This window comes from Gopherus evgoodei, chromosome 6 (genome assembly GCF_007399415.2).
Source record: "Gopherus evgoodei ecotype Sinaloan lineage chromosome 6, rGopEvg1_v1.p, whole genome shotgun sequence".
In the NCBI taxonomy this organism is placed as follows: domain Eukaryota; kingdom Metazoa; phylum Chordata; order Testudines; family Testudinidae; genus Gopherus; species Gopherus evgoodei.
The window spans coordinates 27740072-27812160 of record NC_044327.1 but is presented as its reverse complement, the minus strand read 5'-3'; positions in this window follow the sequence as shown (position 1 = coordinate 27812160).

The following is a 72089-nucleotide window of genomic DNA, read 5'->3' as shown; positions in this document are numbered from 1 at the left end:
AGTGGAACCTAAGCACTGACATAGGCTTTCTGTTGACCCTGTGCACAGGGGTGAGTTTCACCCATTACAAGTTACTCACTTGCTAACAGAAGAACTGTATTAAAATATAAGACTCAGAACCTTCATTTCCCTCTCTTTTTCCATTTTTTCCTCAATCTCATTTTGTTAATTTGAAGGCAATTTTGAAAATGTGTTTTCGTTCTGGATGATTATAATATTTTTTAATGTGGAAATTTCTTGCAAAACGGGAATTTTGAGTTTCATGCAGCTCTAGCTAGTAATATTATTCACTGGTGGTTGCAAATTATCTGGAGAGCCTTTAATGGAAGACATCATACGTGTTATTATTTTTAGTACACCTAGCTCCTCTAAAGTAGAGCAATATCATAGAAGTCAGCAAGACTTGTCTAATTCTGTAGTGATTAGTTTTGTGGCAAGGCAGCAAGTGCTTTGCAGAAATAATGGAAAGAAGTATGGCAGTGCCCAGTGCGTATAGAGATAGTGCAGGTCTGTATAGCACCCCTTTTTCCTGGTACCACATGTTTTCAAATATATCTGCCCATCTCTTAAGTGAAATTTTTAAAAAGATAAGGAGAGGATTGGACATAGAATACTAATTTCAGACATCATTCTTTTGAAAATCTTGGTTCCATGTTGGTATTCAGGCAGCTAAATACATAGCCTGATTTTCAAAAGCACCGAGTACCCAGAAGTTCCCACTAAAGTCAATATATGGACTTATCTAATTTTAGGCATCCAGTTTTAAAAATATCACTATTTTTAAAAGTAGGCTTTTCGATCAGCACCCTGCAATGTACATGCTCATACATGAATATACTATATTGATATCAAGTAAAGGATAGAACATTGACCCTTTTTTTTTAAATAAAGCTTTTTTTATTGGATTAAATGTGACAAGTGTGACAATAGTGAAATATAACTATAGGAATGGAAGGGTAATAATTAACCAGTCAAAGAACAATGATTACATAAAACAAGGAAGCAAAATCTCTCATAAAATAGTCCTCTTTACAAGAGCCCTGGCATGTAATTTGTCTTATAGATTCTGTACTAAAGTAGTAGTGTAATATAATACCATTTTGACTGTTTGACTTCAGGAGGTTGTTTCTGTTAGCTCAGCTGGAAGTTGTAGGTTTGTCCTAACACTACTGTAAATCAACTATATCAGAGTGATAGCTGTGTTATTCTGTATCAGCAAAAAGAACAAGGAATACGTGTGGCACCTTAGAGACTAACAAATGTATTTGGGCATAAACTTTTGTAGGCTAAAACCCACTTCACTGAATACTTCAGGTTGGGGGGCTGTCTGTAAGCGAGGACTGGCTTACAGACAGGAGGATCTTGGAAGACAGGCCAGTCCTCACTTACAGACAGCCCCACAACCTGAAGCAAATAATCACCAGCAACCACACAACAAAAACACTAACCCAGGAACCAATCTTTGCAACAAAGCCCATTGCCAACTCTGTCCACATCTATTCAAGCAACACTATCATAGGACCTAATCACATCAGCCACACCATCAGGGGCTCATTCACCTGCACATCTACCAATGTGATATATGCCATCATGTGCCAGCAATGCCCCTCTGCCATATACATGGGCCAAACTGGACAGTCTCTACACAAAAGAATAAATGGACACAAATCAGATGTCAGGAATTATAACATTCAAAAACCAGTTGGAGAGCACTTCAACCTCCCTGGTCACTCAATTACAGACCTAAAAGTCACAATTCTCCAACAAAAAACCTTCAAAAACAGACTCCAACAAGAAACTGCAGAACTGGAATTAATTTGCAAACTGGACACCATTAAATTAGGCTTGAATAAAGACTGGGAATGGATGGGTCATTACACAAAGTAAAACCTATTTTTTTCATGCTAATTTTCCCCCTACTGTTACTCACACCATGTCAACTGTTTGAAATGGACCATCCTGATTATCACAACAAAATTTTTTTTCCTCCTGCTGATGATAGCCCACCTTAATTGATTAGTCTTGTTAGAGTTGGTATTGCAATACCCATTTTTTCATGTTCTCTGTGTGAATATATATATCTTCCTACTGTATTTCCCACTGCATGCATCTGATGAAGTGGGTTTTAGCTCATGAAAGCTTTTGCCCAAATAAATTTGTTAGTCTAAGGTGCCAAAAGTACTCCTTTTTATATCAGATATATTGCCTATAACTATAGTAGAAACTCAGACTTAGAAACACCTCAGGAAAGGAGGTTGTTTGTAACTCTGAAATGTTCATAACTCTGAACAAAACATTACATTTGTTCTTTCAAAAGTTTACAACTGTATATTGACTTAATACAGCTTTGAAACGTTACTATACAGAAGAAAAATGCATAGCAAAAATGTATTAACCATCTCAATTTAAATGAAACTACAATAGTTTCCTCACCTTGTCAATTTTTTAAAACTCTCTCTTTATATTTTTAGTGATTTACATTTAACACAGTACTATACTGTATTTTCTCCCCATCTCTGCTGCCTCCTGGTTGTATACTTTTGGTTCCAAATGAAGTGTATGGTTGACTGGTCAGTTCATAACTCTGGTGTTTGTAGCTCTGAGGATCTACTGTAATATTATCTGAGGCTTGGTCTACACTATCAGCTTATGCTGGTATAGTTATATCACTCAGGGGTGTGGATGCTATATCAATGGGAGGGCTTGCCCCTCAACATAGCTACCACCTCTTGCATAAGTAGCATCTTTACTAAATGTTACAGATGCACTGTAAGTGTAGACAAGCCCCTACTAACTTCACAGTATCTGTTATAGGTAATGGAGAGCAGAAGGGACCACATTTAATGTCCATTTACTGGATAATGTTATGACCCAATATCATCATAAAAGAGCATAGTAATTACCAAAGCAGATAAGGCCACTAGCTTATTTTAGTGAGTACCTGGTGAGAATATACTGCCTCCAGCAGCATAAGTGTCATTATATCAAAGAAAGATGAAATACCCCATAATGTAGAAGGTTAATAGTGTAATGAGAAGGTAAAGAGATTCTTTCTGATAACAGATGAGTCTTAGTACATACAAGTAGTTAATATTCTTGTTGAGGTAGCTATTGAAAACAGGATCTTGATAAAATTATGCTTTATAAAGCATAATTTTAAATATTTTGCTAAGTGATCTTCCAAGACTATCCAAATTAATCGTGACTTTCAGATTCAAAGACTCTACCATTTTGTCTGACACTGATGAAAAGAGGATACTGGACTAGAATGAGAAATGGTCTGCTCCAATATTTCAGTTCCTATATTCCTGTGTCTTGCTACTGATTTATTGGGAAATCTTTAGAGAACCTAGTAGTCCAGATAAATAAGGTTTCAGCTTGAAATTGATCTGGTTGACTCAAAAGGTGTATAAAGAGTTTTATCTCTGCAGTTATTTAATCTGTATCTTTGTTCTTCACAAGTGATATGTTTAAAGACTTCAAAAGAGCGTCTTGAGTTTGACAATTAAAATTATATGATGAGCCCAGCTGACTGAAAATTAAACAGCAACATGATTGAATTAATGTACTGACTGATGATCAACAGAAGAAATAAGGATTTTTAATTAAATGGATTACTAAACAAGACTATGAGCTGCAAAGGAATAGAGTAATACATTGTTGCAGAATGTCATGCTAAAGAGAAAATTCTGTGCAATAATTTGAGTATGCAATCAGAGCTATAACAATGATTACAAGTATTAGTCTGATCATAATATACAGCTAATGAAATAGTTGTTGGAATCTAACATCCATTTATCATTCTGTAAATATTTTACTAAAGTTTTTTTTTAGTTTGTCTATACTTTATCACTATACAGAACTGAACATAGTTACTTACATTTTATGTTCAATTAATAAAAACAAGTTTGTTATCTAGGCTTCTGCTGCAATCAGTTGAAAGCTATGTGTAGAGGATTGAAAGATGTCAGAAGTTCCTTCTTTTATTATTATTGTGACTGATCACATTGGGCAGGATCCTGCTCCCCTGAAGTCAGTGGAAGTTTTATCCATAGTTTGCAGGCACATAGCCTGACCATGGGAATTTCATGAATTCTTATGGGCAAGATTTTCAGAAGTGGCTAGTGATTTTGGGTGCCTCATTTTTCGGGATGTCCAACTGGGGATGCCTTAAAGGGGATAAGAAGTGCTGAGCTCTGGCCCTCTGGAAATCTGGTCACCTTAAGGTTTCTCAAGTTGTGCATCCAAAAAACGAGGCACCCAAAATCACTAGTTATATTCAAAAAGCTTGGCCCTACTGATATATACTGTACCATCAAATCATGGCACAATGGGCAATGTAAAGTCATTTAATTTTGCATTCATTTAATCCAATTAACCAAAGACTACTTATTATTTGAGACAAAATGACTTAATGAATTAAAAAGGCTCATATTAGAAAACATAAATCAGGCTCCATTAGAAGGGATGTGATGTGACATCTTCTCTTTGTATTTGGTTCATACAGGAGCCAGCCAATTTCAGTTTGTCCAACAGTGCTTTGTAAGTAAGGCCTGGTCTACACTATGCGTTTAAACCGATTTTAGCAGCATTAAACTGATTTAACGCTGCACCCGTCCACACTACGAGGCCCTTTATATCGATATAAAGGGCTCTTTACATCGGTTTCTGTACTCCTCCCCGACGAGAGGAGTAGCGCTAAAATCGGTATTACCATATCGGATTAGGGTTAGTGTGGCCACAAATTGACGGTATTGGTCTCCGGGCAGTATCCCACAGTGCACCACTGTGACCACTCTGGACAGCAATCTGAACTCGGATGCACTAGCCGGGTATACAGGAAAAGCCCTACAAACTTTTGAATTTCATTTCCTGTTTGGCCAGGGTGGAGCTCTGATCAGCACAGGTGACCACACAGAGCTCATCAGCACAGGTAGCAATGCAGTCTCCTGAGAATCAAAATAGAGCTCCAGCATTGACTGCACGGGAGGTACTGGACCTGATCACTATATGGGGAGAGGATTCAGTGCTAACAGAACTCTGTTCCGAAAGATGAAATGAAAAAATATTTGAAAAAATTTCCAAGGCTATGATGGAAAAAGGCCACACCAGGGACTCAGTGCAGTGCAGAGTGAAAGTTAAGGAGCTCAGACAAGCCTACCAGAAAACCAAAGAAGCAAACGGAAGGTCCGGGGTAGGGCCGAAAACATGCCGCTTCTACGCTGAGCTGCTTGCAATTTTAGGGGGCTGCGCCACCACTACCCCACCCCTGTCCGTGGATTCCGAGGTGGGAGTTGTAATCTCAACCATGGCTGAGGATTCTGCGGAGGAGGAAGATGAGGAGGAGGAGGAAGAGGAGGACGACCTTGCAGCAAGCACACAGCACTCCGTTAGCCCCAACAGCCAGGAGCTTTTTGTGACCCAGACGGAATTATCCTCCCAGCCCTCTCAAGCCACTAGCCCAGACAGTGAAGCCATGGAAGCGACCTCTGGTAAGTGTACCTTTCTAAATATAAAACATGGTTTAAAAGCAAGTGTTTTTTAATGATTGATTTGCCATGAGGGCTTGGGATGCATTCGCGGCCAGTAAAGTTACTGGAAAAGTTTGTTAACATGTCTGGGGCTGGAGTGGAAATCCTCCAGGGACATCTCCATGAAGCGCTCCTGGAGGTACTCCAAAAGCCTTTGCAAAAGGTTTCTGGGCAAGGCAGCCTTGTTCCGTCCACCATGGTAGGACACTTTACCACGCCATGCATGTAGCAAGTAATCGGGTATCATTGCATGACAAAGCATAGCTGCATATGGTCCTAGTGATTGCTGACATTCAAGAAACATCCGTTTTTTATCTCGCTCTGTTATCCTCAGCAGAGTGATATCGTTCATGGTTGAAATTCAGGAATTTAATTAAGGGGGCAGAGATGGCCATTTTCCTACTGGGCTGTTGCTTAAAAGAAATCCTTCCTTGCACATAGCCAAGTGGGGAGAGGGGAGGAAGGATAACACTGAGCTTTTTTGCATTTGGCTAGCAGGAATCTTCCCAGCTACCAGCCACGCGGCGGGGGGGGAGGGGGCAGGGAAGGGAGGTGATTAGCAGTGATCTTCCATGATACCAGCGATGCGGTGGGGGGAGGGGTAAAGCAATCATCCTAGAGAATTGTATGTGGGGGGGGTTAGCTTCTGCTGCTGCATGTTAACAGGAAAGAAGCATCAGAGGGCACTGTGTATATGAAGACTGGAGAAGCCAAAAGACAATGGCTTACCATGGCTGCATGCAAGCTGAATTCTGATGCCCGGACCTGCGTCTGTGAAATCTGTAACACCAGAGCTGCAGGCACTCAATATTAAGTTGCAATGCAACCTTGTAGTGAAATCACATGTGCTGTGTAAGGTGAATAGTGTTGTTCACTGTGAAAGAGTATAACCATTGTTCTGTAAAATGTTTCTTTTTAAATACTTCTCTCCCTTTTTTCCCTCCCTCATGCAGCTGCACATTTTTCAAGTCTCCCTACTCCATCCCAAAGGCTATCTCAGGTAAGGCGGAGGAAAAAGAAGACGCGAGACGAAATGTTCTCGGAAATCATGGAAGTAACCCGCAGTGAAAGAGCTCATCTGAATGACTGGAAGGACGTGGTAGCAAAGTACAGGAAAGATGCTAGTGAATGTGAGGACAGGAGGGACCAACGTGAGGATAGGAGGGACCAACGTGAGGATAGGAGAGACGCTTAAGATGAGAGGTGGCGGCTGGAAGATCAGAGGTGTAGGCAGGAAGATCAGCGGTGGCGGTATGCAATGCTGGAGCTGCTGCGTGATCAAATTGATATCCTCCGATGCCTGGTGGAGCCTCAGGAAGAGCAGCGGGGTCACAGAGTGCTGCTGCAGCCCCTGTGTAACCACCTTCACCACTCACTATGTTCCATATCTTCTTCACCCAGACGTGTAAGAATGTGTGGGGAAAGGCTTTGTGCACCCACCCACTCCACCCCCGTGGACAGTCCAACCAAAAGGCTGTCATTACATTGGAATATGTTTAATGGCCTTTTCCTTCCCTCCTAGCCTCCTCCCAAACCACACCCAGGATACCTTGTCAGTTCTCTGCCTCTTTTTATAACTACTTTTTAATAATGAATACATGGTTTTTAAACGATAGTGACTTTATTTCCTTAAGCAAGCTGTAATCGAAGGGGGATGGTGGGTTGCTTACAGGGAAGGAGTCAATAAAAGGGGGGGGGTCATGAAGGGGAAACAAACACAGCAGTCACACGGTACCCTGGCCTGTGATGAAACTCATTTTTAAAGCTTCTCTGATGCTCACCTCTTCGTGGTGTGCTCTTCTAATCACCCTGGTACCTGGCTGCGCGTAATCAGTGGCCAGGTGATTTGCCTCAGCCTCCCACCCCGCCATAAAGGTCTCCCCCTTACTCTCACAGAGATTGTGGAGCACACAGCAAGCAGCAATAACAAAGGGGGCATTGGTTTGGCTGAGGTCTGAGCAAGTCAGTAATGTGCGCCAGCACCTTTAGACGGCCAAATGCACATTCTACCACCATTCTGCACTTGCTCAGCCTGTAGTTGAACAGCTCCTGACCACTGTCGAGGCTGCCTGTGTATGGCTTCATGAGCCATGGCATCAAGGGGTAGGCTGGGTCCCCCAGGATAACTATAGGCATTTCAACATCCCCAGCTGTTATTTTCTGGTCTGGGAAGTAATTCCCTTGCTGCAGCAGTTTAAACAGAGCAGTGCTTCTGAAGACGCAAACGTCATGAACCCTTCCTGGCCATCCAAGGGTGGATCACAAGGGAAGCTGGTGAAACATCCCTTGTGATCCACCAGTGCTTGCAGCACCATTGAAAAGTACCCCTTGTGGTTTATGTACTGGGTGCCCTGGTGCTCCAGTGCCAAGATAGGGATATGGGTTCCATCTATCGCCCCCCCCACAGTTAGGGAACCCCATTGCAGCAAAGCCATCCACTATGACCTGCACGTTTCCCAGAGTCACAACCTTTCGTAGCAGCAGCTTAATGATTGCTTTGGCTACTTGCATCACAGCAGCCCCCACAGTAGATTTTCCCACTCCAAATTGATTCCCGACTGACCGGTAGCTGTCTGGCATCGCAAGCTTCCAGAGGGCTATTGCCACTCACTTCTCCACTGTGAGGGCTGCTCTCATCTTGGTATTATGGCATTTCAGGGCAGGGGAAAGCAAGTCAAAAAGTTCCATGAAAGTGCCCTTACGCATGCGAAAGTTTCGCAGCCACTGGGAATCGTCCCAAACCCGCTATGCGGTCCCACTAGTCTGTGCTTGTTTCCTGGGCCCAAAATCGGCATTCAGTGGCTAGAACCTGCCCCATTACCAGCAGGATCTCCAAAGTGCAGGGGCCCGCAGTTTGAGATAATTCTATGTCCATGTCCTCATCACTTTCCTCGCCGCACTGCAGTAGCAGCCGCCTCCTCCTCACCTGGCTTTGCAGGTCCTGGTTCAGCATAGACTGCACGAGAATGTGCGAGGTGTTTACAACGTCCACGATTGCGGTATTGATCTGAGCAGGGTTCATGCTTGCTGTGCTATGGCATTTGCACAGTTCAACCAGGAAAAAGGGCGCAAAATGGTTGTCTGCTGCTTTCACGAAGGGAGGGGTGAGGCTGTACCCAGAACCACCCGCGACAATGATTTTTGCCCCACCAGGCACTGGGTTCTCAACCCAGAATTCCAAGGGGCAGGGGAGACTGCGGGAACTATGGGATAGCTACGGGATAGCTACCCACAGTGCAACGCTCCAGAAATCAACGCTAGCCTCGAACCATGGATGCACACCATCGAATTAATGTGCTTAATGTGGCTGCGTGCACTCGACTTTATACAATCTGTTTTACAAAACCGATTTATGTAAAATCGGAATAATCCCATAGTGTAGATGTAACCTAAGCATAAATGTCACCTCACTCCCTTCTGCTGGGTGCAGCTCCATGCCATTTTCCAAGCCACTCTCTTCCCTATGCATTGAACAGACTTCATTTTCCACTATGCCAAGCAACCTGGTTCTCTTTCTTCAAGGTCTTTCAAAAAGCCCTACTTTTGCAGGATCAGGGCCTTAGATCATAAACTTTTCAGGACAGGAATTGTCTTTATTTATTATTATTATTATGTGTTTGTATGGTGGCTAGTGAAATGCAACATTAAGCTTTATTTGTGGGTTTGTAGTTGTCCCTCACTTTCAGGATCAGAAGTCAATTAGCAGTCTAAAGGCTCTCACCTTCTTGGCCAGGCAGAGCAATACACAATCTATAGTCACATTCTCCTGACTGGGGCAGACAGCAGTTAAGAGTCAATAGGCCTGAGGGCCTAAGGTGAGGGTTCAGCGGCTTCTCAGCTGCGCATTTGGTGGTGATGGGATACGGGGGAGCTGGGCCCACCCTACTCCACTGGGTCCCAGCCTAGGGCCTTGTCAGTGGTGGTAATTGCACCACTGGATCATCAGGGAAACCAAACTCCACTGTGCCTCTACAGGGCTTTAGGTACTATTGTCGTATTATAATACTGAATATTTCCCATCCTGGCTTTTGGGAGGAAAATTCCATACTTGAAAGAAGGAAAAACGTGTGTGTGCATGTTAAGTTGATTTAAAAAAAAAATCTGACAACTCTCTCAAGCTGTTCAGGGGTTTAGAGTGTTAGAATAAATCCAAGGGAGAAGGATTATGAACAGAGTACAGGTGAGGCAGACAAAGGTGCATAATAAATTCCTTTATCCCATAGCTTTGTAATTAGTCACATGGCTTTACAATATATCACATGGACGTCACCTCAATATCTGAGGGGTGGAAAGAGCACAGTTTGATTTTTAAAAAGATAGAGAACCAAATATATCCCTGGCACAACTCTGTTGACTTTAGTAGAGTTACATTAGGGATGCATTTGGCTCAAAGCCTCTTATTCAGTTACAGTCTCATGCAGTCACCACCATTTTTACTCAGTCACTGTCTCAACACCATTATGTAACTTTGTATCCCCTTAACTATCTTTTTCCTTTTAATGACATTTTATAGAGATGCTCACCTGCTAAAATGTCACTAAAGGTATCAGTAAAAAATGCCCTAAATATAGAACAGATGCACAAGATACAGCTTGATATGAATGTGTTCTGGGTACACAGCTGTTATCACATTCCTCACTCTCTCATTTGCACCTGCTCATGTGGTGTGCTCCTGTCGATTGCTGGCAATTCACTTTTCTTGCAGTGCTGAGATTCTCAAATTCAAATCCAGCCTCATTGCTTTGTTTTCTCAGACATAAATGTAATGATTTCTCCTACATTTATATGGGTTTGGTGAGCACCTATAATCAGAGTCCTTGAATGTTTTAAAACTATTTTGTTCCTCTTTATTATCTCAATATACGCTAGAGATGAAGGCAGATATGTATAGATTGCACATACAAACAATTATGTACATATAACAAATGTTTGCTGCAATGTTTGCAACAATACCTTAGGGCTTGTCCACACTGGGAAGTTAATTTGGATTAAGGTAGGTTGTGAGTTTAAAGTGGACTAGCTGTTCCTGATTAACTCCCTGGGTGGATGCTTTTTTTCTGGTATTAGAATGCCTTATTCCAAATTAGCTTAATCTACTTTAGAGTACATTTTCTAGTACATAACATAACGATCTTGCACACTCATCCCCTCTAAGCTTATTCTACCAACACATCCTTTCACAGCTCTGTCACTTTGTCAAACGAGCTGGCACTGCACTCAGCTGTAGTCATTTCAAGGAATCTTCACAAAGAAGTTTCATAACAACAAAACAACCTGTATGAGGCTTCAGTTCAGCTAGAAGCAACAGCAAAGTCACCACATCTAGGCCTTACAAAGAGCCATATAGCTGCAGAATCCTCCAGTTGTTGTTTACTGTCAGTATGTGTATGTTTCTTGTTACAGAAGGTATGTCCGTGTGGTTTTTCACTTAGCCCAGAGAGAAGACATAGTTATTCCTGTAGATAAATGCTAACAATCAGTAGCACATTCAAACCACCAAAGGCTGCTAAGGAAAGCAGCATGTCTTTATTTTATATTTTTTTAAACTTTGAGGCAAGATATAAAACAGAAACCTCTGCCCACATCAACTTTTAGTTATAAGGTCTAATTTTTGTTCTGTTATACTTGTAAATGGATGGCACTGTGTGTTCTGGCTGACAATGGGACTTCATTGTTTCTTTAACTTTGAACCAAATAAAGGCTTGGATCTCATCAAGGAATAAAAAAGGGAATATATCACCCTGGGCTTTAAAGCTAGATCAAGAAAGCCATCCTTGAGCTCCTACCATCTCCTCTCCTTTTACATCCTACATAAAGCCCTTCTTATCTGACATATTTATTACAGATATTTAGTGTTTCAAAGCCACAAATTTTCAATTTGTTAATAAGCAGTCTTAACAGCTGGGTATATTATTGTGTGAATTCAAGCATGCTAAATGTCTATAACCAGAAGTCAAGTTAGAGAGGAACATAGAGAAATGGTGTAGTTATCAGAAAAGATACCTGAAGTTCTCTTAATTATGATACAATAGGAATTATGCTGTTAAAAGCACAAAACTGCCTTCCTCATCTTTCTTGTAGAATGGATCATGTTTTCTGTTTCCAGTTATATTGCAGACCTCTGCCTAGTTCTTTAGTAACTATACAGGGATGAAAGTAACTTGAAGGATTTACCGGTATGCAGGGTGGCCGGGCTTCTGGGCAAGGTGGGGAGGTGGCTCTAGACCCCTGGAAGGGGCAGGGTCTCCGGCAGGAAGGGCAGGGCTGGTGCCAGACTCTCCCAGCCAGAGCTGCTGGAGGTTTCGGTGGCTATTTAAAGGTCCTGGGGCTCCATCCGCTGACAGGAGCCTTGGGATCTTTTACATTGCTGGGCACTGGGGCAGCTGCCCCTTTTGCTTCCCCCATCAGTGGTCCTGCCAGAATGGCCCTTAAAGTGCTGCCATGTTGGCTGTGTACCGGTGGTCATTTTCTTACCCATATACCATACCAGCCCATACTGGCTTACTTTCACCTTTGTAATGATAGATATAGATATATAATGTGTGTGTTGGATTTTATACTTGTAGGCTAATTGCCTATTCTAGCTCCCTTATGTCTTTTCTTCAACCAACAGCCAAACCTGCATAGACATAGCAGTGGATTGGTGATGGGAGATAGCAACATCCCACCCTGAAATGTTACTGATCTTTCTCTGCCTCTAACCTGGGCAAGCTGAACAACATAAGGTCATTCAATCATCCAGCCTCCCAGAGGCTGCTATTCTTTACATTATTCTTTTGCGGTTTGATTTTGAAGTACATTTTAATTTATTTATATGGCATATCCAATAAATTCAGTTGCATGTTTTATTTATCTTTTAAGTTCTGTCATTAATATGGAATTTATGTGACTAATTCTTTAGGTTTGTCACTAATGTATTAATTATACAACTTTTAAGATGTGCTGATTTGGATCCATATTTCATACTAATTTCTATTTTATTACTAGCAGTCTATTTATAAAAAATGAGATTAAATGTTAACCTACAATCTTGCCACTTCAGATAAGGGTTTGCCTCCAGCATACCATTCAATGACATAGCTACCTATAAAGATTTGTCTGGCGTGCAACATTTTAAACATTAGGTGTTCTTTTGCCCTTACCTAGATGGATTGTCTCCTTTTCCTTTCTGGGCAGGTGGAGGGGAATGGAGGAAAAGTACGATAAATCAAGTTCACACTGTCAGCAAGACAACCTGTGCCTTCATCTTCTGTCTTTCCCAGTGATTCTATCTGTACTATATGGCAGGCACATCAATCAGAGTTTTAGATCTCTGCAGTTAGGATGCCATGTCTCAATTCTTACCCTGATGCAGCCATGAAGAAACCACCCCAGGGAGTCAGGAACAAACTACTCAGCTGAGGATGTGGAATAGTTGAAGCAAAGAATATAGTCACATAGGAGGCTGAAATAGCTTTAAGTAAAATAAAATGATTGCCTAATTAACTTAATTACTGTTATATGAAATTTTTATTTACGGAAGAAATGTTCATGAAAGAATGACTCGCTTAATTTGGATAATATTTTTCTGAACTAACAGTGGTAAAAATCCTTCTCTGGTAAAGTTTCTTTAGGCTTATGTAAATTAGAATACATCTACTATATATACTAAATCATAGCTGGTACTGGGCATTACAGTGGATTTGTGTGCCCAGGAAAATCAGGCTTCTTGGTTGGATTTTCAAAAACCAGGCCTCATTATCTGAGGGTAACTGTTGCAGCTATGAGAGAAGGTGAAATGGAGAGTGTTTTGAGATTAGGGGTATTTGTACTAATGTAACTATTCCAATGTAGTTACAGCAGTGCAACTCCCTATGTTGGCTCACTGCCTCAGCACGCAATGGTGTTTTATATGAGTTCAGTGGTACCCAAACTCGGTTCGCGGCTTGCTCAGGGTAAGTCCCTGGCGGACTGCGAGACGCTTCTTTTACCTGGAACGTCCGCAGCTATGGCCGCTCGCAGCTCCCAGTGGCCACGGTTTGCCATTCCTGGGCAAATGGGATTCCACTTCCTGCAGCTCCCATTGGCTGGGAATGGCAGACCTCGGCCACTGGGAGCTGCGAGCGGCCATAGCTGCGGACGTTCCAGGTAAATGAAGCGTCTAGCAGCCTGCCAAGGGCTTACCCTGAACAAGCCGCGAACCAAGTTTGGGTACCACTGAACTTGTGCATCTTTCCCTGGTAACCTACCAAGGTAAATCAGACCAGTTCAAGCTCCATCTTGCACCAGTATAGTACATCTAACCTGAAATTGCCCTGGAATAGCTGCATCAGTTGCTACAATGGCACAACGCCCCTCTGTCCCCCAAAGTATAGACAAGGGCCTAAGAGTCTGTTTGACAATTCAGGGTGCTGTGAAGAGCAAAACAAGATGTCCATGTGCTGGGTGGGAATTTAGGGAGGAAGAACAAGGAATTTTAGGCATTGGGACTGGAAGGAAGAGTCCATTCAGGGAAGCATCCATTCAGGGAAGCCTGATATCATGGGAGGATCCTGAAGTTTTGATGGATCTGGACCCATTTAGGCTAATACCACTGCTGTATATGTGCAACATAGCGATATTTATTTCCAAGGGCTGTTTTACACTGGGGGAAGGGGATCAGTCTAAGATACGCAACTTCAGCTACATGAATAGCGTACTTGAAGTCGAAGTATCTTAGATCAATTTACCTCTTGTCCTCATGGCGCAGGATAGACGTCCGCGGCTCCCCCATCGACTCCGCTACCGCCATTCGCACTGGGTGGCATTCCGGAGTCGATGGGAGCACTTTCAGGGATCGATATATCGCATCTAGATGAGACACGATATATCGATCCCAGAGAAATTGATCTCTACCCGCCGATATGGCAGGTAGTCTAGATGTACCCCAAGAATCTGTCCATTGCTTGAGGCATAAAGTCAACAGCAAATATATCCAGTTTACAAAAACCTAGAAATCATCCCTTTGATTCTCCCTCTCTCACTGTTAATGTAATGCAAACTGGTTGCTAGTTGCTCTCCCTTTCCTTCACCAGTGCCTGCTTTGTCAAAAATAAAAAATATACAAACCACAACAAACCAGACTAAACCAAACAAACCCCTAACACCTTGCTAGCTATCAAGAAAAATCAAATAACCAGAAATGTTTCCAAAGCCCAATACAGGCATTTCATTGCATACATTCATGGGATATGGAAATTTTTGTTATGATTCAAACTGTCCAAGAACTATGCCAGTTGTTGAGGGACTTGTCACTACAAAGGCAGTATAGACCTTATTTGTGATGTCTGTTCAAGAGCTTTGTGGCTGTGGTTATTAAAAACCCATTGTTCTGTCATAAGTGTTGAATCCATTACTTGCATATTAAGTTGCTCTTTACTCTGCAAATAGTCCCAGTGGAAAAAAAAAAAAAAAAGGACTACTACTCAATATGCATAAGGGTGGGAGAATCAAGTCCAAACAGTTGGAGATAGAAAAAAATCACTTAGATTATCTGCAATACTGTAATCCAACCCCTGCCATTGGGGGGTTGTCCCTGTCTGTCTATTTTTTTTCCCTTGGTGTTAATCCATTCTAATTTTATATGTCTCACGTAATGAAGATTTATTACTTACATTAAATGTTAGTGGTTGTTTTTTTTTGTTCTTGACTATTATGGTAACTCCGCCCTTCAGTGGACCACATTCTGTTCTCAGTTGTGCAAATGCATCTCCCATTTGCCCCAATTCTCCTCTCACTTAAATGGATTTTTATACTGGTATAATTTCATAGACTTCAGTGCAGTTTCTTCTGATTTACACCAGCATGCGCAGGAAATCAGGCCCATTGAGTTCACTGAGAATTGCATCCTTGTAACTGAGAACAATATTTGACCCAGTAACTTATTTTACAAGAGGACTAATTTTTTTACTATCTAGGCCAGTGGTCCCCATCTTTTCATCTGGCGGGTACCAGACAAAGGACCACTGCGGAGGTGGAGCACCCGCCGAAATGCTGCCAAATTTCGGCGGTGACGCCTCTTGATAACATCACTTGTTGGCAGGAAGCGGCGTCATCAAGAGGCGTCCCCGCCGAATGCCGCTGAAATTCTGCGGCATTTCAGCGGGTGCTCTCCTGGGGGCCATGGCGCCCTTGGGCACTGCGTTGGGGACCACTGATCTAGGCAGTACAGCAGGTCCAGTAGCACAAATGAAGGGGCTTATGGGTCATGCTCTCTCAATGATTCAGTAAGGCTCTAAATTTGTATAACCTTTCCTCGCTAATGCATCCCCAAAAGCGATACCATTTCCTTTATTAAACATACAAGAGAAGCAATAAGCTGCATTTGCTTGAATTTTAAATTCCAAGCACTTAAAGCTTTTAAACCAATCAGCTGGAAGTGATTTTTTTTTTCTTTCATGTATGCATGCAACCTTTTTCCCTGAAGTTATGTTGCTGGAAATATTTTGCTGACTTGACCTGGAATTGCTGCCTCCTGAAATTTCCCCTAATTGTTATAACATCATTAGGCTACAAAGGTAGAAAAGCTGAAATGCCTTTCATCTGTCTCTGATGTCCTTGATGGATTTAGACCCTGGAGAGAGAGATGAGGTGCAGGTATGGGATTCTATTGCCACATTCTGCAGTTTGCAACCACACTAGCTCAAAAGCTGTGATCTCATTAGAGCTCCAAATAAATAGAATGGGGGAGTGCCAGTAAAAGCTACAGGAAGTGCTGTTGGTGATTCAGTAGGTGGCACTCTTCCTTTGAATCAATTAATCAATGGAACTGCATGGTGTTAAGAGGATCCTAGTAACCGCTAAGGATGAAGCAAGTGTTTCTAAGATCAGCCTCTAATTAGTTAAGCATTATGACACTCTTAAAGCTTGTTATGTGATATATCTTTCTCTGTGTATGTATGTATGTGTGTGTGTATATATAACATTACACTGACTTATGAAATATCACATGTCCCCCCAGAGGTGGGTATAACTGTTTAATAGCGCACAGCAATGCTAGACAACAGTACATAACAGGGAATAAAAAGAAGAAGAATTTAACTAAAGCTCAAGAGGAATTTAGGTTAATTACCATACTTCAAATGTAATTTGGCCAGGACATTAGGTTTAGAAAAACACCTTGCTCTTAAAAAAGTGCCACAAGATCATTTATGACAAATAGTTGGGATTTTTTATTTGTATCTCATCTGAAACAGGATAGCTCCAGCAGCACTGGGATGAGATGCTAGTTGGCTCTGTCTATTAGTTGCCATCTTCCTGATGAAGTGAAAAGCAAAGACCCCCAAATTTTCTAGTAAACTGGCACAGTGTGTGTTTTTGAATTACAATCATGGGTTGACATGAAACCAGATAGTAACTTGACAGTTTCAAATGAGTTCATTCAAACTGGAAATTCAACCTGAAATGCAGTGTCTGTTTGTGCACATTTATGCATGCGCTCAAACAACATAAATCAACTCTTAGGGGCTATTTTTTGAAAACGAAGCACAGCGGAGTGCTTAACAATACCCTGGCCACTTCTGAAAGTTTGTAGCAGCCACATAGGAGAAAAATGTATCTTTTGAAGTTTGGCTGCCTGTGATCAACAGCACTTTGCAGATGGCTGAAATTCAAAGAAAAGTGTTGTGTTTCTGCTTTGGCCACCTGCTGCACACTGCAGAGCTCCAGAGGCAACAGGGCTGCTTTCAGTTCTGTTTAAATTTAAAATGCTAAAGCAAGTGAGAATTACTCCACTATAAGTGAACCTTGCACCTTTGTATTTGTGTATAATTTTACATTCACTAATGTGTATTGAAATTGAATTTAAAGTAACAAACTAATTTTTTTGGGGTGGGTGCAATACCGTAATTATTTGATAGAATACTATGTGCATGTGACAGGAAGGAGGATTTTCATTCAGTGCAAGTCATAGAGGCCTGTGCTTCAAAAGCTGAAGGAGCTGATTTCTCTTCCCAGTGTCTCTGTGAAGTTCTAACTGCCCCTGCGGTAGAGCACTGTGACGATCGTAAAGTCACAGTTTTGTTACAGTATGATTACACCCCCCCCTTTTTTTTCCTTTTTCTCCCGTGATGCAATATTTTCCCCTTTCTATTTTCAACAAGGCACATCAGAAGGTTAGTTTTGGCGTAATAATTCAAGGCTCATTGACTTCAATAGGATCAGGACTGGGTCCCGTATGTATTTAACTGCACAGGAACTATTACACTGTAAATCACACTCAGTCTTGTCTTCCTGCTGAGTGCATGTGTGTGTTTGTTGTGTGGGGGTTTTGGTTTTTTTTGTTAGAGATGCACCCAGTCAAAAGTATGGATTGTCTGAAGGAACTCCACTTTCTGAAAACAGTTGCTTTAATACTACAGTTCCATTTATGAAATTTAAACTAGCCAAAGAAAAAGTGTGTGTGTGTATGTTTGAGTTTGCCTATTTTGATTGCAGGGAAATTAAAAGGGTAGTTTCAGGAAAAACAACCTGAAAACAGACTCTGACTATTGAATATTCCCCTCCTTTCCTCTGCTCAGACAAGGTGGTGTTAGCCATAGATAATGAGAAATAAATGTAGGGAAAGTGTGCATATGAAAATAGCCATTCTAACCACATTCTCCCCCATGTTGTAAGGTAGCCAACATTTATGACAAAGCATTCAGCAAATGTCTGGCGAAATGTTTCAGTAACAGGGCTTATAAATCTGCTGGCTCTTTCATTAATCAGAAGAGGAGCTGGGCAGCTATTGAAATAACTCCTCAAAAAATGGCTAACATGCCATGCTGCAGTATCATTCCTAGAAACAGTGGCTCTAGGATTGATGATATAGCACCAGCAAATTACTTGCTTCTGGCACTGAGAGACTGGGTAGAAGTGCCATTTCTCAGACACTGTGCTCTCCGGTTTCACGGGCAGTCTCCATCACCAAAAAGGCATTTCCTTTCCAAATAGCATCTTGAAGCCAGTCCCTTTCCCATCCCTCCAGATGCAGGCCCATTTACCTAACTAGGTGCATCCTGAACCTTAGGTCTTTTCTTCTGCTCTGCTGATAGCCTCCCCTAATCTTATACTGGTTCCCACCAGGCAGGTTCAGATCGGGGTAATGAAAGAAAGGGGGTGGGGAAAAAGCAAAGCAAGAAAAACAAAACACAAACTTTTTCTAAGACCAAATATCATTAATAATTTGCTTAACAATTTTTGTTCTAGGTACTGTACTGATTATGCCTCCAATCACCCTGGTGTCTAAGCACCTCACATATGTTAATGAATTAACTCCAGAACATCAAAGCAAGGTAGGGAAGTACTATCTCCATTTTACAGGAAGAGGAATTGAGATACAGAAAAATTAGGTGGCTTGCCACAAGAACTCTATGGCAGTATGGGAAATTGATCCCAAGCTCTTCTGAAAAGCAGTTTAAGGCTTTAACTTTCCTCTAATTTGTGCAAGTAACTAGTAGTTTTAGATTTCTGTTTCTCCACACAAGAAAAATGTCCACTGATGTTAACAAGAGCTCAGAATCAGCCCCAGAGTGTTGCTCGGAAACACTCAATCCAAGAGAGTTTCCTCCAGAGAGGATGAAAATTAACAAAACATGAGCAAAACTATCAAAGGATTGTTATCTCACTAAAAACATCATATCTGCTAGCAAGTAATCCAACAAGGAAATCCTAAGGAATAGAAAAGTTGTCAGTTTTTAAACCAATTGTTACTTACCATATGCAGGTAGGCAGAATCTAGGATGCCTTCAAACTCTACCCTATGCTTCCCAAGATAGAGGGGGCCTTAATCAAACAGATTTCCCCTGCCTGCCATTGAAGGAGGGCAAGTGCTATGTATGTAGCACCATGTTATCTGAACCCCACTTGCTGTGACCCCATGGAGGCTTTTTCTACTAGAGCTCTGTAGGGCCAAGCTCCACAGGAGATAGGGGTAGCAGGAACTAGAGGGGCAGGAGCCTCTCTTCATGGCATTTTACCCCCATCAGATGTGTGAATTAACATATGGAAACATACACTTAAATGAAGGCTACTTCCAGAAACTGTCTTCCACATCTGTGTCCTCACCTGGAGATATACTTCTAGAGGAAAAGTGAGCCTGAGGCCAGTGCAGAGAGCCCAGACCACCTCAGGAGTGCAGCACTTTTTCCTGAAATCACAGCTCATTTCTTGTTCCTCCAACCCCTCTAATCCAAAATCATATTCTATAGCAAACTCCACATGGTCAATCTCTCACAGGTTTTTAGCCCTATGTGTCCCATCCTTTGGCAAGCCACCCATAGGAAGGAGACAGTTTAGTCTATAATAAGTTAGAAAAGATGTGCACTATCTCCCCCCGAGGGGAGAGAGACATTTATATAATACACACTTGGCTGAGTTTGTGATAATGATTTTTCTTCCAAAACTAAATATTTTCTTATCACAACTAATAAAATGGGGGGAAGAGGGGGAAGATCTTACTATCCCTTCATGGAGTGATGAAGCAGTTTCATGTGTCGGAGGTTTCTGCCTTAATCTTCTTTTGACCTGATGGTAGGAGGTCAGTGAACATCCTATGTTATCAATGTTTTCAAAAAGAAGAGAAATAAAGGTGGGTGCATAAATCAGTTCAGATTAAATGCAAACTTGGGCAATTACACCAGACACTGGAACATGTTTTCCACAACAGCATTGTGCTGTGGCAGATTTCATTCCCGTGATCTTAAAATGAACTATAAAGGTGACCAAACTTGGGAAGATTAAACATTCGATTGACATTTGTGCAACCTTATTCATGAATCAATCTATGAGTCTTATGTGTCCTGCAACTGCTGAAGTAGTTCCTTCTGTGAAAAGGACGATAGGTTCATAGGTTCAAATGTTCCCTGGGATAAATGAGTACAAACGTAATGCAGCCAAGAGGAACAATAAATAAAGAGCAATTTTCAATGCTGGAATGTATAAAGTGACAGAAACTTGAAGCCACACTGTTATGAATATAGACAAAATAGGAAACCACCATGTAGAATAATGTCTAATGAAGCAAAAGCTACTTTCCCCCCCCAAACTTTTACAGGATAACCAGAAACAGTTTTCTCTATATTGGTGGAAAATGTGTAAGAAGCTGCTTTTTCATTTTCGGCCTGATCCAACCCAAATTGAAACCTGTGGGAAATCTCCCATCAGGCCCTTAGCCTACTGAGGATAAAGATCAGAGTATGCATATGTATAAAAGAAGCAGGCAATGATACAAAATTAAATCTGGCTTAGTATGAACTGCACCAAGCTGGCTTGCTCACAAGGACTAGCAGATGCTTGGGGTGTCTGAAGCATACTGGTTTTTGCAAAGAATAACGTGTGGCTTGCACTATCAAGTGGATAATTAATGTCAGAGTAATTCCTTTCCCTCAAAGAAGCATCTTAAAGAAGCACAAGTGAAATTGTCCTGAGTGCAGCACCACACCTCAGCTCCTTCTTGCACTGCTAACAGACCAAAGTTCTTACAGTTATTGCAGGTAAATCTACCATTAATATTGCCTCAGATATGCTTATTCATTGGGCTTGTAGCTGCAATTAACACAAAGCAGCGTTCACCTAGGAATTGGGCTGATGCACTCCTTTTGCAGCTGACCATTGTTGTATGAATGTTACTGTCTGGCATAGAGCTGATGACTCAGAACTAGTGGAGGTAAAATGCTCAAACAACAGAACTTAAAATCCCCCCCTGTTTCCTCAATTTCAAAGCACATGAAGACTTTACTTCATGAAGTGAGCTTTTTCTTCATTTCTTTTTAATGGAGCCTCCTGTCCAGCCTCCTAACTATTTGGAGCTCTTACCTTACCTCTGCTGCCGCTGCAGGCCTTTTATACAACAAAATTACCATACTGCCTTAGGCCCAGATCCTCTGGTATTTAGGCACCTAACTCCCATTGATTTCAGTAGGTGTTAAGTGCCAAAACACCTCTGAGGTCCTGGGCCATAATGATTGCTTGCTGGTTAGTGTTGTACCTGTGGCTCCTAAAATTAGCAACTGGTGGGCTCCCTGGAGCCTAAATCAGCCTGTTTTCTGAAAGCAGCTGAACTCCTTCTCACTGCAGATCAGGCTGGAGAGGGAAACTGTATTGCCAGCTCATGTAATATATGGTGCTTTTCTAAAAGCCCCTGCTCTTGGAGCCCTGGGATTTCTTGAGACGCTTGGCTTTCATTAACAAAACAGTTTGGAGCTCTTACGTTCATAGGGAAAACATGAGTCCTAAAAGCTCAAAAACCAGAAGACAAATAAAAACAAACCAAAGTTTATTGTTTCTTAAACTCTCATAATTGTATGGGGCCTGGCTCATAATTTCTGAAGACTTAGGGATGGCAATGCTGAAATCCACTATCCTGCTTCCAACCCCAAATCAGCTAGTAGCCTCTACCTGGACTTAAAACTCAAGGAAGAAAGAAACCTTGAAACTCTTTTCTTTGGCAAATGCTAGCCTCACCTCCAAAATTTAGAGAGATGCACCAGTACCATGTAATAATTTAGGGGTCTTTAAAAGACAAGTTTATTCCTCTAGTGAATTCCCTGGAGGAAAATGTAAGAGTGAAACTATGGGTTTGGATTGGGTGGGGTTAGCTATTCTGGGTTTTGGCAGTTGGAGTTGCCTATGTATCCTCTGCTAAGTATAAACTAAATTGTTAAATTAAGCCAGACTTTGTTTTTATTTGAACTGTTTACCACTGCAAGGAACATTGAAACACATGGCACCATGCACCTTATTCCTTAAACAAAGAAGATACATAGAAATTATTTCCTATCTGAATAGGGGAAGGGCTAAAAATACAGAACACTTCAGAGAAAGGAAGGCAGGAGGTACAAGAGGACTAGTAAAACATTTTCCATGTATCAATGTCATATGAACTTGTGTGCACACACTAGAAAAGAACAAATTCCCGGTGCAGAAGGGACTAAAAGATAAAGGAGGAATGTCCTCGGGTGATTGAAGTGGTGAAGGAATGGAGATCCTGTCTCCTGACCAACTCCCTTGAAAGCTCTACTTTATGGGGGCTGTGAAGAAGCAACTACAAAGTAAAATTTAAAAAAAAGCAACATGAAAAGGGGTATATGTGTGCTAGGTAAACCCATTCTCTGGTATGTAGATATGCACTAGAAGTTCCCCTCCTATTGCAAAAAGGGAGGACGAGCAAGTTAAAATTGCTCATATAAGTGTTGTAGCAGCATTCATGGCAAAATCAGTTCGGGGGTTTGCTTGGCTTCTTAAGAGGTATGAGAAGGTGAAACTATTGACAAGAAAAAGACAGTGAAATTATGGGAGAAATAAAGTTGGGGTGTAAAGCAGGAGAGCGAAAGGGGTGTGGGAAAGAAGATAAAGGGCAGGGTTTATATGGTATTTTCCTTGTTTCTCCTCTGGTCTTCTTTTCTACCACATTATTTACCTTCAAAAATGTCCCCTCCTTTATCTCCTTTTCCCTTTCCCCAAAGGGGATGGGGAGGAGACAGGCTCCTCTGCCTTCCAGGCTAACCCATGGAGCTGACCATCCATACAGAGGGAAGCAGACTGCATCATCCCAAGAAACAGTGCAGCATGCATGACTCTACTGCACACTGGGAGTCTGGGAGGAGATAGTTTCTCTGGAAGGTGCTGGTGGGAAGCAGTTGGCTCTAAAGCAGTCATGATAATAGCTTTAACAAAACACACTGAAGTACTTAGTACAGCATTACTAATACTTTATATCTTAGAGGTGGACCAAGCCTGCATCTAAAATGTGCATACAGCAAGCCAGATCTATTCTTCCTTTTTAAAGCCAGGACTGAAAGTGGAAATCACGAGAGGCTTTCCTCAAAAACTGTTTTGACCTGGCACAAACCAGGAAGTATGGGACGTGTCATGAGAAAGTATGATCTTATTAAGTATTCTAGCTCAATTTCAGGATAATAATCCAAGCCAAAGCTCTGAACCTGTTAGGATTCACCTGTTGCAAGCCGATATTCCAGATTGCATTGTATATAGAACAATGAGTCTGAGAGGCACTAAAATACTGAAAAGAGCCTATATATTTGAAGGAGGGTGGAATGATGGGACCTGATAATGAATCATCTCACATTTTGTAATGGCAAAACCAAACAGACACAGAAACTGAAAATAACAAGGCATAACTGACAGTTCCTTTCTTTTTAATGAAACATTAGAGGTGTCTATTTAAACAGATGCAAAACTTAGCTGGAAGAGATGAAAACAGGAGCAGGTTTCACAGCTTGTTCTCCCATGGTTATAGTCTCTAGACTGCAGTCCTGACTTCAGTCAAAGCTCACTATGGGAGTGGTTTTCTGCCTGAGTAGAAACGGTGGATTTAGCTCTTATTATCCAGCAATGGAAGAGCTTTTTGGGAGTTCTCCTGCCTTCTGGCAAGATACTGTCATTCCTCTATTGTGTTCAAAATAACACCAATCATTAGTGTGGACTGTGGTATAAAACCACTACACCTTCCAGTGAGAAGAACTACCATCTAACAGATTCCACAGACCCAAACCCTCAGGATTCAGGAGAGAAATGCCATGGGAAGTATGAGGTATCAGAGTACAACTAGTGAGGAATAGAACTAGTTTGGTGAATAGAACCACAGTAACTTTTGCTAACTACAACTGTGTGATTGTTATCAGACAGATGAGTGTAACCCCCAAGGAGATTACCTAGATTCCTGGGGCTCTGTCTCCTGGCAGCTCAAGGAGAGGTCCTGTCCCTGGTAGGGAGGGGGAGCCAAGGCAGACTCAGAGTCTGCCTGGCAACCAATATGGTGTGAGATGCCCTTCCCAAGGAGTTCAGGAAAGGGGAGAAGCCATTTTTGAGTCAGGTCTGGAGCCAGCCAGGCAGAGGCGGCTCTGGACATTTCGCTGCCCCAAGCACAATGGCATGCCGCAGGGGGCGTTCTGCTAGTTGCCGGTCCCGTGGCTTCGGTGGACCTCCCACAGGCGTGCCTGCAGACAGTCCGCTGGTCCCGCGGCTCCACCAAAGCCACGGGACTAGCGGACCCTCCGCACGCATGCCACCGAAGGCACCCTGCCTGCCGCCCTCCTGGCGACTGGCAGAGCGCCCCCCGTGGCATGCCGTCCCAAGCACGCTTTTGGCGTGCTGGGGCCTGGAGCCGCCCCTGCAGCCAGGGCAAGGGCAGGACTTGCTGTGTGAGTAGCTGGTGAGTCCCAGGCCTGCATGCAGGTTTCCTCTGAGAACTGCTGGGCTTTTCCTTCTCCACTGTTGATTCCAAGTTTGTAGAGTTTTTCTGGGAAACTTCCCCAGCCAGGCTGTTAGCCCTCCAGCTCCCTAGGGGTGACAAGTCACCACATGGTTAGCTCTGATCTGTCTGTTCGTCCAGGGCTGCTACCTGCTGTGTGTGTGTGTGTCTGGGTCTGGATGCTGGGCTAAGAGACTACAGTTTGGATTTTAGTACAGTTGTGTAATCTGCACCTTGAGCCCTGCAACCCTTTGTGGTGAGGGGAAATCCTGGGACTGAAGCAGACTGATTCCTGCCTGAAGAGGATCCCTGCCAGCAGAGATCAACCCATCTGCAGTGACAGGGGAATCCAGAGTCATCTCTGAACCCGAGGCTCATTCATGGAGTTTTTGAGTGCACCATCTTTTAGTTAGTAGGGAATTTGTTTTGGGGACCCCCTACTCCCTGAACTGTGTCCTCAAGCCAGGGAGTAAGGGTTTGGGGATTTTATAACCTGCTGCATATTAAACCTGTGGAGGGATTTTCCACCTTCTCCCACTTGTGAGTCCTTTGGGCTGTACTGAATCCTGTCAGCCACACTGCTAAACCGCTGCAGAGAAGAATTTTGTGGTCATAGGTCATCAAGCGCCCCAACAAAGTACATGCACCAATGGGACACTAATCTTACATTTGCTACATTAAGTCATATGACTGGGGAAAGTCACAGATATTATCAGAGTGGGCACCGGTGACCCTAAAAGTAGTGTTTTACCCTGTTATGTTATGGTTGTCTCCTGTTTAATATAATTATTGTGATTGTTTTATTTCTTGGAAGTCTCCAACTATCTGGGAAGTAAGTGGGGATTACCCTGTGGTTAGAGTTTTCCTCCCAGCTGCCCTGGTGACCTTGCCAGGAAGCAGTGCGGGGGGTGGAAACACAGCCAAATAAATTCATAGGAAAAAATAAAGAAGATACACCCTGCTGAGTGAGTGGTGAGATCCAAAAGAACCCAGACCTGTCCATCAAAACCCATAAGCAGACTGGCATTAAAGAAGGTAACTGGATGGAGAGGGGGCACTACATGAGTGTTACATCTTGTGCTGTGACTATGGCTGTTTTCACGGGCAATTTTTCTGATGGCAGCTTTTCCCTGGTAATGCTACTTTGAAGCCTGTGTTAGTGGAAATGAGTAGTCAATTGTGGGAAAGATGAAATGGTTTGTCACTGTGCTTTTGCCTTTCCAAAAGTTGTCCTAGTGACTGGAGTAATGTAAAACAATCCCTGCTAAATGTATTTCAGCCAATAGATTTCTTGTGTAGCTTCAATAGTGCCATGTGGCACCTGGAGAAATATGTCCATTATTTTGTACTGCCTGGAGTCCAGGCCTTAAATTCTATAAATCTGTGTGTAGATGTGTGGACTCACCCCAGCAGCACCTCCTGCTAGTGACTCCTGGGAATCAGCTCATTCCAGCTCTAGAGCACCTTCTGCAGGCCAGTGATCAGTCTGTCCCCTGGCCCCCATGTCCCTCCCTGGACCCAGTGTCCTTTTACATGGGGTGCTGCCCCCTGGCAGTAACCCCTTTATCTCAGAGTCTCCCCTCCCCAGGGAACCCCCACCCACTATTCCCACCTCACCTCAGTATAAGGCTACTGCCGGTCATTGTCTAGCCGCACACCCTGGGGCAGACTGCAGTATCAGCTTACTCATCACTGGCAAGGAGGGTTTGGACCTGCTGCCTTGGCCTACCCTGGGCTGCCCTCTGCAACCCCTAGTACCCCTTGGCCTTCTGCTAGTCCACAGCCTGGGGATTTCCAGGCTAGAGCTCCCCAGCCCTGCTTCACTCAGGTACAATGCTCAGGTCCCTGCAGCCAAGCCTATCTCCCTCTACAAACAGAGAGAGACTCTTTGCTGGTGGCTTCCCTGGCCTTCTTATAAGGCCCTGTTGCTCAGTTTGGGGCGTGGCCCCAGATGCAGCCACTTCCCCATTCAGACCAGCCTAAAAGCTGCTTTCTCCAGCCACAGCCCCCTCCCAGGGCTGTTTTTATACCGTCATGTGTAAAACTTAGAATTAAAACTACAGTAGTTTGTACTTTTTAGCACCTCTCTTTTGAAGATCTCAAAACACTTCATAAACATTAAAACACACAACATCCCTATAAATTAGTTATTATTTATAAAAAGGCCCAATAATAACTACTTCCAAGGAATGATACCCAGCGGCCTTACAATTTAAATCATTTTTATTTTTTTCCTCTCTCTGACATGCTCCACTGCCAAGATAAAAATACAGTAAACACACTAATATATGTACCTGAGAATCTTACATCACTGTGTTTGGGTTTTTTGGTTTGTTTTTTGTTTTTTCCCCTTTTTCTCTTCATGATACTTCTCTTTGACTTTACCTGACTTGGACACTACTATATTTCACTTCATTTATAGGAGTCTCTAGTAGTAACTTAGATTTTGAACATCTGCACATTTATTTGAACATCTGCGGCATTCAGATACAGGGTTTTGGCTCAGACCATTATAAAGATGAGAATAATTTCTAAAGTTCGGATCCAGCTCCAGGTTCTGATTTCAAACCTCTTAAATATTCAGGTGTGTTCAGATCTAGGTTTGGAGCTCTGTGTTTAACTTTCTTCTCCTAAATCAGTTACATAAATTTGCAGTGTCTGGGTTGCAAACACTGTGAGGAATGTTTAATTTAAATCTCAAAACTGTTGATTTTAAGTTTAAATTTCTTGAAATCAGTTTATTCATTTTAATTATTTTGTAAAACCATTATTTATTTTTTAAACAAAATCTGATTTTTGTAGCTAAGCTACCTTTAACCAATAAATACTGAGTTCAACCTTAGTCAAAATGCTTGACTAAGCTTGGCAAAGAGTTTTCTTCTTCTCTCCTTGTACAGGTTCTGGTAATCATAGAATGTCAGGGTTGGAAGGCAGCTCAGGAAGACATCTAGTCCAACCCCCTGCTCAAAGCAGGACTAATCCCCAGACAGATTTTTACCCCACTTCCCTAAATGGTCCCCTCAAGGATTGAAGTGGGGCAGGGAAAACTGTTGACTAGGTAATTTCAGGACTGCCCTGGCAGGATGGTAAGAGCATGTCATGAAGTCAGACTACAGATGATGGTTATGCCTTCTGATTGTGCTTAAGGCAATGGTGCTTGGAAGACAGTTTAAAGGGTCAATGTGCAAATTAAGCTGCAAAAAATAAACTAGGATCTGCAAATCCAGATTTACCTTTTCTCAGATTTATTTTTAAACTCTGTTAAAATGCACTATGCGTTTTAAATGAGCTGAAGATTTTTTTCTGCGTTGCTTATTTACGAACACAACCTCTCCCTAGGTAAGTTGCCAGAACAGTAAACAGCAATATCTGCTTAGGCAAGACACCCAGTAGTTTAAAGTATAATACGTCTATTGTCTAATTTTACAAAAATGGTAAATTGGGATTTTGGGGGCAGGGTTGTTTTATTCAGAAAACACACAAACACCAAAGTAGAAGAAAGAAAACGGTGATAAGAGAAATGGAAAGAAAATGTCAAGAACCAAATAAAGCTTGAATGTTCTTTAATCATTCTTAGCTCTTAGGGCTAGGTCACTCCTGGTATGGTCAGCTGTTGAGAAGACCAAATTATCTCAAAGATTATATAACCAGCTGAGTTTGTGGTAAGGACAGGATTCCAGCTCAGATGTTGCCAGCACCCTTTGCCGATGGGACATGAGTGACGGTTTGGATGTGAATTATTTGTTTTAATGTTCATATTTAAAATGTTTCTAAAATAGGGCGGATATACCCAGAGGAAATGGAGTCAGAGGGCCCCTTTTCCCTGAAGAGGCAGTTATTGAGGGTCACCAGAGGAAACAGGGAACAAGGGGAGTTAGGCTGGAAGTAACCCAGTCACAGAGCAGAGCAGTTCATAGAGTTTAATAAAATTCCACACGTTCAACTTAAGCTTCATTCAGCATCACTCTTTGCTAATGAAACAGTCACTCTCCTCAGTAGTGAATTACAAAATGGCAGACCCCTGGGGCAAGGTTAGGGAGGGGTTGTGTCTGCTTGAGCTACTCAAGATGTGGAGTCATGTGCAGGTTACACCAAGGTTCTCTGTTGTGTTCAGCTTGTTAATAGTTAGTTTGGAGTGGATAGGGCCACGGCCATGCCGCTGCCTCCTCCTCCTTCTTAATTACCACCAATAACATGCCTTCATAAGGACTGCGATTGTCCCTGGTTCTTGTAAAGGCCTTACATATGCTGGGGGAAGGCTCCGTGTAACATTGCCCTTCTCCATGTAGAGTTGCAGTTGAGAAAGTCTGGCCCTTACTGTATATAGAACTTTTATCTTCAAAGACAAACAATAGCTAATTGATACCCATAACATTTCTATGAGGCAGGTAAATCAGTATTAGCATCCTCATTTACTCATGGAAAACTGAAGTAGACCGAAAATGAATCACCAAAAGCCACAGAAATACCACTGTGCAAACCCTGGCAAGTGGAGTTCAAGCCAAACAGATGTACACGTTTTTGTGAGAAGTGGTTTGTCAGCTCTGAAAGTCAGTAATATTTTTGCTCAGATGGATCTGCATTTCCCATGTTCAAATTCTGTTACTGCTCAGAGTTCTGGCTCAGATTTGGCTTGTTCTTCATTCTCACTGGAACACAACCACTCTTACCCCTGCCCAGCATTCTCCTTCAAAATATGCAGCACTATAAGTTATGTCCCACTAATTCAGCTGAGATACATACCTCCCCAATTATGAACCCCCCCGAAGTCCATCACTTATATGTACACACACACACATCTATTAAATATACATACATGAATTTCAATTGTTTTAACCTAGACAATGCACACTCTCTCTCAGTAACAGAGAAAAAAATGAGAAGAACATGGTGATAGGCTGGTTAATATGTAGTGTTATTTTCTGTACTGGGAAGCTGTTTCATTAGCTCAGAAGGGAATCTTGGATCACGACATCAGACTGTCTTCAAATTTGGATGCAGAAAATAATATACTATGAACCTCAGTCTGTCCTTGAATTATACCAGTGTAACTCAGTAGTCACTCCATTGAAGTCAGTTTTGTTACACTGGAGAGTGTTGGGGACAACTTCCTGATGCAAGTGCTGGAGGAACCAACTAGGGGCCATGCTCCTCTTGACCTGCTGCTCACAAACAGGGAAGAATTGGTAGAGGAAGTAGAAGTGGATGGCAGCCTGGGCAGCAGTGACCATGAGATGGTCAAGTTCAGGATTCCGACAAAAGGAAGAAAGGAGAGCAACAGAATCTGGACCCTGGACTTAGACGTTCATTCCCTCAAGGAACGGATGGGCAGGGTCTCCTTTCCCTCTCATATTTTCCTCCCAGAAGTCCAGGAGAGCTGACTGTATTTAAAAGAAGCCGTATTGGGGGCACAGGAACAAACTATCCCAATGTGCAGAAAGAATAGCAAATATGGTAGGCAACCAGCTTGGCTTAACAGAGAAATCTTTGAACTTAACACAAAAAGGAAGGTTACAAGAAGTGGAAACTTGGACAGGTGACTAGGGAGGAGTCTAAAAATATTGCTCGAGCATGCAGGGGTGTAATCAGGAAGGCCAAAACACAATTGGAGTTGCAGCTAGTGAGGGAGGTGAAGGGTAAGAAGAAGGCTTTCTACAGGTATGTTAGCAACAAGAAGAAGGTCGGGAAAGTGTGGGACCCTTACTGAATGGGGGAGGCAACCTAGTTACAGATGATGTGGAAAAGGCTGAAGTACTAAATGCTTTTTTTGCCTTAGTCTTCACAGACAAGGTCAACTCCCAGACTACTGCACTGGTCAGCACAGTATGGGGAGGAGGTGAGTCGCCCTCAGTGTGAAAGAACAGGTTAAGGACTATTTAGAAAAGCTGGACATGCACAAGTCCATGGGGCTGGATGCAATGCATCCGAAGGTGCTGAGGGAGTTGTCTGATGTGATTGAAGACTGACCATTATCTTTGTAAACTTGTGAAAATCAGGGATGACAGGAAAAAGGCAAATATTGTGTCCATCTTTAAAAAAGGGAAGAAGTAATAGAAGAATCTGAGGAACTACAGCCTTACTTCACTCCCAGGAAAAATCATGGAGCAGGTCCTCAAGGAATCCATTCTGAAGTACTTGGAGGAGAGAAAGGTGATCAGGAACATCCACATGGATTCACCAAGGGCAAGTCATGCCTGACCAACCTGATCGTCTTCTATGATGAGATAACTGGCTCTGTGGATATGGGGAAAGCAGTGGATGTGATATACCTTGACTTTAGCAAAGCTTTTGATGTGGTCTTCCACAGTATTCTTTCCGGCAAGTTAAAGAAGTATGGCTTGGATGAATAGACTATGAGGTGGAGAGAAAGCTGGCAATATCTTCCAGCTCAACAGGTAGTTATCAACAGCTCGATGTCTAGTTGGCAGCTGGTATCAAAGGAGTCCTCAGGGATTGATCCTGGGGCCGGTTCTGTTCAATATCTTCATTAATGTTCTGGATGATGGGGTGGATTGCACCCTCAGCAATTCACGGATGACACGAAGCTGCGGGGAAGGGAAATATGCTGGTGGGTAGGGATAGTGTCCAGAGTGACTTAAACAAATTGGAGGACTGGGCTAAAAGAAATCTGAGGTTCAGCAAGGACAGGTGCAGAGTTCTGCATTTAAGACAGAAGAATCCTATGCACTGCTGCAGGATATGGACCAACTGGCTAAGCAACAGTGCATCGTAAAAGGACCTGGGGATAACAGAGCATGAGAAGCTGAATATGAGTCAACAGTGTGCTCTTGTTACCAAGAAGGCTAACAGCATATTGGGCTGCATTAGTAGGAACATTGCCAGCAGATCTAAGGAAGTGAATATTTCCCTCTATTCAGCACTGGTGAGGCCACATCTGGAATATTGTGTCCAGTTTTGGGTCCCCCAGGAGAGAACGGATGTGGCCAAACTGGAGACAGTCCAGCAGAGGGCAACAAAAATGAGTAGGGAGCTGGGGCACATGACTTATGAGGAGAGGCTGAGGGAACTGGGCTTGTTTAGTGTGCAGAAGAGAGGATCGAGGGAGGATTTGATAGCAGCCTTCAATTACCTGAAGTGGGGTTCCAAAGAGGTTGGAGCTTGGCTGTTCTCAGTTGTGGCAGATGACAGAACAAGGAGCAATGATCTCAGGTTGCAGTGTGGGAGGTCCAAGTTGGATATTAGGAAACACTATTTCACTAGGTGGGTGGTAAAGCACTGGAATGGGTTACCTAGGCAGGTGGTGGACTCTCCATCCTTAGAGGTTTTTAAGGCCTGGCTTGTCAAAGCCCTGGCTGGGATGATTTAGTTGGTAATTGGTTCTGCTTTGAGCAGGGGATTGGACTTGATGACCTCCTGAGGTCTCTTCCAACCCTAATCTTCTATGATTCTACACCAGTATAGACAAGAATCAGGCTGTGTGTGACTGAAATGGTTCCACTGAGGCGAACAGCTGTGACTATGCATGGATAGAATGAATAAGTGCAATAACTGAAAAGCATGAATACCAAGTTTGAACGAGGGTGCACACATTTGATAACAGTGCAGGAGTGACCATTCCTTTTGTTTTTTACATGTTTCAGTGTTTGAGAGATTGCTTAGTAAAAAGTGGAAGAAGGTCACTGTTCAGGCTGCTCAACACACTCCCAGGTTTGCAGCCAGTCATAGCAACATTCTTTTCCTTAGATGATTTTTTCCTTGCATATTTCCTTAGTAACATAGTGGATGCAGCATCAGGAATTGTAGTGCGTGCCTGCAGATCAGGTATGATTGATGAACCAGAAAGAGACTGCAAGTTCCATCATTAAGCTGATAGTCCTAGCTATAGAAGCCAGAAATACACACTTTTAAAACAATATAAGTTACACTACACTAGTGCCTCATTCATTCTTCATCCTTCCTCTCAGTTATGGGAACACATTTTTCATTTTCTCTGCTGTATCCAAAGAGATATGAACTTCAAAGAACACGGTGATCTCTGCACGAAAGGGTTATGCATGTCATCCATGGGTGTGACAGTTTAATAACATTAGAAAATGAAAGTTAGTGGTAAGGAAATTTCCACCAGTCACGTTCTATGACCACATACTGGTGAACAAGAACTATAAAAACATATATTCTGAGAGAAAGAATAGCCAGTGTCACAGTTGTCAGTTTTTAAAATATATGTGCAATACATTTTATCTAACTAAGAGACCATGTCTTTTATGTTTATACATCACTAAGTACATCATTGGCACTCAATAATTGTCATTACCCCCATTATGATCTAGATTGTGACTTGGACAATGTGCCTGTTCAGAGGAGTAAGAACCCCTAACTTGAGTCTAGATGTACAATAAGTAGTAGGTGCTATGAACTATTCCTACCCCCCTGGAATAGGTGGGAGGGCAATGGCAGGCAGTGGGTAGAGATATGGCTCTGCTTCCAGACTTGTCAGCTAGTACATCGGAGCTTATGTATGGTGTATCGGAAATTACTTGTAATATAGGCCACCCTCAAATTACTGCAGCCACCTCCCTAGAGCAAAGGAACAGAAGAGGAGAACAAAAGAGAATCAATGTTTTGTTATCTTTACATGAAGCTACTATTAAATGAATAAGTTTATGAATGAAGAAAATGCTGTAGTATAATCATAAATGTACAAATCAAAATATCTTTCTAAACTACTAAACTATTCTAAAGAGTAGAATTTACCTGGTCTCAATCTTTTAATTCATGTGTATTAATAGTTACCTGCATACACTTAAGGTCACAGCCTACTTAGACAGTGATGGTAATTTAGTGCTTTGTGTGTATATGGAAAATATCTGTACCTCAATATAAATATTTATAAAAGATCCATATGGTTGTACTCACTTTACTGATCAACTCTCACAATTTGTGTTTTGTGCATCATTGTTCTTGTCTAGTTGTATTGCATGGAGGCAGATACTGGAAACCTTGTTAAAGACATTCAACTTTTGAATCCCATTGAATTCAACCACTAGTGCTATTAGAATAACAAAATTACCATAAATTAGTACTGGAGTCCCAGTTCTTTTCTGAGGTGATAGACTTGACATTCTTGATCAGTGAATCTCTTCTTCATCAAATATGATTTTCTTTAAAACCATCAGAAATTCTTTGTAACTTGCTGTGCTTCATTGTGTTGTCATGAAGGACAAGGATCCTGTGATTTATTTATTTTTTTTTAATTGCTTTTAAATACACTAGTGTGGCAAAAAGCACTGGTTATATTTTGGAGACAGAAATATCATTATATGGCATATTTCAACTTCCAAATTCCATGTTGTACTAAAAGAGAGAAAATAATATACTGTAATCAGTTTCTCCTCTCTAGCCTTCCAAAAATAGCTGCTTTTGCAAATAGTTACATTGTATCATTTTTTCTCTGTAAAGTACTTCATTTTAAAAATGGAGTCATACTCAGGTAATGGCAGTTACTGGCATACTTCTTTTAAAAGGCTGTCTGTAAGAATCCCATCCTCAGATTGCCCTGGGCTATTTGAAACAAGCAGAAAATAGCAGCATACCAGAAATGAGTGAAAAGCAGGTTGCACTTCCTTTACAGGACACCAGATGGAGCGCCTACATTTTTAATCAGCTTTGATCATTCTGACTTCTTTTTTCCTTTTAGCATGAACCTAGCCATGGGTTTAATTTACACACAACTGTGTTTTCTCTTAAATAATTTTTAGCTGATAAATTTCTTCTATAGATCTAAGTTTGTGGCCCATAAAATAGCATTTCTCATGGTTTTTCCCATGAGAGGTGGTGCTTAATGCATATTGTGTTTTATGAGGTATACAGGTTTTAGTCCCTAATATCTACCAGTTATTTCCCATGTGATACCCAAAGGGCTCCTGCTTCAGCTCCCATGGAAGTCAAAGGCCAAACTCCCATTTCAACTACTAACTCCTTTGAATTCAGATAATTTATGAATGTACTTTTTAATCCCAGGGATTCACTGCTTTCTTGGTAATTATTGGTGGTGGTAATATTTTCAACATGCCTAGTTGAACTACAAAAAGGCCCCACCATCCAAATATCCAATCCACCTATAAAAGCACTTTTCAATGTTATGGTAGGGAGACTGTGACATTATTCTACAGTTATAAAATAAAACTGTGACAAGTAATGGACTCCACTCTTTCTAATTTTGGACTTCTACTATTGTATATCACTTTCCTTTTCAAATTTTTTCTGTATTTTGGCTTCCAACTATAAGGAACCCACTAAAATTGATGGCTCTAGTTAATACAACAAAAACTAATTTGCTTTTTATAGCACTTATGACTGAGTAAGTTTCTAGATCATAATGTTATAAAAATAGTCTGTGCTGTGTTCTCATCATGGCTTTATTCAAACAAAGACCTTTTCTAGACTGTGTATGCCTCTTGCAATAGCCTATTTCTGCCAGCTGGGAAATATGTATTTACCTATGAACTGTATTGAAATAGAAGGTTTTATTTTCTCACACAGAGTGTGTAACTTTAAACCTTTAAACCTTCAAGTGCTACCAGCAAAACTCAGAAATATCGAAAAGCTTGCCATACATTTTTCTCAATATTTTATTCTATCTCGGTGGGGCATAGGAAAAAAGAAGAGAAACAAAATATTGCCACAGAATAAGTAGCTGAAATGTAGCAGTTTGAGGTGAGGTTTTTGGTGAAAGCATGACATTCTGACCTGCTCTCACAATTTAACTGAGCAACCTAAGATATTTTTGACCATAAAAGACCAAACTACGGTCATTTGGACTGCCAAATGTCAAAGCATCCCCTTCATGTCAATGGATCTCTTAATTTTTGTTTACTCACAACTGTAAAGATTTTTGCACTGTTAATGGATAAGAAGGATATTGACCTATAACTCACTGATTACTTTGTTTTGGTAACCCCAGCTGTGTAAGAATTAAGCAGTGATGTACCCTGAATGAAATGCAGCAAAAGAGTTTTTTTACTAGCTCTAGATAAAAAAAGCAGAAGCAAGAATAAGTACTTCTCACATAAACAGTACATATAATGTTAGTGAAATATGTGTAGTGTTGACTTCTAATGCACACATATGCAGAGCACACACATACCTGTTTCTGGTAAGATATTCATAGGGTTGATGTTTACCTATTAAAGTGGCATTACTTCTCTGTGGGTATTGGCAGTGTAATACCTGTGTCACGTTATTGATTGGAACTGGGACCATATAGAACATGGTTACAACCAAAGTCCTATAGTGGCACCAAATCTTGTATAAAGGGGGTCAAATTGGGTGTCTAAGACAGGGTTGTGGGTTGCTGGTTACGATTATGCTATCTGTATGCATATTTCATTTTTGTATTTAAAGTTATAAGTATTGGCTCTATACTGTCTGTATTTCAAAATTATGCTGTGCTTCTGGGTGACACCTGAGACAAGTTAGTGTCAGCTCTGCCTAGCCTGCTTGATGGCCCATTAAGGACCATCAGCTATATAACTGACCCATTGAGGGAAGGCAGATAAGCCTTGTCACTCAGCGAAGTATGCAGGAACTTGCCCATGTGACTCCAGACTCCATTTTGCTGTGGTTTTCCACAGTAAGAACAAAGAGGTGTTCTTACACTTGGAAAAGACTATAAAAGGCTGATGCCTCATCACCATCTTATCTTCAATCCTGCTTCTTGCCTCTGGAGGGACTTTGCTACAAATGGAAGCTCTATACAAAGGACAGAATGACCCATCCCAGCTGTGGATGTACTCCAGAGACTTGATTTGAACCTGCAGTTTATTCCATCACTGCTACAAGCCTGAACTAAGAACTGTGCCATTGCTGTATGTAATTGATTTCATTTAACCAATTCTTGCTCTCATCTGTATTTCTTTCTTTTATGATAAACCTTTAGATTTTAGATTCTAAAGGATTGGCAACAGCGTGGCTTGTGGGTAAGATCTGATTTGTATATTGACCTTCTTCTGGGGCTTGGTCCTTTGGGATCGAGAGAACCTTTTTTCTTTTACTGAGGTATTGGTTTTCATAATCATTTGTCCCCATAACGAGTGGCACTGGTGGTGATACTGGAAAACTGGAGTGTCTAAAGGAAATGCTTGTGTGACTTGTGGTTAGCCAGTGGGGTGAGACCAAAGTCCTCTTTGTCTGGCTGGTTTGGTTTGCCTTACAGGTGGAAAAAAACCAGCCTTGGGCTGTAACTGCCCTGTTTTAAGCAATTTGTCCTGAATTAGCACTCTCAGTTGGGTCCTGTCAGAAACAGCATTGTTACAACCTGTTTGTACTCTTGAACAACTAATCTCAGCATGGATGAAAGAACATGTGATTTATAGTTCGCAGATCCCCAAAGAACTGCTGGTCTGATGAATCTGGTGACTAAAATCCTTCAGACCTGTGGGACCATTGCCATGAATCCATTAAGAAGAGCAAGACAAATGCTGCCAACCTTAACTGGTCTGTGGGAACATAAGAATTGCCATACTGAGTCAGACCAACGATCCACCATGTGGTGGAATTTAATCCCTCAGTTGACACTTTTCTGACATATAGGTCATGTGGTAGGTTTAAGGTTCAATACCTCACAACCCATGAGAGAGGAGGGGGCTAGATATGAAAGATTTATAGCACTATAACAGGGAAATTGCTGACTTTTCTTTAGGACACACAATACTTGCTATTAGCTTTGGAAAATCTTGAGATATTAGACTTTAAATATAAGATTAAGTATAGCAACACATCATTTTAGTGCTTTCCAAAACTGTATCAGTTATTATTAGTTCTTCCCCCTCTTGAGATGCTATTGAGGCTATTGGGGGGGGGAAAAAAACCTCTGTAAAATATTCCTAAAATTATATTTCCTCACACAGTGTCAAAGAGGAGGGCTGGCTTTTTGGTTAAGGCACTGGACTTGGACATTGGAGATTTGGATTATAGTTCTCCCACTGGTTTCCTGTTGGACCTTGGGCAAGTCATTTAATCTTCCTGTGCCTCAGATCCCCATATTTAAATCTGGTAATAGTACTACTTCCTTTCTTTCACTCTTTTTCAGTCTTGACACTTTAGTCTACAAGCTATGTGGGGCCAAGGGCTGTCTCTGACTATTAGTATGTACAGCCCCTAGCACAACGAGGCCTTGATCCCAGTTGTGGTCTCTAGGTTCTAACCTAATACAAAATATTAATTATTTTATTAATAACACATTACACATACAGAATATATGATGCCATGATATGGCTGTGACTCAAAGCATGCATGCATGCATTGACACTACACACTATTGTGATAATTGTATAAAATACACCTTGTGGGGTATTATTTAAAACTTGCTAATAACTTGCTAGTCAACAATACTATAGTGAAATGTATGTTGCAACATTATATGTAAATTTATGAATTCCCCCATCTGATGATACTAAAACATGTTCAAAACCATATGACCTTGCCTAGGTAAAAGTGTTCAATAGGTCTGTCCTAAACAAAGGAAAGTGAGTTTGCCTTAATATACATATAAGCAGTAAACAAGACCAACAAGACAGCAGGGGGAGGAGATCACAGAAAACAGCACAAATTTCATGTTATCACATATCAGCAGGAGAAGAAAGGGCACAAAGCTTCCTTCACCACCAGACTCCATGTCACCACATTTACAGTTTAAACAAACTTTATTTTGAGAGGTGACCCTTGGACAGATGCATTTCAAAGGTTTACGGTCTATAAAGATGGGCTAGGGGGGCTGAAACTCAAGTGATAAGTGAGTTTCAACTGTATACAATATTGTTATAAAATCAACTGTATACAATATTGTTATAAAAATGTATAGAGAGGTCTTGTCTGAAAGCTAATGACACACTGGTGATTATAGTGAAATGTATGTATTAACACTGAATGAGGAAATGTGAGTACTTGATATCATGCTTTAAAGTCTGTGGCCAAATAGGAAGAAACAAATCTCCCCCCTAACCACCCCCCCCGTCCAAAAAGAAGACCTACCTATGTTAATTAAGCATGGTGGAATCAAAACAATGGAAGCCTCATTTACACACAGGGGGATCAAAAGTCCACAGTAAGGGTAGAACAGCATGATGTTATCCTGCATCTTGAAACAAAGTAATTGAACTGCTGCCTAGCCATTCGGTCCCTAGCTGAGGGATGCAAGCCATTCTGTCCTGCAAGCTGAGGAAGATGGGTCTTTCAGTCAAGAGGAGGTTGAAATATTTGGAAACTGAAGTGAGATGATAAACCTGCTTAGGCAAAGATCTTTTACCTAGGAAGACAAAGAGAGACAACATTTTCTACGTCGGAGGAATGTCCTGACTGAGGTAAAATCAGCCAGGGCTGGAAAGAAGAATGAGGGGTGAGAGAAACCATGCTGAACAAAGTTAGATTATGTTTTAGACTTTTAGGTACATGTTCTCACTATTATTTGCTTATAACCCTTTCTAACTTTCTTCCTTTCACTTGGCCTCACTTAACCTATGTCCTGTTGTTAATACATTTGTTTTATTTTCACTATAAACTAATTCATTGCTGTGTTTGAAGGGAAGGGTATATTTATCAGTTATTAAGCTGTGATGAGCTTTTTGTCCCTTTAAAGGAACAAACAAACCTAATTATTTCTCTGAACTGCCCAGAAGAGGGCTGGACATTACAGAGCCCATGGTTTTGGGAGAATTTGGAACTGGGAGCTTGTGGCTATCCCTTTGCTGGTTGTAACCAAGCCTCTATGAGACTGTAGACAGACAGGCTGTTGGTGTTAGAGCTGCTGAACCAGTGCTGAACTCAGGCTGTGACTTGCATCCTTGCTGCTGGCATCTAGGTTATGAGACACATCAGCAGGGAATTTCAGGCACCCAGAGTTACAGGGCAGGTGGTGACACAAGTGCTTTCTAGTCTGGCTTGTCCAAGACCATGATAGTGATCCAGATATTTTATTGGTTCTCATTTAGGATGACTTGCATAACTCTTTCATGGCTTTCGCACTTGTGGGAAGTGAGGCTATCCCAAATCTTACATGACAAAGTTCTCAAACAATAAGAAGTATTTAAGTCAAGTTGTTGTTTATATCACATACTCATTTTAATACTGTAATGATCTCCAGTCAGGAAAGGGGGGCTTATTTTGGATATTAAATAAAAACAAGGCCTATTTCAGACAGAAACATTATTGAGGCAGTAGGTGCAACAATTTTTGATCTAATGGATTCAGAGGTAGAAAAGCGCTGGCATAAATTTTCAGCTGCCACTAGTGTTTTGAGGTGCCTTAATCTTTGAGTGTCCAACATGGGACATGTTAAATGTTCCTGGCTTTCAGAAGACAGGTAATCATTTTTGAGAACGAGGCTCCTTTAAGATATCTCAAGTTAGTCACCCAGAAACTGAGGCACTTAAACCCACTGATCACCTTTGAAGTATAAGACCTTTGTGCCTAAATATAATATGTACCAGACAGCATCATGACACTTTTCCTTTTCTTCTCTGATGTTATTTGTATTAATTGTATTATGGTAGTCCCCTGAGACTCCAGTTAGGATCAGGGCCCCATTTTGCCAGCTGCTATATGAACTCATTAAAAGACAATTGCTGCCCTAAAGAGCTTACAGTCTAAATTATCAATTTTCCATCCTTGCTTTGGGTCAGAACCTCTAACTCTTGACACCTCCTGATGCTTGGACCATCTTTTCCTGCTGTGAGACTTCCTGTTTAATAGTTTAAGAAGGAAATCCTTCATAGCAGGATACATTTTATCCATTTTTCTAATCTTCCCTGTCCTCTTCTGCTCTCGCTGCTTTCTGTTACTGATTGCCACTCTTCCTTCTCTCTCTCTCTCTCTCTCTCTCCTCCTCTTCCCCCTTCTGCTTTTTCATGTTCAATCCCCTCTCCTTTTCCCTGTTTTTTGTTCCCTGACCATTTCAGATTGCTGATGCCCTCATACACTCTGCCAAAATGCTTTATATGGAGATGGTGTCTTCTGGAGTGATTTGTTTCTTATTCAGCACAGCCTGTTACTGATTATGATTGACAAGAGTCATACTGTCAAGCCAAATAGCTCTCAAGTGGTGATCAGCAAGATGGGAGTTTCTGGATGGGTTTTTAGGAGACTGATGTTTCTCATGTGCTAATATTCCCATACATTTGCTCTCCTTACACCTTTCAGCCCTAAAGTGAAACGCTGTCAGCTCTAACACAATTAGCAACTTTTCTGGTAATCTAGATGTTATTTCCAGTTGTTTTGCCTCTCCTCTTCTCAGCTCATAAGTGCTGCATGCTGTAATTCCCTCAGTACACACACAGTGTGGTGTGAAGGAAAGAGAAAAAGAAGTCGTCCCAATAACAGCTCCCACAAGCAGATACAGCAGTTCCAGCTTGGTGCTAAGTCTTTGCAACAAGGAACTGCCAGCCAACTAAACAGTCCACCATAGAAAACAAATATTAGACCTCTATTCCAAGCATGCAGAATGCTAGATGGAGAGGTGTTAGGAATATAAACATTCTCAGCCCCCTTAGCCTCTTCACTTTCTGTCCTGTACCCTTCCTCTATGTCTGACTTGTCTCAATTCCCGACACCCCTGCTCTCTTACTCTGTTACGATCCACATATTCCTGATTCACTAAAGTAAACATTACAGGGCCTTTGCTGATAAACTCCCTGATTCCATATTCACAAAATGCTTTAGAGCGCTCCTTTTGAGGTTCTCTCTAGCATGACACTCATGCTACAAGCGGAGTGCAGATTTCAGGAAATGAGGTAGGATACAGATTTCTCCTTCAGCATTAGAACAACATGATGCACTTCATGAGCAGGTTGGGGTAGAGAGAGGTTTGGCATCTCACAATCATACTCAAAAATATCTGAATACCAGCCTGTGAAAGATGCCATTGTTTGGGGAGGAGTTATTTACTTTGCTCAAATGCAGGTCTTCATGCATGAACTAGCACCATCCACAGGTCAGGCATAGCAGGAGCAGCAACAAGAATCTCTCTTCCACTGCCTGGCATCTGCAGCCACCACAATGCTATGGTTCTGTAGAATTAGGCATGTCACTTAATCTATTTTTGCCTCAGTTTTCCCTGATGTAAAATAACAATGCTTACTTCCTGGATGAGATGTGAGGATAAATTTTAAAGGTTGGGAAATTAACCACACTATAAAGTCAGAGTTAGTCTCCATCCATTTATGCTAAATATTTTTAAATACTTTAATAAAATGTTAGATGCTAGCAAAACCAAGTGACCATATTCTGGTGCATTCACGTGCACTGTAGTAACAGATAGCTATGTAAAGACCTTACATACCCTGATCTGAAGAAGAGCTCTGTGTAAGCTCAAAAGCTTTTCTGTCTCACCAACATAAGTTGGTCCAATAAAGGATATTACCACACCAACCTTGTCTCTCTAATATCCTGGGACCAACACAGCTACAACAACAATGAATACAGCTACATAAACACAGTTTTGAATTGGGAATTAAATGAAGGTCTAATCTATATGCAGAAGTTGCAGCAGTTTAAATAATGGGTAATTTCCAAAGAGTAATTCTGTGAAGGTTAAGACTGTTTTCTGGGAATCTATGTCCATCAATTTTTTAAGGATAATTAATTTGCTGCTGTCTCATGTAGCTAGTACATTGGCTAAAAAAGACTTCTAGGATAGCTGTACAATAACAGAGTGGCCTGTCATGTTAAAAGCTAAGGTCTGACTCCACAAAGGGACTTAGGCATTGCAACTCCTAACTTCTAGGTGTCTTGAAAATCACTGGAATGCACGAACCTGGGTTAGGTGCCTCAGTTTCCTATACATTGTATAGGCAGCTGAGAATGGGTTCCACAAATGCCAGCACACTAGGTGGGGAGCCATTTAAGCTAGCCGATAGCAAATGCCTACAAGAGGGGTGTGTCCTGGGCCCTTTCCCCCTCATAGAATTAGGTGCTGCAGAGGCACCTATGTCTCTTTGGGATGCACAGCTCAGAACCCTCTTCTGGATGCTAATGCTTGCACAGTTCTTGCAAGAACAGCTTAGGCACCTGCCCAACTTCACACAAACAGCTGGGGTGAGGGAAGAGAAATGGACCTCCCTTATAACTTTTAGCCCAGTGGTTAGGTGGTTCTCACCCTGAATGTGGGATACCATGGTTCAATTCTCCTTCCCAATGAGAAGAAGGGATTTGAACAAAGGGTAAGTAGCCTAACTACTGGGCTCTGGGACTATCTGAAGTGCATATCTGTCAGTCTCTCTTGCTGACCACATCCAACTTTGTATTAAGCAATTAAATATTGACTGGGCCATAAAAAGAGGGAGAATGACTCTCTAGTCCAGTGGCTTGGGTATGCACCTGAAACGTGGGAAACCTCTGTTCAAATCCCTTTGCCTCATTAGACAGAGGGGGCAACTGAACTAAGGTCTCTCAAAACCTGGCTGAGTATCCTAACTACTGGGGTAAAGATTATGATGGAGGCTGCCACCACCTCCTTCTTCACTTGGCTATTTTGTGTGGCATAAGGGGTGATCCTAGCATGCATACTAGTTCAGGCCCTGCAGGTGAAAGAGGCAGAGGAACATCTAGCTTCACCTGGTTTGAGGATCCTGCTGGGGCTTAGGTGTGAGATAGCTTCCTGGACACCTGCCTGATGCATCAGTGTATACATGAAGAGGGGGAAATTTAGGCATCAGGGATTTTTACAGCAAAAATTAAAGTGCCATGCGAGTTTAGGGGCTTACAGGGTTAGCGGGTAGCTGAGTATGGTTTTTTTTGTAGATTCTAGTAGTTCCTAAGTCACTTTGTGGATCTGGGCTCAGGAGGCCTTGAGCCAATCAGCCCTGTTTAATTAGAAACATAGACGATTAGGGTTGGAAGAGACCTCAGGAGATCATCTAGTCCAACCCCCTGCTCAAAGCAGGACCAACTCCATCTAAATCATCCCAGCAAGGGCTTTGTCAAGCTGGGCCTTATAAACTCTAAGGGATGGAGATTCCACCACCTCCCTAGGTAACCCATTCTAGTGCTTCACCACCCTTCTAGTGAAATAGTTTTTCCTAATATCCAACCTAGACCTCCCCCAATGCAACTTGAAACCATTGTTCCTTGTTCTGTCATCTGCCATCACTGAGAACAGCCTAGCTCCATACTCTTTGGAGCCCCCCTTCAGATAGTTGAAGGCTGCTATCAAATCTCCCCTTACTCCTCTCTTCTGCAGATTAAACAAGCCCAGTTCCCTCAGCCTCTTCTCATAAGTCTTGTGCCCCAGCCCCATGGTTATTTTTGTTGCCCTTCTCTGGATTCTCTTCAATTTGTCCACATCCTTTCTGTAGTAGGTGGCCCAAAATTGGATGCAATACCCCAGATGTGTCCTCACCAGTGCCAGATAAAGGGGAATAATCACTGCCCTTGATCTACTGGCTATACTCCTACTAATGCAGCCCAACATGCCATTTTCCTTCTTGGCAACAAAGGCACATTGTTGACTCATATCCAGCATCTTGTCTACTGTAACTCCCAGGTCCTTTTCTGCAGATCTGCTGCTTAGCAAGTCAGTTCCCATCCTGTAGCAGTGCATGGGATTCTTCTGTCCTAAATGCAGGACTCTGCTTGTCCTTGTTGAACTCATCAGATTTCTTTTGGCCCAATCCTCCAATTTGTCTAGGTCACTCTGGACCATTGCCCTAACCCCCCAGTCCTCTCCCCCTAGCTTAATGTCATCTGCAGACTTGCTGAGGGTGCAATCCATTCCATCATCCAGATCATTAATGAAGATACTAAACAATACTGGCCCTGGGACTGACCCCTGGGCACTCTGCTTGATACCAGCTGCCAGCTAGACATAGAGCTGTTGATTGCTACCTGGTGAGCCTGATGATCTAGCCAGGGTTCTACGCACCTCATAATCCATTCATCCAAGCCATACTTCTTTAACTTGCTGGAAAGAATACTGTGGGAGACTGTATCAAGAGCTCTGCTAAAGTCAAGGTATATCATGTCCACCACTTTTCCCATATCCACAGAGCCAATTATTTCATCATAGAAGGCAATCAGATTGGTCAGGTATAACTTGCCCTTGGTGAATCCATGTTCACAGAATATCAGGGTTGGAAGGAACCTCAGTAGATCATCTTGTCCAACCCCCTGCTTAAAGCAAAGCAAATTCTCAGACAGTTTTTTTTTTAAACTCCAGTTCCCTAAATGGCCCCTGCAAGGAGTTTAATGGACTGATACTCAAATAACCCTGAGTTTAATGGACTGATACTCAAACCACTGAGTTATTCCTCCACCCCTAACTATTTCTGATCACTTTCCTCATCTCTAAGTGCTTCAGAATGGACTCCTTGAGGACCTGCTCCATGGCATCTTAATTAGCCCTTCCTGCTACACTGGTGCAGCAGTTGGGGTTAGAGAAAAGGCTTGCAGAAGGTGGCTGACCAGAGAGAAGAATGGGCAGACTTTTTTTTACCTGGGAGTGAGAAGTCTGGTTTGGGGCCAGACTCCTGTGTAAGAGGGTCAGCTTGTTGAGTGGACCAGAGCCCAGGTAATTGTTGGTAGGTGTTAAGACAGTCTGCTGCAGCTGGCACCTCCCCATGAAGAAGGGGACTGGATATTGAGCCTGGCTGAACTAAAGATTCCTTTGTTTTTGCTGGACTTTATCTAAAGGGTTTTGTTAACCTAGTAGGAGTGAATCTTTCAAAAGTGGCTTGACTGGAAGACTAAGTCCAAGACACTTTGGCAACTGGAGTAGGCTGATTGTTATGGGGATACAGAGCAGAGCACTGCAATGCTGGGTCTTGCTGTGAGGGAGTGGTCTGAAATGGTAAGTCTTTCAATACTATTTTACAAGACATGTTACTGTGAAGTGCCAACACTGCAATGGAACTATGGCACTTCTAAGGACATTGTTGCATTCTGCTCCAGTGATGACAAGTAGCAAAAGTTTAACAGAGGAAGTATGGTTCCATTTTCAGAATACTGACTTAGAACCTCTTGTATTACTAAGTCACACAGAGGTCTAGGGTCTTATCTAATGACCAGTGAAACTAATGGGGGTCTTTATTTTGACTTCAGTGGGCCTGATTCAGAATATGCAAAAATGAGGTTGGATATCATCAGTACAGTGGTGGTCTGGCTGAGTGCAAAAATAGATACACATATTGAGAATGCTTTGCAGCCCAGTGAAGGAAGAGGGAAGGGAACCAGACTTTGAGGAAAAGATCTATTTAAGAAAACTTTTCAGAAACTTACAATTAGAAAGATAAGAATTAGTTCAAGGGGAAAAGAATGTTGCTGTTTCAGTTTGGCATTCATGGCTAAATGGGCAAAATTCTCATCTGCTTTAACTCAATTGACTTCAGTGGAGTTAAGCCAGTAGAGAATTTCCCCCTCCTGTGTCCAGCAATAACAGGTGGCTGAGTGAGGAATGTAAATTGCCTGACTTCAAGTACTTACTCAAAGCATGTGATCAGTGCAGCTGTGAATATCAGTGTGTGTACAGATCAGATGCATTATGGATCATAGGTGGGAATGAGTTCAGCTCTGCTAACTGTATTGCTTGAGTCTGTTATACGATAATTTTTATTGACCATGGTGCTAACTGCTCTGACTGTAAGCAGTGGACATATCTTAAGATTCAATATTGCTTTCAGTATTCTGTGGGATCCAGATCAGTAGCAGCTTCTGTTGAAAATGCTGTGTGCAGTTGTGTATATACTTCCCTATCTAAACATTCTCTGTCTTTTAAAGGAACAGTGGCTGGTGTCTGCTGCTGACAGATGATCTTTGTGTCTTGCCTGCCTGGCCTAAATTCCACTGTATTCCCCTCCATGTCTCTTGTGCTTAACTTAAAGGTGGCAAAAATGTAGGCGTGCAGTTTACAGCCATTTTCCTTTGTTGGCTTGGCAGAGTTGCATGTGTAAGACAATTCACCTAACAAATCAAAAACAAAAAGCATATGGAGTAGAGAGGCTGCATACCTGCTACCTCCCTTTGTGGGGTGTTGCTTACCTGCCCGTTGGGCTACTGATCAGTATCATGAAGCAGAGACAAAGCCTTGCCCCTTGCCTTCTTGCCAGGGCTCCATGTGCCTTCAGGATAATAGGAAAGGAGCAGTCCCTGTACTTCCCAGAATGGAGAGAGACTGAGAGTCCGCTTGGACTTCATTTGAGTAGTACAAAGGTGAGGGCAGGCTCTTTACACACTCCCCATACACGCACTATAGATCCATATAAGGGCCAGACAGAATATGACCCTGTATGAGTCTTCTAAAATAAAGCAATCCTGCTTTTTACTTACAACCCTTATAAATGACATCAGACTGGCGTATGCCCAAAAGCTGTGTAGCAACATGCAATATTTAGTGACAGGACTGTGTAAAAGACTGTTTAAAAAATGTACTTTCCTTAACCTACTTATTGAACATTCACAGATGTTGAGTGCATGGCTGTAGTACATGGCCAGAGTCTTTGCGAGAGAGCGAGCTTTTCCAAATGTCAATGATGACAGGTCAGTGTTAGGGATATTTCATGCACATCTCAAAAGAATAAAATAATCAGGATTTTTAAAAAGAATTGTTCCTCAGAAGAAAATGATTTCTTAGCAATAAAAAAAATGATAAAAGCTGGCACTTGAAAGTACCAGGAAAAGCATCTTGTTTTCATCGTGCAGGTTTTTCCCATCTCTGTTCAAGGCTGAAATTAGTCATGTTTCCAATCTGTCTTTACATTTTGTAAGTAATGATATCTTTTAAGATAGTAAATATGTTGATTTTTAACAAGTCACACTTTCCTGCAGAAAATGCACTAGTTGGACAATAATTTAGATCTCAATTAAAACTGAAAATGAATTTCATATTTACATTTGATTGCTGGGTAAATTTTACAAAAAAGATTGCAGCGGAGAAACCTACTAGTTCTTTTCTCAATTATATGCTTCCTACACTTTCTAAATCATTTGTTCTCCATTACAAATTGCTGCTGTAGTCAAGTCAATGAAAATCAAATACAGCACAACCCCTACTGCTACTATTGTTGATAGCGCTTGAAACGTTATTGATATGGATTGGAAAAGGCAGTGGATGCTATCAATAGAAAAATGGTAAAACCTGGGACACCCTAATGATGGAAAATGACTGGTATCTGGAGAAGACTAGTACAATAGCTGCCCACAGGGTTTTGCTTTAACTATGTTAAGATACTGAAGCATGTAAAGTGAACATTTTTGGCTAATTTAACATGGTATGAAAGTCTGCTACTGTTATATTATCAGCTTTTCCTTGTAAAAAATACATTATTATTGTGGTCAATCATAGAGCAGAACATTGTGATGACACAATATTAAGTTGTGGAGAATATCTGATATAATAGACCCATTTAACAGGGTGGCTGGATGAATGACAAATATTTTTCATATTTCCGTTGAGCTAGAATCTTGACATCTGGTTTGTCCATTCCTTATGTTCGCAGGAAGGGGGGAGGGTAAGGTTTTATAATTGACCTTGTCGTCAGGGTTCATACATATTACTGGATGTCAAAAGTTCAAATATCCTTTTGTGTTAATATCTCAAAAGTTGGTAGACATACTAATTAATAGACCACAAAGAAAATGCTACATACTGTTTTAAATGTGATCTTTCCATAAGAGGTCACTGCAAAGTCATTATGCCTTCTTACTGGAGGCCAGCCTTTCAAGTTCCTCTTATGAGCTGCAGTGGCAGTAAACACATTCATGATATTCTGCTGATTACAGAAAAATAAAACTTTGAAATCAGGTATTTCTACATAGGTCACCTGGCATCAGACAAAAGGCTTAAAAAAATGGCAGACCTCTCCGAGGTGGTGATGTTGGGTCTGAGCTCCAATTTGGGAAAACTAGGTTCATCTGAGATCATCATTTGTGTAATGGATTCTAGCCTAGAAAACTGTGAAAAGGAGAATGAGTGTATAACTGGTGCCAAGTCTGTTAGTTCTGTGGTATTCTTTTGTAAGGATGGTTAAAAAAGATTCTTTCCTGACTTGATATTGTGTGTAATTCATTCTGTAGCTTTTATTCATTTATTGTGATCTACAACTAAAAACAAACAAACAAATTAAAAATGTCCACCATGCAATGCCCAGAGATAAAGCCTTCCTGGAGCACATTTCTTGCATAGGTCAAGATACACTGACTAGAATTCTTTATATCATGTTAAAGAAGAAAATATACATCGTGCTGATGATATGGCTTAAATATTTAGAGAAATGAACAAAAGTTAAGGGTATGATTTTATTTTAAGACATCCTACTGTGCGGAGGCCTTTAAGCAGTAAATTATTTTACGCACCATGAGCAAGATCCTGCCCTCTGGTGCACTGGAGGAAAGCACTCTACTCCCACTGTGAGTGCAGCAGGTAAAATGTATCAAATCAATTTTTGTTATGAGTTATTCACTGAGCTCTGATGCTGTGCACCCTCAGCTCCCACTGACCCCATTTAATGTTTGTTTATTTAGATTTCCACTATGCCTTTTCTAACCTCTAAAAGCATAATTTTACCCTGTCCAAATGCAAAATATGTCATCAATGGAGCTTCATCAGTGGAACTTACATTCTAACAAGATAGAATTGCTAAAACAAATCCTCAAAACTCTTTGAAACCAACACCAAGTTCTCTGTTGTGGCCTTAATCATAACTCACCACTCTTCCTCCATCCCAGGAAAAGACTAGGAGAACAGATGAGTCTTGCAGTTTGTCTTTAAGGTTCCTAACTGTGAGCTTTGTTAACCAAAGTAGGAAATGAGTTCAGTGGGGATGCTTTGCAGCCAGCTGCTTTCCCTGATCAGATGAGGAAGAGGGTCTGTGAGTTATCATTAGTGCCTCAGATATCTTAATTTCTGTGATATCAGACAGGAGAGGAGTAGCCTCTTAGGCAGGTGGGACCAAAATCATTTGGCATTTTGAGTCAAAACTAAGATCTTAAACTTCATGTAGTAGTTGACTGGTAACCATGTTGATCACAGAACACCAGTGTAATGTCCTCCCTGCATGAAACACAGTTTGACAAGTGGTACTAGTTTGAAGGCATAGTCCCATATGAAGCACATTGCATAAATCTAAGTTTGAAATAACATATGACCTATTGACTTCAGTGGGAATTGAGAATGGTCAACACCTAAATTCTCAGCACCATGCATGGATTAGGGTCCCTAGAGCAAGGCCCTGCCCGTATAAGTATTTCCTGTTGTCCAAAAATAAAATGTCTCATTGATTGCATGTTTTTCAGCTACTATGCATTGCTAGGGTTTCATAGGAAAGCAGCATTAATAGTCACTAATTTAGTGTCAATTCCTCTGGGATACCTAATATGTGGAAAAAGCTAGAGAAAGGAGAATATGAACTGCTGCCAGTTATACAGCAAAGACAAATGAAATATTTTTTCCAGTCTGTAATCAAGTAATTAACCTAAACTGTCATTAACTTTAAGCATACTAACCTGGTTGTATTGCAAAGGTAAAAAACAAGAACAGATGCCTATTGCTTCACATGTGGGTATTATTTGGTAATTACTACTTCAGAGGCCAATCCTAGTCCCACTTGAAGTCAGTAGCAGTTTTGCCAATTACTTTAATCAGATCAAGATTTGGCCTTCACTTAAAATGAAAGCATGAGTTAACTGCAGTGAGTATTGTAGGCAAAGAACAATCCATGAGAGATGCTCCTCACAAAGATGGGTCTAAATCCTGCAGTTCTCATTCTGGCAAAATTCACAGTGAGCTAAATGAAAAGTGGATAAAGTGAAGGATGTGGCCCAAAGAAATAAGTGATGAAGTGTAAATAATATATCTATGCACTCTCCCACTATTGGAGAAAAGATATATTACACAGAAAATGTAGGTAGTCTTAATATAGTGTGTAGGCTAGTTACACGTAAGTTATTATTCAATTTATCTTCATTAGTCAGGGTGAGAGAGAGAAGGACAGGGGTGGCCAAATATAGAGTCTTTAGTATTCAAACAAGCAGACAGTCTACAGCAGCCTTACTGGTTTCAAGACTGAGCTTGATGACTTTATGGAGGGAATGATATGATGAGACTGCCTACAATGGCATGTAGCCGATCTGCGACTGCTAGCAGCAAATATCTCCGACAGCCGATAATGGGACAGTAGATGGGGAGGCCTCTGAGATACTGCAGAGAATTCATTCCCCGGTGTCTAGCTGATCCGTCTTTCCCACATGCTCAGAGTCTAACTGATTTGTCCTGTAAGGGATTGGGAAAGAATTTTTCCCTGGGTCAAGTGGCAGAGACCCAAAGGGATTTTCACCTTCCTCTGTAGTCACTTGCAGGTTTATATAGTGTAATTGGTGGATTCTCTGTAACTTGAAATCTTTAAAACATGATTTGAGGACTTCAGTAACACAGCCAGAGGTGCTAGTTCTATTACAGGGGTGGGTGGGTGAGGATCTGTGGCAGGAGGTCAGACTAGATAATCATGATCGTCCCTTCTGGCCTTCAAGTCTGTGAGTGTATGAGCCTTGGGCTTGTGTTTGCAATGGTAGCTGCTATAGACTTGCCAAAGCAGTGTGTTTGAAAGCCAAAGACTTTAAAGTCAAACTGATCCATTTCTTCAAAAGCAGCCTATGCAGTGGCTCTTATAACACTATCATTTTAAAGAATTGTAGCTATATTATCACTGCCCCATAGCCAGTAACATATATCTGAATGCTGTGATTTGACATAATGACACTCTTTCAATGCAATCCAGGTTAAATGTTTGATGTAGATTTTCACCCTGTACCATGGTGGCACCACAGAATCAGTAATCACTGTATGTACTATTAGAGGTCTCACAGCTTGAGAAGGGCTAGTTTATGACCCAGTACCTAAGGACTGAATCCATCTGCCCTGTGTTGCCTTGAAGACAATGAAGACGTTTAAAATGAATTGACTACGCCCACAAACTTATGAAGGTTGTTGAGGATGCCAATACTATTGTTCTGTAGAGATTTTTATATGTTGCTCATCACTGAAATATCTGAATGCTGGTTTGATATGTTTTCAGTAGTCTTTGTTGCTGGGGAGACACACTTCAGCATTCTGCATTAGTTGGTGTTACCTGGGCATAGATTCTAGGACTGGAAGGGACCTCCAGAGGTCATCGAGTTCAGTCCTCTGCCCTCACAGCAGGACCAAATACTGTCTAGACCATCCCCGATAGACTTTTATCTAATCTAAGCTTAAATATCTCCAGAGATGGAGATTCCACAACCTCCCTAGGCAATCTATTACAGGGTTTAACCACTCTGACAGTTAGGAACTTTTTCCTAATGTCCAACCTAAACCTCCCTTGCTGCAGTTTAAGCCCATTGGCTCTTGTTCTATCCTTAGAGGCTAAGATGAACAAGTTTTTTCCCTCCTTATGACACCCTTTTAGATACCTGAAAACTGCTATCATGTCCCCTCAGTCTTCTCTTTTTCCAAACTAAACAAACCCAATTCTTTCAGCCTTCCTTCATAGGACATGTTCTCAAGACCTTTAATCATTCTTGTTGCTCTTCTCTGGACCCTCTCCAATTTCTCCACATCTTTCTTGAAATGCGGTGCCCAGAACTGGACACAATACTCCAGCTGAGGCCTAACCAGAGCAGAGTAGAGCGGAAGAATGACTCCTCGTGTCTTTTTTACAACACACCTGTTAATACATCCCAGAATCACGTTTGCTTTTTTTGCAACAGCATCACACTGTTGACTCATATTTAGCTTGTGGTCCAATATAACCCTTTGTCATTAACAGATGGTTAAGGGTTAATGCCTCTTTTACCTGTAAAGGTTTAAGAAGTTCACCTAGCCCTAGCTAACACCTGACCAGAGGAACCAATGGAGGAACAAGATGTTTCAAAAGAAAGGAGGGAAGTTTTTCCTTTGTTTGGAGAGTTTCGGTTTCAGCCAGAGTGAAAAAGATTAAGGAACCAGCCTCTTATCAGAGTAGTAAGTTTTAGAAAGGGATAAATAGGTTTATGTCTATTTTCTTTGTAATTTGTCTTGGTATCATTAAGGGAATTATCAAAAATTGAGTATTTGGGTATTTTTTCTTTGTGTAACTAAATTTGGGCCCAGGAGAACATCATCTGTGTTTTGAATCTGTTGTCTGTGAGAGTAGCTGGTATGCTAATCTCTCCCAGAGGGTTTTCTTTCACCTTTCTTTTCTTTAATTAAAAGCCTTTTTTTCTTAATACCTGATAGATTTTTTCCTTTTTTTTTTTTGATCCAAAGGGATTGGATCTGGACTTACCAGGGATTGGTGGGGGGAAATGAAAGGGGATGGTTAATTTCTCCTTGTTTTAAGATCCAAGGCGTTTGGATCTGTGTTCACCAGGGAATTGGTGAAGTCCCTCAAGGCAACCCAGGGAGTGGAAAGTTTGGGGGGGACAGGGAGTGCTCCAGACACTGAAATTCTGGATGGTGGCAGTGTTATCAGATCTAAGCTTGTAATTAAGCTTAGAAGTGTCCATGCAGGTCCCCACATCTGTACCCTAAAGATCAGAGTGGGGAAGGAACCTTGACATCCCTAGATCCCTTTCTGCCGTACTCCTTCCTAAACTGTCTGTTCCCATTTTGTATATGTAAAACTGATTTTTTTCTTCCTAAAGTGGAGCATTTTGCATTTGTCTTAGTTAAACTTCATCCTGTTTACCTCAGACCTTTTCTTGAATTTGTCCAGATCATTTTGAATTATGACCCTGCAATGTTGCATTGCTGTAATCCAATTGAGAGATAATAAAGGCAAGAATTACTTAGGCCAGGTCTTCATCCCCCAGGATGAGTCATTTTCTTTGATAAGCAGAGATGGTAGAGATTGATGTTCATAGATGCTGTTATGTGAGTGAGGAATCAAAGAGCACTCCTAGACTGTGGACTGGAATGACCTGTTGTGGGTATATATCTTCAACCGATGGAGACTTACCGTGGCTGCAAGCTCTTCAAAGTACTTTCTTTTGCCCACTGTCATCACCTCTGTCTTGCTTGAGTTCAGGTTCAGCCAGCTCTTGTTCATCCAAGAGCTGATCTGTTCCATGCACTGGGCCATCGTTGTGGTGGTAGTGTGGTTGTACATGGTGAAGGATAGGTAGAGCTGTATTTCGTCTGCATATTGCTGGCCCTTGAGCCCATGTCATCTGACCAATTCACCTGGTGGCTACATGTAGATGTAGAAGAGGACTGGAGAGAGAATTGATCCTTATGGAACTAGTGAAAGTCTAATGGTGGAGGTGCAGTTTCCCATCACTAATCACTGGGTACATCCCTCCGAGATGTATTTTATGTCATTACCGTGGAATTCTACCACCTCTTTCAGGCGAGATAGCAGAATCATGATCAAAAGTGTTGAATGATGCAGAAATGACCAGAAGGATGACAATGAATGTCTCTCTTTGTATCCATTGACAGTAAGAGATCATCCATCCATGCTACTAAGACAACTTCAGTTTCATGTCCTGGCCTGAATCCAGACTGTGTAAATCTAGAAATGTTAACTTCAGTTAGACGAGCTTGTACTTAGCCTTTTGTAAGCTTGTCTAAGAACTTGCTCAGAAATTACTGGTTTGGCACTGGCCAATAGTTGGCTACGAATAAAGTATCCAGGAGGGGTTTCTTCAGTATTGGTAAGACTCTTGTGTGTTTGAAAGAGGAAGGAAAGATTACTTCCTTGAATGAGGCATTGGTTATTTCAGTCAGGACTGGCTCTGGTTGTTCATGACTCTTTCACAAACCAGAAAGGGCCTGGGTTGAATTCACAAGATTCATTTGGGGTACTCAGAACCTCTTCTTGAGTGAATGTTCAGAACTTTGGGAATGTAGTGGGGGTTGTTGGTGGATGTTTGATGGGTCCATGCTGAGTGGATCCATGCTGTTCTTTTCTGAGGGGTGTAATGATAGTTCTTCACAACACTTGTTGCTCAGCTCTCATTCAGGTTACAGCAGCTCAGGATATACAAAATGGTTTGCCACCCTGGATAGCTACTTGGGATGGGAATTGGCAGCCTCACTGAAGGCTTATGGGAGGTGTCTCTTGGCCTGTAATACAGCCTCAGCATAGGCTTTGAGAAATTTAGTTTTGTTTCCTAAGTCAGTCTTTCTTGTCCTCCGTCATCACTCAAGTTTCTGCCCCTCTCTCTTCATCTGTCTCTGGAAGTCAGAAAACCAAGGAGATCTGTGTGGGTGATGCAGATGAAGGGGATACTTGAGGGTCAGCATATCAATGGCTGAGGTCAGTGTAGAATGGCAATGACTCATCAGGTCCTTAGTTCTTCATTCTGTGGGTGGGGTGGTGGTGTCCTTCAGCAGGCTTTCGAATTCGTTGACATCCATAAGTCGTCTTGATTGAATCAGGATTATTACTCTTTCTTGTTGCCAGGGTGCTTGAACGTTTCTGACCACTGCCCTAATGAAGTGATGATCTATCTGAGATGGTTAGAAAGAGTAATATAACAAAGTGATAGACGTTCCTTCAATGAAGAAGTTTGTGGTCAGCCAGAACATCACCGTTGTTACTTTGCTGCACATCCCAGCCATTTGGAATTTCCAAGTGACAATGGGGATGAGATCCATATTTCCTGCTCCAAAAGCACAGATCCTACCCATTTGAGATAAAGAAAAATCTCTAAGTTTTATAAGGTCTGTTACTTAGAGCTTTTTATTTCTTAATCTCTTCAGTAGAAGGGAGTGGTATACATACACACTAGCCTTAACATACATTGTAATACCTCTAGTACCTCAAAGTTATTGTGACTTTTTTTTTTAAATTGTAATATAGTTTGAGATACTAAAATGAAGGGGGAGTTATATAAGTGTGACATATTACTGATTGTCCAAAAATATGATAAGAAGTAGTCATTCATTGCCAGAAGATATCATTGACCCCAAGAGCTTAGCAGGATTCAAAGAGGGATTTGGTTTTTATATAGATAACAAGAATATCCATAGTGATAATGGCTAGGATTTTTAAATAAAGGCTGAACCTCAGTTTGTATAGACTGGCTTATTTGCATCAGCAGATGATCTGGATCTAAGACTTTTTAGACGGGTTATAAAGTTCCATGCTTCAGGGCAAAAGCAAACCTCTAACAAAGGAAGGTTTAGAAATTTTTTTTCTCCTGTGGGCAGATGACACCATAACTGCCTGTTGAAGGTTGTCTTTAAAGTACTTAGTGCTAGCCACTACTAGAGATAGAATACTGGAGGAGAAGTACACTGATCTGATCCGGTATGTCAACGCCTGCATTTCTAATTAACATTTTCATTTCTCCATCCTCCATTTCCCATTTGAGACTTCTATATTATTCAAGAATTACCTCTATAGAGGTGATGAGTCAATCTAGATTTATTTTATTCTCTGACATATACAGGTGCCAAAATCCATCTGTATAGAATTTAGCTTAGTATTATATGCATACAGTAAGAAAGCTACTCTATTGTTAAGTCTGAGACGACATTTCCATTCTAAAAGGAGATTTTTCCGTCACTTTTAACTTCTACAAATAGATATCACTACTACTACTACTGTAATGCTTAGGGGCCCTAGCAATAGACCAGGACTCAGTTGTGCTAGTTACTGTACAAACACAGAAAAAAAACACTGTGGGCAATGCAGACTGGCATCAGGGAAGCATTGACAGCTCTATAGCAAGTGAGAGGTGATAGGCAGGATTGGAATTGACTAAAAGGCCTTCAAAGTGAATACAAGCAGCTTATGTTTGATGTGCTAGAGAAGGGAGAGACCTGGAGGGGTTCAAAAAAAAGAGGAGACATGGTCAAAGCGACGGGCTAGGAAAATAATCTTTGTGGCAGCATTCTGAATGGATATGAGTGGGTCAAAATTGCATTTGTCAAGGCCCGAGATAAGGATGTTGCAATAACAGAGATAAAGTGTGTGTGTGTATATATGTATAATTAATTGTGTGTATATATTAAATTACGTGTTATTTCTGGGCTCAGAAATAACATCTTGTACAGTTCAATTTTAAAAATTCATGTTTTATGAATATGAATTACAAAACAATTTTTCTACTGCTAAGAACATTCTCTGGGACCCTAATTTGCGTTCATGAAGTTCAAATGACTCAGTTAAAACTTAAAATTTGGTATACAGGAACAAATAATTCTGAAGAAGGATAGATGCTTTTGCCATTGGGATGTGAGGGGTAAATGGCTTAAATAACATACTGAACATTTTTAAAATAGAATCTGAGACTAGACAGCTCACTCATTGCCCTAATTTCAGAAAGACATGCCAGAATTTGATGGTATTCATTCTGGTACGTGCTCAGCAAATACATACTACTGAGCAATACAATACAAATGAAACACTGATTTTTTTTCAGTAACCTTGGAAACACTTATGTAGCCCTTTGTGAGATTGCTAAAGATATGTAGGCTGAGTTAGTGAAATAACTTATTGCAGCGTACGAGCACGAGAGATAGAAGGTAGATTTCAGGTTGCCGTGGGGAACTTTACATTTTCTTAATTTGTTCATGATTAAAATCTCTAGGATATACTGTGATTTTCAACACCAATACTCTCATGTAAGGGATCTCCATTAGCTTGACCAGTTTTGAAGGTCCTTGCAGATCTTCATTTAATATTGTTATCGATAGAGGCAGGACGGGGTTAAGGCATAGAGACTATAGGCCCCAGAAGTCACTTGATTAGGTCAGAATTCATTTTTTAATAATTTGTTTCTAATCCCCTTAAATGTGAAGAAAAGCTTAAAAACATTACCTGAGTGTAACTGACTCAGTGGCATTTGCCTGAGCTGTTGACATTTTGAAACAATTGATCCAAGAGGTGTGAATTGTCCTGCTTTTAACACTGAAACCTGTTGTTACCCCAAAGAGGGCCAGGGCACTGGTGTTATGGCAGGCCCACATTTGTGCAAAAGGCCAATTCAGTGTGGACTGGAAGTCTGAAGGTTATAACAGAGGCCTGCAGAATTCACAGTTTTACGGTATTGAGATAGTATCTATATTCCCCATTTATACTGGCCCTCAGAAATGGAGGTGACAGTAACTACATTGCTTTCCAAAGGGAAGCTGAGGGACAGACTGTGAGTGGAGAAGTTTACCTCTCAACCCCTGGACTCTGGTATGTGGGATGGTGACCCTCAAAATGAGGGGCACACAGCTTGAAATGAGGGACATCTGATATTTTTATTGAACTCACTTTTATTTAAGATAAGTACAAGGATGCAAATAGCCTAGAACTTCATCATAATGAAATGAAATAACAGTTCTGTGTAATAAAACCATACTTTATGGTGAAAGCCACTATTTGCAATAAAATAGTCCATTTGCTCTAATGCTTATTTTATTATGCACAGTTATTCATGCATAGCTGAGGTGGAAGTAAGGAGAGCGTAAAATCTTGTTCCTTTTATATCCATTTACTGAAGTCCAAGCAACAAACAACTGCAGAAAGGGAATGTGAATCATTAGGAGTGAAAACGGAGATACTTTCCATTGTGTTGCTACTGCAGCAGCCTCTAGCCTTTGGCCTCCACTGCTGCTGCTGAGCTCTCTGTGCTCAGAGCACACTACTGCCAGCTGCCACTCAGTGCAGTGTGCATGAAATGCAAACCTTTCCCAAATGATCCAGCTGGGATTCTGTAAACTTGAGATGTACCATCCCATATCCCTGCATGAAACAGGGGTATTAGTTAGTTATTCCTCCCTCCTACATGCTGTACACTAGATTGGTTGCTATTAATCCCAGCCATGTGGTGGTCCAGTGTGGATATGGAGTAGTTAGTTATTCCTCCCTCCTACGTGCTGTACACTAGATTGGTTGCTATTAATCCCAGCCATGTGGTGGTCCAGTGTGGATATGGAGTAGGTGAAGTAACCGCCACCCAACAACAATCTGGAGTAGTAGTATTGCTGTGACTGCAATAGCAGTGTGGAACTGCATGACAGCTTTAAAACCCTGGACCAGATGCAGGATGTCCTACACAATGTGGAACACTTGAGATATGTGGACAAATACTGTTTCAGCACTGAAATATTGCAACAGAGTTTTTTGTTGCTTTCTCTGAGCTGGGATTGCCTTCTTCCAGTACTTCTCCTTGACCCTTCTGCACACTACCAGATTTGAGAGGAGCTTGTTTAGAAGGTAGATACCCCAAAAATCTCCCCTTGGGTTCCCCACAAAGATCCAAACTGCATGATTATTTGTTAATTTAAAATAATTATGAGATTAAGTTTATCAATTCTATCTACAGCATTTCACTGTTCTGCTCACCTTCACACTAATTTATCAACTAATATTGCTCCAGACATACCAAAGAGCATTCTAATGTATTTCCCAGTATGAAAGGCTAAACAATTGTGCAGTTCCAGTGTATTCCAGCTCAGTGTAATATATAAAGGACTAATATATAAGGTGTTAATGGGTTTTTGACTGGAAAACAGACCGAGTTGGTGCCATAGTCTGAGGGTCTCATTGTATTTAAGGAACCTTGAGAACCAGGGCATCCCTCCATCTGGGGGGGTGGGAAATAACAGACATCCAGAGTTGAAAACAGTCAGCTAAGTGTTTTCCTAGCAGGTTTGCTTTCAATATTTCCAGTAGTAGAGGGAAAGCAGCTGTTGTCAAGATGTATGGGAGGGCAAAGGGAAGGTAGTGAAAGAGTTTTTCATTTTAATAGATGGCTGAAATATAGCAAAGCTCTCTCATGTGCTTTGAGAAGCTATAGGAAACTCATACATAATTTCAATCAATTACATGTCCTGCTAAAAATATGCATGTAGACTGCCCTAAGAGATATAATTTGGCATATGTCACTGCACACAAAAAAATTAATAAGTGGCTTGGACATCTGCGTTTGGGCTGACTTTACTGTTGTTTGCTGTAGAGGTTTCTAAGTCCTCTTTAGTGATGGCAGATAATTGAGTTCTTCCAGCTTTTTCCATACTTTGCCTCTAAGATCCTTCCTGTACTCATTGTGACCTCTCATATCTTTCTCTGATTGTTCCAAGGGACAGCCATCTATCTATTTCTAAGGAGGATTCACCTTCCAGGCTTCAGCATCTGACAATGACAGCATGCTATGACCTTTTTACACTAGCACTTCACAGTCTCATGTGAGATACTTACATTTTTCTCTTTTTGGCATGTGAGGGCCCTTAAGGTTTTGCGCAGCTGAAGATCTGTGGCAGCTTTCCTCTGAGCAACAGAAACATCGTTGCCCAGATGAACAGCAGCTGTGTACTCCAAAGGCGGCATTAGTTCCTCATGTGAGTCAATGCTGAAGATCTTTCCTGGAAAACATCAGAGTATGGAAATATTCAAAAACTGAATGAGGCATTGGTTCAAAAATGAATAACTCATAATGCTTACAGAAAAGAGTCCATCAATAGAAAATCTCCTTGCTCCTATTTTAATTGGATAAAAAATGCTGATTGCTTGACCTCTAAAATTATGAACGGCAGGAGTGTTATTTGCCACATGCTAGGAGGAGTGTCTTAAAGAAATGAACTCTTGGAATTAAAATTGATATAGCTGAAGCAAGGAGATTCGAAACCCACAGTAAAATGAGAAGAATATGGTCAATGTTGAGCCAACCTCAGAAGATATAGAAATTCAGTTTGGATAGGTACTTATAAATTAGGATATTACTCTCACATTGCTCAAACTTTTCAAATATGTTTGAAATAAAATTAGACTAGAAATCTCAATTTGTGCTTCTTGGTAATTCCCGTTTACAGAGATAAGCCAGAAATATTGCAAGAATACCTGCATGGGAAGAGGACCTGGGTGCTTACTCTGGATTCTGACTCTCAGAGATGCAATGATCCAACTCATCCATGCACAGTGGACCTGGAACTCCAAAGTAAGGACTCCTGTTAGGAGAGATCAGAGCTACTTCTCCCTGAGCTTTTTGTATCACTAGGTATAGAAGATGGCAGCTTCTCTTTGGAGTCTGTGTGGCAGATCTCTAGAGCCCTTGGGTTAGTCATCAGGCAGTACTATTGCAGATAGCCCTTTCCAGATCTCTTTATCTGGATGTACAGGAGTTAAATCTTGGGAAAAATTCCCAAATTTCCAAGATTCCAAGACATTACATGAAGCATCTTATTAATGCTCCACACCAAATAAGATTGGGTCCTTATTGAAGAAAATCATGGAAGACCTTACTTCTAAAATTCAGCATAATATTTATAATAGACAAATAGTAAGAATTCCATTTTTACTGAACAGGTTTGCTGCTCTGCTGTTGAGTTTAAAAAACATTAACTCTTCTGATACATTGCCTTATGTTTCTCAACTTAAATGAATCTTAAAATTTAAGGACAAATTCATTACTTTGAAGCATCATTTTTTCATTTTATACCTATGATTTTTGGACTTCATGGTTCAAACTTTCAAAATATGTCTGGATTCATGCACACAAACACTTACTTGCTTGGTGTTTAGCACTATCACCTCTTTGTGCAAGTGATGGAAAATCAAAAATATGAATGCATGTATTGCACACACACAAAATTGTGCATTAGCAAATGGAAGCTACATATGGTTCTTTGAAAATGTGGCCACATATTTAAATAGAAATGTTTTAAATAGTAAGTACCCATACTGGAAAATCCTTAGGGATAGAGACCTGAGATTTTTTTCTAACCAATCACCACTGAACATAAATCTAGATAACCAGGTTTTTTGTTCTAGTATGTCTGACTCCTAAAAACTTCACTTTTAAAAGAAAAGTTCAAAATCTGTAATTTGGGTGTTCATCTCTTCTTTGCTACATGATTATATCCTCAGTTTTAATACAATTTTTGTGTGTGACTGTATAGTTGGCATAGCATTCAAGAACTAACATGCAGAAAGCAGGGCCTAGAGTTTGACCATGTGCTTTAAGCATTTTATTTTGGCTGAAAGTTACCATAGTAGTCTTAGTTCTGACTGTAAAACTTGCTCTTCTGCTCATAGCCCTATATTGTGGTTGGTTGAACTTATTATATATAATTTTGAACCCAGTTCCCTGTGGATTCAGAATTTTAATTGGAACTCTAGAGTTGCTGGTTTTGTACACAGTACAGGCTTCCCTTTAGCTGGTGAAAACACGCTGATTAAAAATACATTTTTCCCTGAGGGGAAAAACAAATCAGTTTAAATCACAAGAGAAAAAGTTTCATTCATTCAGTTGTGTGAACTCCACTAAGTTTGTTGATTGTAATTGCTAGCAAGCCAATTTCTATCCTCACTTATGGAAGTGTAAGTTCATTGAAATCAGTGGGCTTGCTTGTGTATAACTGAGGACAGAATTTAGCTCGCAGTTTTTAAAACGCTTCGGGATCCTTCAGTATAATGGATGCCATACAAATGTAAGATTATGATGTATGAACTTGCAATGCAATTAAAAAGGACAATGTAGAAATTATTAGCTTCATGACCAGAATAACTAAGGGTAAAGTATCTTTTACCGAAGTTACTAAATGCAAATTAATTATGATTATTAATAAACTAATTAGTGTAGGTTCTGATGTGTTGGATGATATGGTGTATTTTGAAAGACAAGAACCTAATTACTGTAGTGGCTAAATCAAAAGGTTTCAGCCTACATAGTTTGGGAGAATTCCAAGAACATGAATAAGAATCTGCAGGGTTAAAGATATTCCAAGGAAAGAGTGGGTATTTGGTGATCCAAAAGGTTTAGGTCACTCTAAATGTTAGCATGAAATGTTACTTCAATAGGATTGAGTTAACCTTCATTAGATGGAAATGGCATCTAAGCCCTGGACTGAAAATAAAAGCAACAGTAATGTTTTAACACATTAATTATGAAATGTGAAATGAACATGAGGTTTAACTGAAGATAGAAATGGACTTGTGCCTACTTCAAATGAAGATGATCTAATAAGAGTAAAAAGTATTTACTTTTACAAATGCAGATATTAGTGCTATGCACAGAAGTAGATATTTGTTTGGACTCCTTATAGCTTGATTTGACTGATTTTCTATTTTTAAAAAACATAGAAATCTTAGTTTCAAAGAAGCTCCCCTCTCCCACTCAGCAAAAAACCCACTTTCCGTATCAAACTTAGAATTGATGGCTCCATGTTGCCCTAAATGAAGCCCTTTTTTTGGCTTTGAATCCTTGAAACCTTCCCCTTCCCTACCCTCTGAAAAACATCTACCCTCTTAAAATGTTTATTATGTGGCTCTTGTCACTCCCTCCCTGCCTAAGGGACGGCAGTCTCCGGTTTAAATCCAATCTGGTTCCTCTGACACTCTCCTTCAAAGTATTGCATCTTATTACTATTGTAATTAGTACTTTCCAGTTAGGGTTATATATGGGGTCACATTGAAAAACATGTTGAAGAGGAATATTTTTAATAAATGTAAATAAAATGCATCTATGAAAAATAACTGAGTGAGGATTATCTAAACATATGACATCTTTCTTTCAGGCCTCAATTTAATATAATTCTATAGTAGCCCTTGCAAATCCCATATCCTGCCTGGCATTTGAGTCCAATCAAAGTTCAGAATTCAGCTGATAGCTAACAGAGCTTTACAGGTCCAGGGCTTTTAAGAAAGGAGGTGTGGCAGCTGGGCCAAGAAATCCACCATCTGTGCTGTCTTCCTCAAAAGAGCAATGAAATTGCTGAATGCAAATTAGCTGTCAAGTAAGAGTGGTGACTGGTTGAATAAGCTCTGACACCATGTAGACAAGCGGACTCACCCCCACGGCTCCTCTTGCTGGTGACTTCTGGGAATTAGCTCGGTCCGAGCCCAGAGCGCCCTCTGCAGGCCAGTGATCCACCTGTCCTCTGCTGGCCCCCCCGTGTCCCTCCCTGGACCTGGTGCCCTTTTACATAGTGCTGCCCCCAAGCAGTCACCCCTTTCTCTGAGGGTTTCCCCTTCCCAGGGGACCCCCACCCTCTATCCCCACTTTGCCTCAGTATATGGCTCCTGCCCAGTTTCCATCTAACCCCTGTTCACTGGGGCAGACTGCAGTATCAGCCACTCATCATAGGCAACAGGGTTTGGACCTGCTGCCCTCACCTACTCCTGGGCTGCCCTCTGCAAGACCCGGTACCTTTTAGCCTAATGCTAGGCCACAGCCTGGGGCTTTCTAGGCTAGAGCTCCCCCATTCCTCAGCCCTGCTCCCCTCAGGTACTTTGTCTCTAGCTCCCAGCAGTCAGGCCTATCTCCCTCTATAGCTAGAGAGAGACTGCCTGCTTCTAGCCCCTCCGGCCTTCTTATGAGGACTCATTGCTCAGTTTGGGGAAGTGGCTGCAGCTGGCGCCACACCCCAATCAGTCCAGCCTAAAGGCTGCTTTCTCCAACCACAGCCCCTTCCCAGGCCTGTTTTTAACCCCTTCAGCACAGGAGCAGGGGTCCACCCTGCTACACACCACAATGGTCTAGCACTTTTTTTTGATGGCGCGTTTACATGCCTCATTGTAGCTGTATATGGCAGGGGTATAATTCGTAAAGTCACAATGGCTCAAAACTTAAAAACTGGATTGTAAAAATCAGTGAGTGAATCCCAGGGATGACTGAATCTGGTGATATTTTGAAGAAAAAGAGCTCTTAACTGTGCTTGTAGTTGTTTCTATTGCTTCAGCAGACATTCTAGACTTCAGATTGATACACAAATAGAGTGGCAATCCTGGAATTGTATTATATAGATAACACTGCCTCTTGACCTTTTACTTATTCAAGGTATTACTCACATAGACATTCACCTGTAGTTAGCTTGTATCCAGTCAAGTTTGGAGTAATTAGGTGGGAGTTTGCTACAATTATCTTCAGTCATTAGGTAAGCTGCAACCAAAAGCAAAAACAAAGAGCAAACAACAAATCTTTGTATTTAAATAAAGTGTTGGTGTTTTTATGTATAACATATATCTCCAGGATACCAACAAACAAGAAATCAGTGCCTGTTAATTTACACCATCATGATGGCAGGTGAAAAAACCCAAATCTTTCCTATATAATGACATGCAGATACCCCGAAACCAAAGAAATATAAAAGATGGGAAAATAATCAAGAGGAAAATTTAAGTTAGCAAGTGTTCAATAAGGCCCCTCTTCAACCAGATACTTAAGCACACACCTAAAATGTTACACCACAGTTTTAAATAACTTTTATTTTTCTATTTCTTTTAGAAGTCAGGTGTCGGGGTTACATTTAGAACTAAGATAGATGGAGCCAGTCCCAAACGCTATACTGCAGTAAAGTTCCCATTGATTTCAATACAAGTTTTCCCCACACTTATTCTTGTAAAATATGGTTACCAAAGCTTAGACAGTTGAATTGAAATTAAAGGTAGGTTTAAAAAAATGATCGGCAGTGTCATGGTATAATTCCCCACTCTGAACCTTAGCGCCCAAAAGATGGCGTTCCAGCATGAATTCCCTAAGCTCAATTACGAGCTCAATACTTGTAGCGCTGCCACCAACCAGGAATTTCAGTGCCTGGTACACTCTGGTCCCCTCAAAACCTGGCCCGGGGACCCCCAAGACCCAGTCCTTCTGGATCTTAACACAAGGAAAGTAAATCCTTTCCCTCACCGTTGCCTCCCCTAGGCTTCCCCTCCCTGGGTTACCCTAGAAGATTACTGTGATTCAAACTTCTTGAATCTTAAAACAGAGAAGAAAATTCACCTTCCCCCCTCCTTTTCTTTCTCCCTCCCAGACTCTCCCTAAGAGAGAAAGTAATCCTAACACAGAGAGAATTTAACCTTTCTCTCCCCCTTCCTTCCTTTCTCCCCATCAATTCCCTGGTGGATCCAGACCACCAGAATAAAATTCTCTGGGATCTCACACCAGAATAAAAAAAAAATCAGGTTCTTAAACAAGAAAAGCTTTTAATTAAAGATAGAAAAAACAGTAAAAATTATCTTTGTAAATTTAAGATGGAATATGTTACAGGGTCTTTCAGCTGTAGACACTGGGAATACCCTCCCAGCCTAAGTATTCAAGTAAAATTAAAATCCTTTCAGCAAAATACAAATTTGAACTCCTTCCAGCCAAATACACATTTGCAAATAAAGAAAACAAATATAAGCCTAACTCGCCTTATCTACCTAGTACTTGCTATTCTGAGCACATAAGAGACTGTATCAGAGAGATTGGAGAGAAACCTGATTGCACGTCTGGTCACTCTCAGAACCCAGAGAGAACAACAACCAAAAACTAACTGCACACACAAAAACTTCCCTCCCTCAAGCTAGGATGGCCAGGAGAAGGTGCCACTAAAGGTGACAGTTGTCTTAGGACTTCTGGGGACCTATCCCAGGGCACTTAGTGCACCAGGAAGATGAGACACACTGTGATTCTTTACTAGTGAAGAACTTCTGTCCTTGTGGGAACATGGGGGAAATTGTGGGAAGGCACAGGAAGACTATCCACACTTGAATGATTTAGCTTGTGTCCTCTCTGCAAAGTATATGGCTTGCCAGCCCAAGTGAAAACAGAACCTGAGCTTTAGCATATACCCCAAAATGGGCCATCCAGCCTCCATGGAAAGCCCCAGAACACTAGGGTCAGACTATTCTTGTGCCCAATTTCAAAAGGAAAGATTCAGCCTCTTTTGGAGATGACTAAAGGCCATTTTTCAACTGCATGTTTTGCTACAGCTAATTTATCTGTGTCTTTTTAATAGCTGATTGCTATTCTTTAAATGAATAAGAAAAGCATGACCAGTTGGTAAAATATATAAAAAGCGACATTCATATTGGCATTGCCACCCTCAAACAGATGACACTTTTCCAAAACTCAGAATGTCACCTTCTTCCTGCCCCATCTGATCTTATATAAAACAATATTAAATTATTTAGCTGAGAGAAATTTTCATTTCCTATCAACATTCATTTTCAAATGCAGTAATAACAATTTCCCAGCTTTCTGATGCTCTCATTATCAGTCTCTGAGTTATATTATATTTAGCTATCCTGCACTGCATTATAGTATGTCTCATCTCAATGATATTTTTTGTTAACCTTCATTTGTGAAAGACTCTAAGGTTCTCCTCCATGCCTGAGAGTCTGTTCCTACTATGCTAGTATGGTCAGTTTCCCTGTTCTTCTCTGGAATGTTTTCTGTACCCAATTTTTATCATTTCCTGGAGCATCTCAAGGTACAATGGAAATTTCATGGAAAAAATGTTTACTATTCTGTGGAATTACATCCTTAGATTTGACAGGAAATCTATGGAGTGTTTGAGTCATTATAATACTGAAAATCAAATATTTAAAATGAGGTCACAATTTGTGTGTTTGCATCATTTACCTGTGCAGTACTTGTGCCACTGTCCCTTTTCAAGGACTAATTTGAGTGCAAAAGTATAGGCTTTAGTTGTGTCCCTAAGCAACAGTGTGCTAGCAGTGCACATGCAGATCGAGGCAAAGTTTTGCTTATTTTGAAAATATGTCTTGCAGCATAAAATGACTAAGCTCTGCCTCAGCACTGGACAGTCTCCAGCATGCTGATATAACAGTAGAGAGGAAGACTTGTTAGCATCACAGCCACCAGTCAACTAGTGGGAGAGCCTGCAGGTGTCATATGCCATGTCCCTGACTTAGTGTGTGGCTGATTATTGTTCATACTTCTACAGTCTCAGCCCTAGGGTCAAATACTGAAATTAAGTCCTGAGATAAGGTAGTGATGCTGCTACTTCCTCCTCTTTAATGGGGGAGCTTCAACAGCAGGATTTTCAGGAAAATCTAATGTTTGGGTGAACATCTGAGGGAACAAAGCCTGGAGAAGAGCACTGCTCGATAACACTAATGACACCCCAGCTGCGGACAGCAGAGGCAACTGCGGAATCAGGGCCACAAACATAAATGGAGACAATTTTGAAATTGTGATTAAGAAGACCATTGAAATTGATGGACTCATATGTTTTATGTGGCCCTAAATATTACCTCTCTATCACTAAGCTGTAATGATGGGGAGGTGGCTTGTTTTTTCTCTACAGCTTTCCAGGACAATGACTAGAGATGAAATGCCTCTAGCTACCCTAATGCTTTTGTTTCTCTTTCTCTCTGAACTATTGTTCTTTTTGCCACTGTAATGGACTTTTCAGACTTCAATGTTCATCTATCACTGAAAGAGACAGTCACCTTAAAGTGTTTTTCTCTTTTATAAGAGTTCAAATAGTTTAGTTCTAGAAAATTCTCCATCAAAGGTTGTCTACCTTTAACACACCATAGCAGCCCATCAATTCTTTCAAAAAGAGATTTACTTAATTAGTTGCTCAAGTAAGTGTTTCCAGAGTGAAAGTCATGTATGCTTTCTCTTTTTTTGTTTTCTTCACTTGAACTATTTGATCAATGGCAAGAGAAATAGATAAACTAGATCAAAAGAGCACGAGTAACAACATAGTTAGTTATGTAAGTTCATTTTTTGCCCACCCAAAATATTATTGTGAGTTACTATGCCAAAAATTTTCTCTTAGACTTTGTCTAGTCAAAGTCTAAGGATTTGAAAAGGAGTTAGCTCACATGGTTTAAGTTCTGTTCCAAAACCTGTTAGCGCTTAGTGTAGACAGGTTTTAGTATCTTTAACTATGAGATAGCTGAAAAGCTTTAGGACCAAGCACACCCAAAGACCTCTGGGGAAATTTTATGAAATGGAGGAGGAGGAGGCTGGGGGGTTAATGATCAACATCTTGGTTCAATTAAAGGGGTGGGGTGGGAGAGAAGAAAGGTAGGAGACTAGAGACTCTCAACTGACAAATACAGGGTTAAATTTTGCCCTTAGTTACACCCTGTCTTCAGGTTGCTGGGGTGCAACAGAGGGTAGATTTTTATCCCACAGATAGCTTTACTAGACTCACATAAGGAGTTTGAAGGGGAGCTTCCAAAGATGGGATGGGCAAACTGGTCCAGAAGAAATAAGTATCTTCTTTCTCCCCACCCTACTAATGAACTTGTGCCCATATCTAGATCCAAATCTGAGACAATTTTTTTATTAAAGATTCTGAAATGCTTGGTTAACATTTTTCCACATTATTTTTAATTTTAGCTAGGATGTGTCCAAGGTTCTAGCTAGAATCACAGCCAGAAGTGCTGAGATAGTATCAGAGAGGATGTTCTCTAGTCGAGTCAGAAACAAGGCATGAAAATAATTTTGCAAGAAAGCTTAGTATCTTGAGACTTCTAGCCAAATTTTGTAGACTGTTGATTGGCTAAGCTTCCAAATATTTGAGTGGTTATTTAAATCAAACCTGAACTTCAAACTATTTTAAGCTATTATTCCTCTGATTGTACAATGAAAATAATGGGTCAGCTCTTTGGCTCTGACTAAATATCATTTGGACTGCTCTAGCAGTGCCACAGTCATAGATTATTAGGGTTGGAAGGGACCTCAGGAGATCATCTAGTCCAACTCCCTGCTCAAAGCAGGAGCAATCCCCAAATGGCCCCCTTAAGAATCAAACTCTCAACCCTGGGTTTAGCAGGCTAATGCTCAAACCACTGAGCTATCCCTGCCCCCTTAAAAGGCACATCAAGCAGACAAATAAGGATTTAAACTACCCTTTCCCCCATTAGCATTGGGTGAGGAGGAGGAAGGAAAGAGGGCTTGCCATAGGCAGGAGCAAATGGGGAGCTGGAGTGCACAACATTCTGGCCTATCCTCAAGCAGCTGACATTACCTAGAATAGAGAGATGAGTTGAGTGAGGTATATCTTTAATTGGACCAACTTCTGTTGGTGAGATAGAGAAGCTTTTGAGCAACACAGAGCTGCTCTTCAGTTCTGGGAAAGGTACTCTGAGGGACCTCGGCAAAATGCAAAGTAGAACAGATTGTTTAGCATAAGTAGCTAGCACATATTGTAAGAGACCTTTCAAGGTAAAGCGGCCCACTAATACCTTTGGAGTCATAAGGCAAAGAGAGGGGTTAGTAGGTTACAGATTGTTGTAATCCAGTGTCTCTGTTCAGGCCATGATTTTTAGTGTCTAGCAGAGTTATGAATTTAAACTCTCAGGTTGATATTCTGAAAGCGTTGTGCAGGTTTCCTTTGAGGATTAGGGCTGCTAGGTTAAATACAGGGTGATTGCTTTGTGAAAGTGTTCACCCACAGTTAGGGTTGCCAATGTTGTATTCGGGGGGGAAAAAGGGAGGGGGAGTTTTCTTAACACCCCCCACATGTCCTCCAGATAGTAGTAGTATTATCATCATTCTGATTAATAACAATAATAATAATAATTAATAAGCAGTACTCCCCTACATTCACCAGGGGTATTTCTTGCTGCTTTTTGCAGCACTGAGAAACTCTTGACCTTGTTGTGCAGAGATGAAAAAAAAGGTATATCCCTTGTAATAAGAGACTGTTGGTTACAATACCTACAGGTGATAGGGTATGTTGTCTTTTATCATTTTTCTTCTTGAATTCATTTGAGAGTGTAGTGATTGGTTTCACCCTCATAGCTGTTATTGAGGTGTTTAGCGTACTGGAAGAGGTACACCACATGTTGTGATAGGCATGTGTAGGACCTATGGATCTTGAGGAGTGTGTTGGGCAGGGGCTGTTGATCATTGTAGCAGTGGAGATATGTCTGCAGGTTTTGCGTCTGTTGTTCTGGCAGAGTCTGGTGCTGCTTTGAGTTGGTGTGTCCTGTTCTGTGGTGAGCTTGCTTCTGATGATGAGCTTGGAGAGATTGGGGGGTTGTTATACATATAACAATGGAAGTTATCTAGAACAGCCCTGTTCTAAATTATACCCCAGAGGTCCCAGGACTGGGAAAATAGAAAGGTCTTTTTAGAACCACCCTCCCCACCCATGTCTTGTTTCTACTGAAACATCAAGAAACAATTTTTTTGTGTGTGTGTTGTATTATATGATACTTAAACACTGTAGCTCCTAAAATATCAGTATAACAGTGTATGTGATGGGGGATAAAGGGTGGGAGATCATGCTAACATTCTGGAACACTATCACACTGAAAATTGCAAATTTTGACACATTGATGAAACCAACAAGGAAAATTAAAATTTGCCAGTTTTCCTGTGATTAAAGCTATTTGAATAATTCCTCTTCAGGGAAATCATACTTTGAAAAGTCTCTATTCTTGTACAATTCAGAGGACTACCAGCAGCCTATGGTTTCCTGCTGCAGACACATGGATTTTTGTCAAATAAAATATGCACAGGTTTATTTTTCATGAATTAACTAGTTCAATAGTTAGCCAAATGATATTCAGCAAACATTTTGTTTTATGGTATTTTCCCATCAGTGACGGAACAGATTACCCATGGGTACATGTTTTCATTACTTTTGGTTCTATTTGTTATACAGCTTGTTTGGTGGGGCTGGATAGAAAAAAAGGGGTAAACCTTTTGCTATACATGCAGCAATGATGTGTGTGTCCTTATTTGCACTCCCTTGTGAACTCCTTTTGGATATGGAACATTCCACTTCAGTCACAGTACCTGCTGCTTGGTAAAGTAATCATATAATTGCAGCTCTCAACGTTTTTTTCTTAAATGTCTTTTTCCTGAAAGGAAAAACACAATTACACATAATGAAAGAAGGTAATTATTAAATGTTATCAGGTGCTTTCTCTTTTATACACCAAGATACTAAACTGTTTCTAAAGAAACGAATAGAGAAATTCAATGTTTTGACCATTATTGGAGATTTTGTCTGGATTATAATTATACAAGACTGTAGGCTGTTTTAAAGTACTATTTCTCTGAAACTCCTGCAGAGTGCATGCTTGCAAAACTGTGCTTGGAGGTTTCTCTACTCAATCCTGTATCACACTGTGGTTGATAAGGGCTTTCAAATTATTTAAACAAGGGAAGTGTTTGAGGTTTATTGTTTGCTCTGTTAATCTTCTCAATATGTGTGTACATGCAAGATATCATTTGTAAGCCATGCGTGAGTGTCTCTGGTGGATAGCTTTGATCTGGTGGAACTCTGGAAAGCTACTTTGTCACTGATCAAATGTATCACTTATGGAAAGATGCATACTTCAAATACTGATAAAGGAAATGTAAAGCTGATTATAGTATTTGATTATAGCAAAACACACGGCAAGAGGCTCAGGTGGTGTAAATTGGCATAGTTCCATTAAGCTGACTGGAAGTACATGAATTTACAGCATCTAAGGATCTGGTCCACAGTTTGCATATTTTTCATATAAATACAGGGGAAAAAATCTTTCTACAAATCCACTTCAAGACCTAGACACACACATTTCCTGGGATCATGTTTGGTTAGTTTTACTCCATTGCTACGTACATTTTTAAATCACATTTTACTAAAATGTGGCATAACTATCTGCAATAAAGCATCACTATTTGAAGATATTAGTCAAATGTTTAGTCAGAGACTGGACCATTACAAACATATTGCCCACAGAAAATCATTTTCATTTTTCTTC